Source organism: Schistocerca piceifrons, chromosome 6 (assembly GCF_021461385.2).
Source record: "Schistocerca piceifrons isolate TAMUIC-IGC-003096 chromosome 6, iqSchPice1.1, whole genome shotgun sequence".
NCBI classification, from domain to species: domain Eukaryota; kingdom Metazoa; phylum Arthropoda; class Insecta; order Orthoptera; family Acrididae; genus Schistocerca; species Schistocerca piceifrons.
The window spans coordinates 500060599-500132687 of record NC_060143.1 but is presented as its reverse complement, the minus strand read 5'-3'; positions in this window follow the sequence as shown (position 1 = coordinate 500132687).

The following is a 72089-nucleotide window of genomic DNA, read 5'->3' as shown; positions in this document are numbered from 1 at the left end:
TTTTTTACCAGATGCATTGTCCAGAATGCCACCTTGTATGGAAGACATTAATGTAAATGGACCACAAGAAAATATATTGTGTGTTAGTCTTATGAAAGGTGTTCCACATGAGACTTATGTGAAGAATTTTATTAAGAATATACGACATGAGCAGAACATGGATCCAGTGCTGAAGCTAGATACGGTTAGGTATGGTTGTGCAGGTGAAGAGAAACTTCGGAAATACTACCTGATTCATAATAATGTCTTATAGAGACGTACTGATGAAAGGAAACAAGGATGGAGAGCCTGTATTCCAGAGCACACTATAGAGCGTTTGATTTGGTACATCCACTACACCAGTGCACACCTTGGTGCCTACAAATGCATCGAGAAATTGAGAAGATAGTGTCTATTGTTTGGCATAAGCAAAAAGGTACGGACGCTATTATGAACTTTTTATGCCTGCCAAAGCGCAAAGACTACAACAATTAGACATCAAGGCCCTATGCATTCAATCACTCCAAATGGAAGTGGGGGTGTAGCTGCAATTGATCTCTTTGGCCCTTTGCCAAATTTGCAAGGAAATTTTACACAGATTATGGTAGTATTGGATGTAGGATCAAAATATGTAAAATTTTACACACTGAAAAGGGATGTTAGCAAGATGATAGTGAAGAAATTGGTTGATGACTATTTTATAAATGCTTGTAAACCAAAGAGGATATTTACAGACAATGGTCCACACTTTATCTCTAAAGAGTGGAAGGAGCTGCAACGTCAGAATAACATTGAACAAGTCTTAATTGCAAAATATAGACCAGCCGCGAATCCAGCAGCACAGGCCATGAAGGAGATTAATCGTATGTGCAGGACCTACTGTCATCACAAACATAGCCGCTAGAGGGACTATTTGAAAGACTTTGAGGATGTACTTAACAGCATGTCACATAGGTCCACAGATTTTGCACCTTGTGAGCTGTTGTTAAACCAGAAACCAGAGTCAGTATTTACTGAACTCATTAAGGTCACCAAGACCACCATGACCTTGGATGATAAAATACAATTAGCAATGCAGACATTAGAAGCTTAGGCAAATCAAAAAAGCGGCTTCATGATAGAATTGTTCATCCAATCTCATACAAAATTGGTGGTTTGGTGTTGATTAAGACACATACAAAATCGAGTATGATAACAGATGAAGTAAAAAAAATTCAGCTTTTAAAATAAGGGACCATATAAAATCATTGGCACTGAAGGACCGAACACAGCAGAACTGGAAGCATTAAGTTCTCGCAACTATGAAGGAAAACATCTTGTGGTAAATATCAAGCCCTAATATAGAAGTGAGTGATATAAACAGAATTTTGTGTCTCTGCATTCACTAAAGGCTGTGATGGAACCAGAAAATGTAGTGTAATCTGTTAGAGTTATACGTGATCTAGTGTATTACCTTAGGTTGTAATGTGATATCGTTTATTATTCTAATCGTTCTCTTTTTCATTATGTACCACATACTGAAACACCACATTGATTTAAGCATAAATTTTGGCTGATTGGGTCTCATAAAATTATGTGAAAAGTTTGTATGTCATTCATGTAAGGGTGACCACAGCTATCTCCCTTTTAACTTTATCTTAAGATATAAGTAGGTTGAATTGTCATAGGGCGCTCATTGTTAGTTTCATGGCCTGAGGGAGCTTCATGTTGCTGTACAAGATGAGGTTAGCAGATAATTACTACAGCAGTGGAGGTCACACATGATACTACCAATAGCTGTTCTACCCCTCCCGTACAATTGCTATCCATGGAGCAGCGAACTCCCCATTTCCAGGCAGTGTTGAGTGAGTTACAGTTAATATTCAGCATTAAATGCGCATTCATGAGAAGAGTCTGCTGTGTGTGACAATACTTGATCAATGTTAGGCCCCTATGTTCTCTAAATTTGTCATCATATAAACTGCGTATGATAGCATTATGTTTGTTCTACCCATATTGGTATTTAAACTGTGTAGTGTAGTGAGTTCAATATTTCGTATTTCTGATATGTTTATACTGCTTTGGCCAGTTAGGTGGATTTTTTTTCTTTCATATTTTTCTTTTATCTGTGTACTGACAACATTTGGTAATGTTGTGTTATCTTTGAGTGCATTTCATTTTCTCTACACTATTTTGCTTTATATGTGCTATATTACTTCGTGTTTATAATTATTATTTTTTCATACATGTTGCTTATGTTCTCTTGTTTGGTAATGTGTTTGTACTTTAGCTGCACTGTAGGTTAAGGTCTAACACTGTATAATTCTTCGCTTTATCTTTCTTCTGAGGGATCACCTAACCCCCCCCCCCCCAACCATTAGTGCTTATTTTCATAAATTGCCTCAGAATTTTAGAAACAATTTTGGTGTGGGAAGGTAAGCATGTATCGAGTAGCGCTGATATCGATTTTGATGACACCGCTATGGTCGCTTCTTTTGTTTTTTCGCGCCAGAACGAACGAGGGAGTCACGCCGAGGTGCTTAACCGTGTTCTTGGTGTGAAGATGCTAAGGAATCAGGCTAAGTGAACAAGTAAATTTTGTGACTATAAAGGTGTTTGATGCTGTGTAATCATCACGAGACGTAATCCCCGGTTCGCGAAGTCGAACACAACAAGAACAATCGAGAGTACATGATTACATACCCGCGAGCATCTGATCCGCCCCGGTAAATGAAAATTAGATTACCTGTATTGCCACGAACGCCGCATCTGCATTGCAGTGTGAGATGATATATTGTGTTGCAGTGTTACTGTATGTATTAGTGTATTATCATACACTTCTGGCCATTAAAATTGTTACACCGCTAAGATGACGCGCTACAGACCCGAAATTTAACCGACAGAAAGAAGATGCTGTGATATGCAAATGATTACCTTTTCTGAGCATTCACACAAGGTTGGCGCCGGTGGCGGCACCTACAACGTGCTGACATGAGGAAAGTTTCCAACCGATTTCTCATACACAGACAGCTGTTGACCGGCGTTGCCTGGTGAAACGTTGTTGTGATGCCTCGTGTGAGGAGGAGAAATGCGTAGCAACACGTTTCCGATTTTGGTAAAGGTCGGATTGTAGCCTTTGGCGGTTGCGGTTTATCGTATCGCGACACTGCTGCTCGCGTTGCTCGAGATCCAATGACTGTTAGCAGAATATGGAACCGGTGGGTTCAGGATGGTAATATGGAACGCCGTGCTGGATCCCAACGGCCTCGTATCACTAGCAGTCGAGATGACAGGCATCTTATCTGCATGGCTGTAACGGATCGTGCAGCCACGTCTCGATCCCCGAGTCAACAGATCGGGACGTTTGCAAGACAACAACCATCTGCACGAACAGTTCGGCGATGATTGCAGCAGCATGGACTATCAGCTCGGAGACCATGGCTGCGGTTACCCTTGACGCTGCATCACAGACAGGAGCGCCTGCGATGGTGAACGACGAACCTGGGTGCACGAGTGGCAAAACGTCATTTTTTCGGATGAATCCAAGTTTTGTTTACAGCATCATGATGGTCGCATCAATGTTTGGCGACATCGTGGTGAACGCACATTGGAAGCGTGTATTCGTCATCGCCATACTGGCGTACCACCCGGCGTGATGGTTACACATCTCGGTCACCTCCTGTTCGCACTGACGACACTTTGAACAGTAGACGTTACATTTCAGATGTGTTACCCTTCATTCGATCCCTGAGAAACCCTATATTTCAGGAGGATAATGCACGACCGCATGTTGCAGGAACTGTACGGGCCTTTCTGGACACAGAAAATGTTCGACTGTTGCCCCGGCCAGCACATTCTCCAGATCTCTCACTAACTGAAAACGTCTGGTCAATGGTGGCCAAGCAACTGGCTCGTCACAATACGCCAGTCACTACGCTTGATGAACTGTGGTATCGTGTTGAATCTGCATGGACAGCTGTACCTGTACACGCCATCCAAGCTCTGTTTGACTCAACGCCCAGGCGTATCAAGGCCGTTATTACGGCCAGAGGTGGTTGTTCTGGGTACTGATTTCTCAGGATATATGCACCCAAATTGCGTGAAAATGTAATCACATGCCAGTTCTAGTATAATATATTTGTCCAATGAATACCCGTTTATCATCTGCATTTGTTCTTGTTGTAGCAATTTTAATGGCCAGTAATGTATTTGGTACTTTGAGAAGTTGTAACAATGCAAATCTCTGTGGTGCAAGTGTTAAAAATTACATCAATGGATTATATTAGGCTGAAACGTAAATTTCGGTAATTGGCACCCCTTTGTTCCCCTTGTTAGTTATCACTTATTACAGCAATACTCAAGCTGCTGCTCCTAGTCTGCAAGGGAAGAAGCGAATGAAGATTGGAATTACGAGGTGAGTGGGTAGGAATAGCAAACACAGACGTAAATATAGCCCCAGCCTCCCCCATTCGCTTACAGAGGGCTGGTGTATACCCTTGGTGAAACACGCTGTGGTTTCTTCTTGCGATATGGTGGGGTAGTGGGAGCCTAAGTTTGTATATGTACAAAGGAGAGAAATGCATCACCACATTTCGGCGACCTGCCTTCCTTCGAGCTTCTAATCTTAACCCTCTCCCCTTCAATCATGTTACATACCCAAGAACTACAATTATCCCTTCATAGGGCTCTAATATACACTGGTAAATGCATTTAACGTTTTGTTAACCCATTCCATTTAACAAATGGTTCAAATGGCTGTGAGCACTATGGGACTTAACTGCTGAGATAATCAGTTCCCTAGAACTTAGAACTACTTAAACCTAACTAACCTAAGGACATCACACACATCCATGCCCGAGGCAGGATTCGAATCTGCGACTGTAGCGGTCGCGCGGTTTCAGACTGTAGCGCCTAGAACCGCTCGGCCACTCCGGCCGGCCTCCATTTAACAGTAAGCAGCATTTTTTTATGTCATTAAAACACCTTAATTTTTCCAGCCCCAGCAATGCGGCAACTATTAGTCCTAGAGAAGTAAGGGGTAGAAACTTTTTTAAAATTAGATTTCGTTTAATTCTTAAGTGTGAACAGTTCTGCTAGAACCCTCGATTTTCGAATTATTCAAGAAAAACATAGAAAGGTGAATTCAAACACCCCCCCCCCCCCCCCCACTCCCACCACCAGCCCACTCTTCTGTCACTGCCAGGCTCGCACCCCTGTTGTGAGGATTTTTAGCGTGTTATTCATGACAGACCGACCGAACACTGTCCAAAACTTTTCGAGTGTCTAATTCTCCCTCTAAATTTTCTTCGTTGGCTGGTCCACTGGCAATGTGATGTTAGGTATGCAGTAAGCTCTCCAAGGCTGTTGGGGTAACAGAAAGTGGCGCGTCGCATTATCTGCATGGCGACAGTTTACAGTAGGAGTACCATAGGATTCAATCAGAGCTTCACAGGTGTTACTGGCCTGAGTAAGGGCCGGCCACGGCATGCCAAACTGCACGCATGTGTGTTGCGCTGGTCGTGGCTCGGTCTGTCTCGGCTTTGTAGCTCCTTCTCGGAAATGCTCGCTATGGCATGACATTTTATGTACTAGTGTCGTGTGACACAGTTTCTTCCGGCATATGGTGCGATATTTTCCGAAGTTGCAACGTTGTGTATAATACTTCGCTATGTGCTTGTGGTCTAAAGGACATGTAAAAGAACAGTGGCTGTAGCAACGGCACATACACACAGAGAGACAGGCAGGTTGCCGACTTATTGTCACGATCGTTTGAACATGAGTAAGAATTACAGTACATTTTCGAAGGGAAAGATGAAAATTCCTAGTGTCTATTATATAGTCGCAGAAACGCTGAGCACCATACGACTCACACAACAATCCACATGGAATTTAATCATTTGAATGAGAAAACAGTTTCAAATGGTTCAAATGGCTCTGAGCACTATGGGACTCAACTGCTGTGGTCATTAGTCCCCTATAACTTAGAACTACTTAAACCTAACTAACCTAAGGACATCACAAACGTCCATGCCCGAGGCAGGATTCGAACCTGCGACCGTAGCAGTCGCACGGTTCCGGACTGCGCGCCTAGAACCGTGAGACCACCGCGGCCGGCCACAGAAAACAGTTTGGCGCACCTAAAACGGTGCAGTGCATAGCGAGCCGACCTCAACTTGGAAGGGAAAAAGAAGACTGGGTTTAACGTCTCCTCAACATCGATTTAGTTAGAGATGGAGCACAAGCTCCAATTGTGTCAAGGATGGGGAAGGAAATAGGCCGTGCCTTTCCAAAGGAACAATCACGGCAGTTGCATGTAGCCATTTAGGGAAATCACGGAAAACCTAAATCTGGATGGCCGCATGCGGGTTTGAACCGTCATCCTCCGGAATGCAAGTCCAGTATGCTAAACACTGTACCATCTCGTTCGGTGACCTCAACATCAGTAACCCATGAAAATCTTTCTGTTTGTGCTGTTTGTACTTGTACGTATTTGCTTGTGGAAATCCATGTGTTTATATTTCGTTCTGTTGTTTCTTAGTTTTATCTGGCAACCAACAGAAGCTGCCCATAGTTAGAAGCAAGCTACAGAAAAGTGCTCAAAATTTCCAAATCTGATAAACCTTTCAGCGACGGCGAGTTCATTAAATAGTGCACTGCTGAGAGAGTGGAACTTGTGACGCTATTGGAGGCACAGAAGTTTACCAAAATCAGTATTTCGTGAGAAACAAAAACGCGCCGAAAGGCTGTCATGGCATCGGACGCTTACAGGCAGTTAATTGATAGTTCCATCAACTTCACTGCATTCTCAGTAGCTTGAGATGGGTCAATCGGCATTTCGGACACGGCAAAACCTGCAGTTTTTTTAGTAGAGTCGACAGCAATTTACACGTGACAGAAGTGCTAGATCTAGTGACAATGAAAGACACAGCAAGAGGGAACGATTGTTGAATGCCGCTGAAGAGGGAAATGAAGCCTTTGGCCTGATTTGGAACGTGTTGGTCTCAGTTACCAGCGATGCATAGAACACAAAAAGGGGCTCGTAGCATTGTTGCACAAATAGGCTACAACGATCGACAGCTGATTTGTACGGAACTCATTGTTTCGTACACTATCAAGAAGCACCTTGTACTAAATTTGCGGAGGTAGAGCGCGTTATGTAGCTGGTAGCCCGAATAATAAATTATCTAAAGTCACATGACTTCTAACATCTTCAGTTTCAACACTTTCTGACGAGGCTGCAGTAGTGGCGTAGCGTGAGGGGAGACTTTGAGACTTAGTCTCCCCTGTATACGTGCTTAAAAAGGATGCAATAGTAATTCATAACAAAAATATAAACAACTTTCTACTAAGAGCTCTAAATATGCGAAGACCGCGCCGCCGCACCCAGAGTTTTGGTGTAATTGTCTTCATGAGACGCGACTTCTCCCAGTCTCTGCCTCTCTTCCCTTACCTGGCTGCGTGCGCCTGCGCTTTAGTGGCATTCTCGGCTCCCCTCCACTTTCCATGTTCCACGTAGGCCGGTGCGCTGAACTTGCTAGTAGGTATCGAGATTATTCTCTGCCGCTTCCATGGTCGCTTTTAACACGGAAGTGAACAGTCGCGCGGTTTGTGTTTATAGTCATTTTTGTGTGATTTTAGTGCATATTTTCATTGTGTCGCCAACATGAGTGAGCCAGCAACTGAACACCTTACAGAATTTTTATTAAAAACGCCTTTTCCTACATTAACGTACGAAAAAGTGCGAATTGAAGGACAAACGACCTATTCCTATACTCAGTGTAGTTTTAAGTGAAGCCAAACAGAACCGCACTTTTCAAACACCCTGGTAAGAAAAGTATGCTTGGATGACTTCGAATGCAGTTAATAACAGATTATATTGTTATATATGTCTACTGTTTGGTGGTGAAAAGGAATGATGCAATGAGGGCATTTGTACAATAAAGAACTTTGACAGGAAAGCACAAAAGCATCAGATATCAAAATGTCACCTGCAGAACAAAGAATCATTTCAGTTATCGGGCAAAAGTAGAATTGAGCACGCCCTTTCTGAAGCCGCTCGTCTGACAGCAATAACTTGCAATAAACAAGTTGCATCCAGCAGGAGAGTATTGGCTCGTCTTATTCAGGCACTTGTATTCCTTTGTAAACAAGAACTAGCCTTTCGCGGTCATGGAGAAGACGAATCCTCCAGCAACAAAGGTAACTATCAGGAATTGTTGGATTCACTAGCTCAAGGAGATCAGTTAATCCGAGACCATCAGTCATCATCTTCAACCTTGATGGAACTTCTCCACATATACTGAATGATGTAATAGAAATGATAACTCTGGAAGTTAATGAGAAAATAATATCTGAAATTCAGAACTGCAATTTCATTTCGAGTCAGGCTGATGAAACATTAGAGGTGGCATTCACGAGTCAAATGACTATAACATTCATGTACTGTACTGCAGACAAAATTGAGGAAATATTCGTTGGATTTTACGATGTTTCTGGAGATAAAACTGCTGAAGGTTTGTCAAACATTATTCATGCAGCATTGAAAGAATGGAATGCGGGAGGAAAAGTGGTTAGCCAAACATATGATGGCGCTTCAGTGATGGCCGACAGAGAAAGCGGACTACAACAATTGGTGAAGCAGTTCTGTCCCCATGCGCTGTGTATTCATTGTTATGCACCCAACTGAATTTGGTACTGTTGCATGTCTCCAAAATCATATTACAATTATGCATGTTTGTAAGTGAGCTTACTGTATTCCATTCGTTTTTCAGCAAAATCATCAAAACGAACTGTATTGCTTACTGAGAAAGGATTTAAACTGCCACGTGCAAGCAACACTCGCTGGAACTTTCGTTTCAGGGCAGTTTCAAAAACACCTAGTCATTTCTTAGGGCTTTATAGTGTTTTTAATTATATATTTGATGATACAGACTCTCAGTGGGACCCAGAATCTATGAGCTGTGTTGTGGGAATGAAACGACGGGTGGATGTTCCTACGTTTGTCTACTTTCTTTGCTTCTACCGAGAGTGATTCGTTTATGTTGATCATCTCTTTAAAGTTCTTCAGTCAAAATCTGTCAGTGTAACTGCTTGCCACGACGAAATTAGAACTGTCTTGAGAAACTTACGACAATTAAGAATGGAAACATTCGTTGATGAATGCATTAAATGCACCTTGTGTTTGAATGGCAACTTATCATTCTGTGACAGTCAAAACACATCTCTAAGGGCACTAACTTACGAGATACTGGATTTGCAAATTGTTCAGATGGAAAGAAGGTTTCACGACTTTGCCCAAATTCAGTTTGTTGAAGATTTGAACGAAAAGTCTTTCCCGAACTATCAAAAACAATTCCCGAAGTTGAAACTGCTTCAATTATTAGAACAGTACCTTTTTTTCAAACAAGAACAACTTCAAAATGAACTGTGTAACATATACGCTGATGAGAAAAAAAACATTTATCTCCAAGAATCCTCTTAAAGTACATTGTCAACAATGATTTAGACTCGGTTTATGAAGAAACAACGAAGTTTCTGCGTTTGGTTTTGACCCTACCCGCAACTAAGGCAAGAAGTGAACGAAGCATAAGTACTCTTAAACGAGTGAAGAATTATTTAAGGAATGCAATGTCTAACATCCGGCTGTCGTGTTTGAGCACGTTAGTAATAGAGCAATTGGAGAGCTATCCAGTGATCAGATCTTTGTAGACCGAGCTACAGACTTATTCGTGGAAATTGCATTTGTGTACTAGGAAATATAAGTGCTTCTTCTCTTGCTGCTGGAGTTCTACAAATTTGTCATCGTTTCTTGAACAAGTTAGTTATTATTATTATTAGTGGCGGTGGTAGTGGTAGTAGTATTTGTTGTTGTTTTATTTGATGTATTTTGTTTCGTTTGTTTAAATTATTGTTTATTGTAATATTTTGTCTCCCTATAATAACTGTAGAGTCTCCCCAACCTTACAACCACGCTAAGCCACTGGACTGCAGTAACAGTATGGAGAAAGGATTTAGCACTGCAAAGTACGTTGATTTAGCGGAGGACATGCCTGGAAGGATTTTTGACTTGAGACCTGTCTTTGTTCAGTTTATTAAGGAACGTGGAAAGCAGGAACCAACGTTAGAAGATCCGGAATCGACTGTAGACCCTGCGCACTTGAATATCCTCCATAAGTTGATGCAAGGTCAGAAACAATTAATATTTAACTTAATGGAGAAGGTGGGTAGTAGTAATATCCTGTATGTTCTGGTTCAATATTTCGCTCAGTAGCTCACTCACGAGTTCGTTAGCTGGTTCGCCAAACTTTAGCGAGAACATACAGGGTGTTACTACTATAATATATATTTCTCACTTCTAGCTCACTAGCTCACAAGAACATACATACTTTAGGTAATATAATACATATTTTTCAGCTCAAATTAATTATATTTTTTAAAAGGTGAATATAAGAAAGTAAATTTAATATAATTTCTTATAAAAGGCGAATGAAATAAAATAAATTTAATATAATTTCTTATACATGTGGACGTAGTAAAATAAATAAAATGAACTGGTTAATGAAAATTATTCACTAGCAGTTATGAGATCTTTATGAAGAGCAGGTTGTGAATGTTATTTTAAATAAGGTCTGTTTACAGTTTTACCACATTCACATGTGACGAATTGTTTGGTAATAATATACACATTTTCTACATATATTTCATATCCTGTTTCATTTTATTTATTTTACTACGTTCTCTTTTATAAGAAATTATATTAAATTTATTTTCTTACATTCACGTTTTAAAAAATATATGAATTTGAGCTGAAAAATATACATTATAGTAGCTAAGGTATGTATGTTCCGGTGAGCAAGTGAGCCGAAAGTGAGAAATATGTATTATAGTAGCGATATCCTGTATGTTCTGGCTAACCTTTGGTGAACTAGCGAACGAACTCGTGAGTGAGCTAGTTAGTCAAAAATTGAGCCAGAACATACAGGATATTACTACCGTGGATACATTTAAAAATCAGAGTTTTGTGGTTGAAGCGACAACTTATGAAAAAGAACATATACCATCTCCCTAAGGTTACTGGTGTTGAAGGAAATGTGAATTTTGTACATTACACATCAGTGTTGAAAGAATTACAGGCTGTTGTCAAACTCTTTTCAGGACACTGGCAAGCCCGCATTTAGTTTTCAAGACCGTTTGCCGTATCCGTTGAAAGCGTTCCCCTTTATTTACGGATTGAGCTGATCGGTCCGAAGTGTGATTACCAAATAACAGACAGGATCTGTCGCTCTTACGCAGACCAGGGAACAGTTTCCTCACTTCCATACTGCAACTTCTAAAGCGATATCCAATTCCTCCATCACTATTTGTGTGTGCATCATTTATTAAGTTTCGGGCATAGAGCAGGGAGAGTTATTATTCCACTCTTATTTCGGACACCAATCACTCGATAGTTCTTGAAATCATGTGTATTCATTAACTTTCGGGCACTCGATAGTTCTTGAAATCATCTGTATTCATTAAATTCCGGGCATATAGCAGGGAGAGTATTTTTTCCCACTCTTCGGACACCAGTCACTAGATAGATCTTGATATCATCTGTTGCTATAGATTTAGCAACTACAAATTGTTAAACGTGCTTTTATATACTCCACCGCGGCGGTAATGGCTGCGAGTTAGAGACGGTGGTGGCAGCAAAGAGATATAGTGGCCGCGTGGTTAGAGGCGCCATGTCACGATTCGCGCGGCTCCTCCCGCCGGAGGTTCCGTGGTGTCACCGCCAGACACCACACTTGCTAGGTGGTAGCCTTTAAATCGGCCGCGGTCCGGTAGTATACGTCGGACCCGCGTGTCGCCACTGTCAGTAATTGCAGACCGAGCGCCACCACGCCGCCGGTCTAGAGAGACTTACTAGGACTCGCCCCAGTTGTACAGCCGACGTTGCTAGGAAAGGTTCACTGAGAATTACGCTCTCATTTGCCGAGACGATAGTTAGCATAGCCTTCAGCTAAGTCCATTGTTACGACCTAGCAAGGCGCCATTTATCCTTTGCTATGTATCTAATGAAGCCTGTACAGTAACAAGACCAATGTCGCCAATTGTGGATTAAAGTTAAGTATTCCAGCAGCTACGTACTTTTCTTTATAGCATTCATTACGTATCCTGTTTCAGACCTCACGCCAGCCTGCGTGAGTTTAAGCGCGTGCCTTTCGGTTACCCGTCACTGTGGACTGGCTGTCTTGTCAGTCCACAACAGGTTGGAGTCCTCACTCGGACATGGGTGTGTCTGTGTTGTCCTTTGCCTAAGTTAGTTTAAGTGGTGTGTAAGTCTAGGGACCGATGACGTCAACGGTTTGGTCCCTCAGGAATTCACACACATTTGAGATACGCTTACACACGCGCCGCCTGTGGCGAAGGCGCAAAGACATTCAGTTCGCTTATCGATGTATGTTCGCCGGCGATGACACCATGACGACTCCTCTGCAGTTTAATTATCCCAAGAGCCGGATTCCATGGTTTGTCCAAATTAAAAGCGTTATCTCTGTTTATTAAATTATTAGCTAATCTAACCTTTATAGCTTCCTTGAAGACAGAATCCCAAAAGGAAGAGGTGGTTGTTAGAACTTTCTCATCACTGTAGTTCACGGAATGCCCTGTATCAATGCAACGTTCGGCCACAGCTAACTTGTCTGGCTGTGATAAGCGTGTGTATCTTGGATGTTCCACACATCTCTCATGAACGGTACGTGCTGTTTGACCTAAGTATGATCTCTCACAATTTCCGCCTTATGAAGCAATAAATCGTTGTTTACAGAGCCAAGTAAGTTCCTCGAGACTACAGGCGGTCTTCGAGGAAAGAGCCTCTGTGACGACAATGTCATACAAATAAAATGCCTGCGCCTGTCGGTGTGGCGACAGTTTGTATAAGTTATCAACTTTATTACGTGTCCAGCGAGCCAACAGTAATTACGTAATAACAAATTTTGTTTCATTTACTAATTTTGCTGAGATTTGCAGTCATGACACTGTCGATAGAGAAGTGCTAGGTAATATATTTGTCCTTTCACATGTAGTTATGACAACTTATTCCATCTGTAACGGTATGCTACAAATATCATCATTTTTTGATACACACATGCTCATAAAGTAAGGTTAATGCTGATACATGGTGAAACAACGCTCTGGTGGGCGTTTTGCGGGTAAAATCACCTCGGGGTACGAACATGCGCTGCATTTGACCTGTGATCGTCGCACGGTGGCGCTGGCAGTAGTCCACATACGCAGAGGTGTGTTGGTGCATGTCACAGTACGGTACAGCGAGTAAGTGCAGACGTTTTCAGTCGTGCTGATGGTGACTGTGTTGCAAATCGCTCAAAGAACATTATGAGGGTTAGAATACTAGGGCGCCTGGAGGCTGGTCAGATACAGCAGGTCGTAGCATGGGCCCTCCGTGTGCCAAAAAGTGTGATCTCAGGATTATGGCAACGATTCCAGCAGACAGTGAACGTGTCTAGGAGCTACAGTACGGGACGTCCACAGTGTATAACACCACAAGAAGGCCGATATCTCACCATAACAGGCACAGAGTACTACAGGTAGCCTTGCTCGGGACCTTACTGCAGCCACTGGAACAGTTGTCTCCACACACACAGTCTACAGACGACTGAACAAATATGGTTTAATGCCCGCAGACCTGCAAGGTGCATTCCACTGACTCCTGGTCACAGGAGAGCCCGTAAGGCCTGGTGTCAAGTACACAGCACATGGTGACTGGAACAGTGGTCCCAGGTTATGTCCACAGACGAGTCCAGGTATAGTCTGAACAGTGATTCTCGCCGGGTTTTCATCTGGCGTGAACCAGGAACTAGATACCAACCCATTAATGTGCTTGAAACGGACCTGTATGGAGGTCGTAGTTTGATGGTGTGGGGTGGGATTATTATTGGTGCACGTACACCCCTGCATGTCTTTGACAGAGGAACTGTAACAGGTCTGGTGTATCGGGACGTCATTTTGCACTAGTATGTCCTCCTTTTCAGGGGTGTAGTGGGTCCCACCTTCCTCCTGATGGATGATAACGCACGGCCCCACAGAGCTGCCATCGTGGAGGAGTACCTTGAAACAGAAGATATCAGGCGAATGACCTGCCTGTTTTCCAGCCCTAAACCCCATCAAGCAAGTCTGGAATGCTCTCGGTAGACGTATCGCTGCACGTCTTCAAACCCCTAGGACACTTCAGGGGCTCCGACAGGCACTGGTGCAAGAATGGGAGGCTATACCCCAGCAGCTGCTCGATCACCTGATCTAGAGTATGCCAACCCATTGTGCGGCCTGTGTACGTGTGCATGGCGATCACATCCCATATTCATGTCTGGGTACATTCCAAGGAAACAGTGTCGTTATGTAGCACATGTGTTTCAGGATGGTTTTCTCAACTTATCACCAATTACCGTGGACTTATCGATCTGTGTCGTGTGTGTTCCCTATGTACCTATGCTATTAGCGCCAGTTTTGTGTAGTGCCACGTTGTGTGGCACCACATTCTGCAGTTATCCTTAAATTGTGAGAATGAGTGTATTGCTGATATACTGCGGTTGGAAACTCAAATTTATTTTAACTTTTTTCTTTTTATTTATGTGGGTATATATTCCTCTACCAACAATAATAGTATAGTACTGCTCTTTATGGCATGACGCTTAATATCTAGAACTTCCTAATGCAGCATGGTATGAAATCAGCTGCAAGTAAGCCAGTTTCCCGTGTGTGACTACTCTGCCGCGCGCTTGCAGTTCACCCCCTCCCCCCCCCCCCTCCCCTCGCCACCTTTCCTATTCAGACAGCATAGTGGGATGGTGGGGAATACGTGCACTGAGTACAGAAAGAGCGGGCTGTGTGTCAATGGTCCGCCTGCGTACCGAGTGTCTAGTCACTCGTGCTCTGCATTAATTATCTAACCATTTTATATGAATCGAAGGCGGAATACAATCATTCATGTAAAGTCGAGCAAAGAAGCATCAATAGAGAAAATGATGTTTCCCTGCCAGTTACTGACTGGTTTTGCACAAATGGTCTATGTTCAAACTTCGAAATAAATACAGCTCATGCGGCTCAGTATTTTCCAAAAGATCCCACCTCCTTTTAAGATAGTACATCATCGAAAATTAGCGAACACTGTAGTTAAGTTCTAAAGCAGGTGAGCATTCTGATGAAAATTTAAACTGGAATAAAAAGGACAGGAAAAGAAACATGTCACTGACCAGTTAAAACTATGTTCGGCTTACATCTTAAGGCGTGGAGACCTCAAAATGACAACAGGTCGCCGAAAAAGCCTGAAAAACTCCATATATTCTGCTACCTTTGGGAACACAGAAGTCAGTAAGTTGAATTATTTTGCTTTTTTTCATTCAATGATGTCTTATGGGACTATATTCCTTATTAACCCCTCACTCAGGCATGTATACATTGAAAAAATAAGTAATTCAAATTATGTGTGTAATTACACAGATACATCTTTCAGTCATCTTTTTAAGTAGCAGGATACTTAAACAGAGTGTGGGACTGTGGTTAATACACTTTCGTAATTTATCAACAATGCGAAGTAACAGAGACATGTAGAAGCCCAAGAGTAGAAGAAAAAATAATATGAATTACCCCCTAATGAATAGAACTTCAACACAGAAAGGTGTGAAGTGTGCAGCCTTAAAAACCTTTCAGAACCTACGTGTTGAAAGAAAATGTGTAACAGGTAGCCGAAGTGTCTTCATTTATAAAGAATTTTCTCCTTACAAATTTCTTCTATACCAGATGAATTGCCGGCCGTGGTGGCCGTGCGGTTCTAGGCGCTTCAGTCCGGAACCGCGGGACTGCTACGGTCGCAGGTTCGAATCCTGCCTCGGGCATGGATGTGTGTGACGTCCTTAGGTTAGTTAGGTTTAAGTAGTTCTAAGTTCTAGGGGACTGATGACCTAAGATGTTAAGTCCCATAGTGCTCAGAGCTATGTGAACCATTTTGAACCAGATGAATTACTGAATAGAAATAATTGGTCATTTATAGAGAAACAACCTTTACAAGGTCAGCATACAGCCATATAAATATTTTTCATCTAAATAAATGTTTGCTCTATGTTTGTTCATTTTACTCAATACACATCGTTACGTTCGTTGTACATACGATATATGGAACAAGTAAGTAAGTATTTTCCTTGTTTTTAAAAGATAGTATATAATGTTGGTAATGATACAACAGACTTGTCAAAGAAGCATTCGCTAGAGTAAGTACTGTAAGTAGGCTGTTTATGTTTTCTCTATGTAAGTAGGCTGTTTATGTTTTATTATTGGCAACGTTACGTAGCGCTCAATATGAAAATCACTGGCTGTGCTGTGTGCAGTCTGTGGCTGCTTTGCATTGTTGTAATACTCGCCATTGTAGTGTTAGGCAGGTGGCTGTGAACAGCGCGTAGCGTTGCGCAGTTGGAGGTGAGCCGCCAGCAGTGGTGGATGTGGGGAGTTAGATGGCGGAGTTTTGAAATTTGTCATGAACTGCTATATTTATATATGATGATATCAAGGTAAATACATTGTTTGTTCTCTACTAATATCTTTCATTTGCTAACTATCCCTATCAGTAGTTAGTGCCTTCCATAGTTTGAATCTTTTATTTAGCTGGCAGTAGTGGCGCTCGCTGTATTGCAGTAGCTTGAGCAGCGAAGATTTTTGTGAGGTAAGTGATTTGTGAAAGGTATAGTTTAATGTTAGTCAGGGCCATTCTTTTGTAGGGATTTTTGAAAGTCAGATTGCGTTGCGCTAAAAATATTGTGTGTCAGTTTAAGCACAGTCTTGTATAAATTGTTCAAAGGGGACGTTTCAGTACAATAAGGCATTTTGGTGCACAAAATACAAATGGGAGGAAAATCGGCAACTTTCCATCGACGACGAGATAATTAAAGATGAAGTAGAAGCTCGGACTAGGGAAAAATCAGGAAGGAAAGCGGCGGTGCCCGTTTAAATGAGCCGTTATAATATTCGCCTAAAACGTTTTAGGGAAATAATGGAAAACACAGATACTTATGGTCGGACATGGATGTGAGTCACGTACTTGCTGAATACACATGACGTACAGAGAGCTATGGATCAAGGTAGTCAAGTAGATTCCACAAGCAGTATCGCTAGAAAGTTCTGACTGAATTTAGTATTTCTGGACATAGAGGACGCAGCATGGTATCTTGGACGGGGAGTTGGCGACTTATGTAGAAGTAATTTCGGGTGAGTTCCAGGGAACTGTATTGACACTCTTGTATGTTATTTTTGCTGACTTTTGACAGGCATAGCACTTATCTATAGTCAACTACTGCGTGAAGGAAGCTGCACAAACATTCCGTCACATCTTGATAACGCCTCATACTGGACAATTGGTTGAAATGTTCAGAAATGGAAAATGAGAAAATGATGCGCTTCCCAAAATGAATAAAAAATACTGTAGTGTCACTACACACTCCTTTAGCAAAAGTAGTAACAAATAGTGACAAAACTTCCATGAAATATTGCATTGACAGCCACAGGACAGTGGCCACAGCGTACTGACTTACGAATCAGAATAACAGGCACGTAGGCTAAGAGGATTGCGAGATGAGGCTAGCCTCACTAAACGGAAAATATTGGGTGGTTGTAATTGGAGTTCAACTACTCACGGAGGTCCAGTGTGACTAACTATCGTATGGCAGCGAAACTTGGTTGATATGCTAATGATTTAATGCGGAAGTGATTAACGCTGGAGAAAAATAGTTCCAATTTTGGCCACCAAATGCAAGTACGACGCTGAACAGCGTCTCTTCGATGTCTCCGGCGCTGATATGGAGCTGACTGTGTAATAGGCGTTTAATAATAACATCAACAAAATGTTTGACCTGTACTGCCCACAATCCGTTCTTAATCCATTGCATATGGAAACATTTCACAGCGCAAAATTTGCACCAGGTGGTCATAATTGTAACTATTTTTTTCCAGTGTAAAGCATTAGAATATCTGCCAAATTTCTCTTTAATACGATAATTACAAACCACACAGGACGTCAGTTAACAACTGCAAGTTGATTATAACCGCCTGATGTCTCGTTTATCGATGAACGACAATTATCATTAAGTATCGCACAGAAAAAACAAACTTTTCATGTGCCACTAACTTTCCGATCATATTCGTATATACATGTTCTGCAGAATGTGCCGTAATGTGACTGCACTTCCCTGTGAACAATGTCCCTTTGTGACTGTATAAAAAATGATAAATTTTGCGTTTTTTATTTAATTTCTCAAATTCTTCTGAGTATGAGATCCATTCATGATATAATAAAACTACATCAGGGCTTCTAGCCGTCCTGATGGAGGCTGCCTGCAATATCAGCTGAAACATCAGTACTTTTGTCACATCACGACGTCGATACTCACCTCGAATAATTTTATCGAAATGGGCTCCTGTAGTTAATGATTTTAAAAACTGCCATTTGGCACCCTTGTGGCAAAGGGAAGGAGAACAGGTACTAAGTCTCCCTTAAAAAAAGTGCTAAGTTTCCTCTTGTCATGTCGAATACCTCCCACACCATGATTTAAGGATTTGGAGATGTATGTGATCTCAGCAGTCGCTGCTCCCTGTGACCTTCCACCAAGTCATCTGCGTGCACGTTGGCTTCAAGAAGAGGGAGTTATTGGCTGAACCCCGTACAATGTCTAAGTGACCCAGTTTACTCTGTATCTCCAGCATGAAAATCTCTGATTTCTTTGAGATGGTACCAGAGGTGAACGACGAGTAGAAACTTGAGATCTGCACCTACTTGCTGATGCTTGGTGCAGACGCTGTGACATTAGCCTTAGCCAGGATTTCTGCTGCTGCTATCGGTCCATCCGTCAGAGCCAGTCGAAAAATCCTACTGTCTTCTCGTAGTATAATCCTTCTGGACTCTTAGGGGCCACACTGTTGTTCCGCATCTACACTGTCGCCACTCGTTCTGCACACACTGTCCTACAGTATGATGCTCCTTGTCCAATGATTCGACATTTCTCATAGTACGAAAGATTGCGCTGCGTCGTAGGTGTTCGTCCTCTGGCCTTCTTGAGTTGTCATTTCCACCTGCAAATTTCCAGTTAGTTGAACCAGTAATCAACAGATATTAACACTGTTCTTCATGAGTAGGAAAGAATTTACAGAGCTGAAAATAAGCAACTTTAATCAACATATCCCCCAGACTGAAGCATCAGTTTAATAGTGTTCAGTCAAGGTATTGTTGTTGTTGTTGTTGTTGTGGTCTTAAGTCCAGAGACTGGTCTGATGCAGCTCTCCATGCTACTCCATCCTGTGCAAGCGTCTTCATCTCCTAGTACCTACTGCAACCTACATCCTTCTGAATCTGCCTAGTGTATTCATCTCTTGGTCTCCCTCTACGATTTTTACGCTCCACGCTACCCTCCAATAATAAACTGGTGATCCCTTGATGCCTCAGAACATGTCCTACCAACCGATCCCTTCTTCTAGTCAAGTTGTGCCACAAATTTCTCTTCTCCCCAATTCTGTTCAATACTTTCTCATTAGTTATGTGCTCTACCCGTCTAATCTTCAGCATTCTTCTGTAGCACCACATTTCGAAAGCTTCTATTCTCTTCTTGTCTAAACTATTTATCGTCCACGTTTCACTTTCATACATGGCTACACTCCATACAAATACTTTCAGAAACGACTTCCTGACACTTAAATCTACAGGGTGTTACAAAAAGGTACTGCCAAACTTTCAGGAAACATTCCTCACACACAAAGAATGAAAATATGTTATGTGGACATGTGTCCGGAAACGCTTACTTTCCATGTTAGAGCTCATTTTATTACTTCTCTTCAAATCACACTAATCATGGAATGAAAACACACAGCAACAGAACGTACCAGCGTGACTTCAAACACTTTGTTACAGGAAATGTTCAAAATGTCCTCCGTTAGTGAGGATACATGCATCCATCCTCCGTCGCATGGAATCCCTGATGCGCTGATGCAGCCCTGGAGAATGGCGTATTGTATCACAGCCGTCCACAATACGAGCACGAAGAGTCTCTACATTTGGTACCTGGATTGCGTAGACAAGAGCTTTCAAATGCCCCCAGAAATGAAAGTCAAGAGGGTTGCGGTCAGGAGAGCGTGTAGGCCATGGAATTGGTCCGTCTCTACCAATCCATCGGTCACCGAATCTGTTGTTGAGAAGCGTACGAACACTTCGACTCAAATGAGCAGGAGCTCCATCGTGCATGAACCACATGTTCTGTCGTACTTGTAAAGGCACATGTTCTAGCAGCACAGGTAAAGTATCCCGTATGAAATCATGATAACATGCTCCATTGAGCATAGGTGGAAGAACATGGGCCCTGCCCAACCGTTCGCAGAAAATCTGTGTTGATGACGTGATTGCACAATTGCGTGCGGATTCTCGTCAGCCCACACATGTTGACTGTGAAAAATTACAATTTGATCACGTTGGAATGAAGCCTCATCCGTAAAGAGAACATTTGCACTGAAATGAGGATTGACACATTGTTGGATGAACCATTCGCAGAAGTGTACCCGTGGAGGCCAATCAGCTGCTGATAGTGCCTGCACACGCTGTGCATGGTACGGAAACAACTGGTTCTCCCGTAGCACTCTCCATACAGTGACGTGGTCAACGTTACCTTGTACAGCAACTTCTCTGACGCTGACATTAGGGTTATCGTCAACTGCACGAAGAATTGCCTCGTCCATTGCAGGAATCCTCGTCGTTCTAGGTCTTCCCCAGTCGCGAGTCATAGGCTGGAATGATCCATGCTTCCTAAGACGCCGATCAATTGCTTCGAAAGTGTTCCTGTCGGGACACCTTCGTTCTGGAAATCTGTCTCGACACAAACGTACCGCGCCACGGCTATTTCCCCGTGCTAATCCATACATCAAATGGTCATCTGCCAACTCCGCATTTGTAAACATTGCACTGACTGCAAAACCACGTTCGTGAAGAACACTAACCTGTTGATGCTAGGTACTGATATGCTTGATGCTAGTACTGTAGAGCAATGAGTCGCATGTCAACACAAGCACCGAAGTCAACATTACCTTCCTTCAATTGGGCCAACTGGCGGAGAATCGAGAAAGTATAATACATACTGACGAAACTAAAATGAGCTCTAACATGGAAATTCAGCATTTCCGGACACATGTCCACATAACATCTTTTCTTTATTTGTGTGTGAGGAATGTTTCCTGAAAGTTTGGCCGTACCTTTTTGTAACACCCTGTATACTCGATGTTAACAAATTTCTCTTCTTCAGTAACGCTTTCCTTGCCATAGCCAGTCTACATTTTATATCCTCTCTACTTCGACCATCGTGAGATGTTTTGCTCCCCAAATAGCAAAACACATTTACTACTTTAAGCGTCTCATTTCCTACTCTAATTCCCGCAGCATCACCCGATTTAGTTCGACTACATTCCATTATCCTCATTTGCTTTTTTGATGTTCATCTTATATCCTCCTTTTAAGACACTGTCCATTCCGTTCAGCTGCTCTTCCAGGTCCTTTGCTGTCTTTGACAGAATTACAATGTCATCGGCAAACTTCAAAGTTTTTATTTCTTCTCCATGGATTTTAATTCCTATTCCGACTTTTTCTTTTGTTTCCTTTACTGCTTGCTCAATATACGGATTGAATAACATCGGGGATAGACTACAACCATGTCTCACTCCCTTCCCGACTAGTGCTTCCCTTTCATGCCCCTCGACTATTGTAACTGCCGTCTGGTTTCTGTGCAAATTGTAAATAGCCTTTCGCTCCCTGTATTTTACCCCTCCTACCTTTATAATATGAAAGAGAGCATTCCAATCAACATCTGCAAAAGCTTTCTCTAAGTTTACAAATGCTAGAAACGTTGGCTTGCATTTCCATAATCTATTCTCTACGATAAGTCGTAGGGTCAGTATTGCCTCACGTGTTCCAACATTTCCACGGAATCCAAACGTATGTTCCCCGAGGCCGGCTTCTACCAGTTTTCCCATTCGTCTGTAAAGAATTCGTGGTAGTATTTTGCAGCCGTGGCTTATTAAACTGATAGTTCGGAAATTCTCACGTTTGTCAGCACCTGCTTTCTTTGGGATTAGAATTATTATATTCTTCTTGAAGTCTGAGGGTATTTCGCCTGTCTCATACATCTTGCTCACCAGATGGTAGAGTTTTGACAGGGCTGGCTCTCCCAAGGCTAACAGTAGTTCTAATGCAATGTTGTCTACTCCCGGCGCCTTGTTTCGACTCAGGTCTTTCAGTGCTCTGTCAAACTCTTCACGCAGTATCATATCTCCCATTTCATCTTCTTCTACGTCCTCTTCCATTGCAATAATATTGTCCTCTTAGAGCATCAGCCTTGTCTATATCCTCTATATACGCCTTCCATCTTTCTGCTTTCGCTTCTATGCTTAGAACTGGGTTTCCATCTCAGCTCTTGATATTCATGCAAGTGTTTTTTTTTATTTTCCAAAGGTCTCTTTAACTTTCCTGTAGGCAGTATCTGTCTCACCCCTAGTGATACATGCTTCTACATCCTTACGTTTATCCTCTAGCCAACCCTGCTTAGCCATTTTGCACTACCTGTCGATCTCATTTTTGAGACGTTTGTATTCCTTTATGCCTGCTTCATTTACTGCATTTTTGTATTTTCTCTATCAATTAAATTCAATATCCCTTCTGTTACCCAAGGATTTCTATTAGCCCTCGTCTTTTAACCTACTTGATCGTCTGGTGCCTTCACTATTTCATCTCTCAAAGCCACCCATTCTTCTTCTATCGTATTTCTTTCCCCCATTCTTGTCAATCGTTCCCTAATGCTCTCCCTGAAACTCTCTACAACCTCTGGTTCTTTCAATTTATCCAGGTCCCATCTCCTTTAATTCCCACCTTTTTTGCAGTTTCTTCAGTTTTAATCTACGGTTAATAACCAATAGATTGTGGTCAGAGTCCACATCTGCCCCTGGAAAGGACTTACAATTTGAAACCTGGTTCCTAAATCCCTGTCTTACCATTATATAACGTATTTGACACCTTCCAGTATCTCCAGGCTTCTTACATGTATACAAACTTCTTTTATGATTCTTGAACAAGTGTTAGTTATACCTTCCAGTATCTCCAGTCTTCTTCCATGTATACAACCTTCTTTTATGATTCTCGAACCAAGTGTTAGCTATGATTAAGTTATGCTCTGTGCAAAATTCTACCATGCTGCTTCCCCTTTCATTCCTCAAGCCCATTCCATATTCACCTACTACGTTTCCTTCTCTTCCTTTTCCTACTATCGAATTCCAGTCACCCATGACTATTAAACTTTCGCCTCCCTTCACTATCTGAATAATTTCTTTTATCTCGTCATACATTTCATTAATCTCTTCGTCATCTGTGGACCTAGTTGGCAAATAAACTTGTACTACTGTGGTAGGTATGGGCTTCTCATCTATCTCGGCCACAATAATGCGCTCATTGTGCTGTTTGTAGTAGCTTACCCGCATTCCTACTTTTTTATTCATTATTAAACCTACTCCTGCATTACCCCTATTTGATTTTGTATTTATAACTCTCATTATTAAACCTACTCCTGCATTACCCCTATTTGATTTTGTATTTATAACTTTGTATTCACCTGACCAGAAGTCTTGCTCCTCCTGCCACCGGACTTCACTAATTCCTGCTATATCTAACCGTAACCTATCCATTTCCCTTTTTAAATTTTCTGAACTACTTGCCCGATTAAGGGATCTGACATTCCACGCTCCGACCCGTGGTACGCCAGTTTTCTTTCTCCCGATAACAACGTCCTCCTTAGTAGTCCCCGCCCGGACTATTTTACCTGCGGAATATTTTACCCAAGAGGACGCCATCATCATTTAACTAATCAGTAAATCTGCATGCCCTCGAGAAAAATTACGGCAGTAGTTTCCGCTTGCTTTCAGCCGTTCGCATTACTATCACAGCAAGGCCGTTTTGGTTAGTGTTACAAGGTCAGATCAGTCAATCATCCAGACTGTTGCCCCTGCAACTACTGAAAAGGCGGCTGCCCCTCTTCAAGAATCACACGTTTGTCTGGCCTCTCAACAGATACCCCTCCGTTGTGGTTGCACCTACGGTACGGCTATCTGTATCGCTGAGGCACGCAAGCCTCCCCACCAACGGGAGGGTCCATGGTTCATGGGGAAGTGGGGGGGGGGGGGGGGGGAAGGCAGTCGTGGAATAGCCCGTTGCATTTCCATCAACGTCGTTGGCTAGTGTACGGTCGACCAGGTATCTACGGCATGATAGCATCGATACCTGGTTTAGGCTGTTGGAAGATATTCAGTGATATTTGCAAGGCAACTTCCTCGAGTTCTGATGGTTGTTTCATGGTTTACAGTTGCAGGAATAAAACACTGTTTCGATGACTCGTTGTAGATGATCTGAACGTCAGACGCCAGACGTCAGACGCGGATCAGGATACTGCTACGAATTCTTCATTTGTTGTGGTGACGAAATCGTGATTGGCCGATGAAAGTATAAATATAATCTGCACACACCAGTCCCGTTCCAGCTTTCTTATCGATTGCCGTGGCACCCTCATCTGGATAGACATCAATAATTAGAATAGTGTAACATGACACAAAGTACTAACTTTGCGGCAGTATCCCCTGGTGCATAAAGACATTGTTATATGTACATAGTATCACTTGCCCACAGTGGAATAGAAAATATGATGTTAAGAATTGTTTCTGTATTTTCTTCATCAGCGTAATCCTAGAAACCTCAGATTACTTGAACGTGTTAAGTGCCTTTTGGTCCCTTGCAACGCAGTCATACACAGTTACCGTAACTAAAGCTTTTCAGAGAAATGGAGTTTTACGAATATTCAGTTACTTAACAATTCTATTTCTAAATCGCTTCACGACGCACGTACCTTCTGGAACACACTTTCTTTAATGTACTTTTACGCCTGTGATTGCCACGTGGTTCTGCTCTCTTCTCTGAAGATACACATACCTTCGTCGCTGAATTCTCTTCATCATGGACACAACAGTGTTAGACCAGGGACTGTCCCGGATCCTTTATGCAGCAGAGTTATTATATATCAATACAGCAAAATGCTTATTAGCTTTCCCTTGTTGTACGCATACAATACCTCGAGCATTATGAAGCTGTTTGAATTTCTCTGTTTCGAAACTGCTTTTCTGTGCATGTCACAGCGTATGACGGAGACACTGGAGCCCTAGGAACCTGTTCTCGTATTGATCATGGAGACATGCAAACGAGAACATACGCTACAATAGGGTGCACAATAACGATGCACAGCAATTTGGTAGTCGGCAGATGCTGTGTCCGTCTGCTGTATGCAGATCGGATAGATTTGCATACAGGGTATAACCAGAACTTGCATGAAGAACTGTAAATGAAGCTAGAGGAACGGAGGACGTGGCTACCCCTATTAGCTCTGCAAATTGTAATAGGAATTCAGTGCCGTTAGTAAGCATAGCCACATTTGAGGGGAAATAACTAAAGTATGAACAGTAAGGGAAAGAAATATAAATCAATATTTAATGTAAAAGTGACAAATGTCAAACAATCACGTCAAAACAAGTTAAGAATGTGCCGCTATATATGACAATAACTGGAACTTCACAAATAATATGTAGAAAACTTCACGGCATCGTTATCGAAAGTGACAAATCTAATGCTTTATATCTACGGTTTTTACGTTATCAATCGTGTTCAGAAAGAGCTAGTGAATGTAATTCGTACGTTCTTCAGGTAATGTACGCAAAGAATCTTAGTTATACTTTTGACGCTCTTTCTTCTACATCAACATGTACATGACTGCTCTGGAACTCACGAACAAATGCCTGGCGTAGGAGTCATTGGCTCACTTTAACACTATGTGTCTACCGTTCCACTCTCCAAGAGCGCGAGGAAAACACGAACACTTAAATCTTCCCAACAGAAAATGTTCAAATGTGTGTGAAATCTTATGAGACTTAACTGCTAAGGTCATCAGTCCCTAAGCTTACACACCACTTAACCTAAATTATCCTAAGGACAAACACACATAGCCGGCCGAAGTGGCCGCGCGGTTCTGGCGCTGCAGTCTGGAGCCGCGAGACCGCTACGGTCGCAGGTTCGAATCCTGCCTCGGGCATGGATGTGTGTGATGTCCTTAGGTTAGTTAGGTTTAACTAGTTCTAAGTTCTAGGGGACTAATGACCTCAGCAGTTGAGTCCCATAGTGCTCAGAGCCACAAACACATATGCCCATGCCCGAGGGAGGACTCGAACCTCCGCCGGGACCAGCCGCACAGTCCATGACTAAAGCGCATTTGACCGCTCGGCTAATCCTGCGCGGCTTTCCCAGCAGAGCTCTGACTTCTCTCATTTTATTATGATAATCATTTCCCCTTGTGTAAATGTTCGCATTCGGAGGAGAAAGTTGGTACTGAAATCCCGTGAAAAGATCTCTCCGTAACGAAACCGGCTGTCTTTTAATGACTGCCACCCAAAGCTGCGTAATATATCCGCGACCCTCCCACCTTTTTCGCAGTAGAGCAAAACGGCCCGCCATAGTTCGAAATTTTTCGATGTCCTCCGTCAATCCTAGGTCGTAAGGATCCCGTACCACACAGAAATATCCTAGCAGTTCAAATGGCTCTGAGCACTATGGGAGTTAACATCTGAGGTCATCAGTCCCCTAGAACGTAGAACTACTTAAACCTAACTAACCTAAGGACATTACATACATCCATGCCTGAGGCAGGATTCGAACCTGCGACCGTAACGGTCGCGCGGTTCCAGACTGAAGCGCCTAGAACCGCTCGGCCACTATGGCCGGCAAAAACAACCTAGCAGGATATATTATATATCTGTCTAACTTCAAAGTGTTCGTTCACCTTATCAACAATATTATCTATGTGATCGTTCAAATTTAAGTTGTTGATAATTCTAAGCCGTAGCTATTTAGACTTGTGCGGTTTATCATGTAAAAATTTAACGGATTCGTTTTACTACTTGTGTCCACCCCCGCCACTTTCCATTATTTAGGGTCAATTGAGAGTTTTTGCACCATGCAGATCTAAATTACTTTCCGATTGTTTTTTATCTTCTGTTTAGTTTACTAGGGGGTAAATGACAGCATCATCTGCAAACATTCTAAGTGGGCCGCCCACATTGTCTCTGAAATCCTTTTGTAGATTAGTACTTCTTTGTGGAACGACAGATATCACTACGAATTTACTCGATGAGTTTCCGTCAATTACTACGAACTGATACCTTTCTAATAGGAAATCCCGAATCCAGTCCCACAGTTGAGACGTTACGTCGTAGGCACACAACTTGATTGCAAATCAGTATCATATTGAAGATGTGAGCTCAGTTCCCGAAGTTGCAGATAATAATGTATTACGGATGATAATATCTTCTGGGTTGTCAGACCACCTCGCATTTCCTTCTAAAATAATCTTTTCGACCCCTCTGCTAGGGTGGTTCAAATGGCTCTGAGCACTATGGGACTAAACTTCTGAGGTCATCAGTCCCCTAGAACTTAGAACTACTTAAACCTAACTAACCTAAGGACATCACACACATCCATGCCAGAGGCAGGATTCGAACCTGCGATCGTAGCGGTGCTAGGGTGGTTTGATGTCCACTATTGCCAGAACACTGTCAGAGACTGGTGTCGCTTTCTCTTATACAGGGTGGTCCATTGATGTTGACCGGGCCGAATATCTCACGAAATAAGCGCCAAACGAAAATACTACGAAGAACGAATCTTGTCTAGCTTGAAGGGAGGAACCAGATGACGCTATGGTTGTCCCGCTAGACGGCGCTGCCGTAGGCCAAACGGATATCAACTGCGTTTTTTTAAATAGGAACCCCCATTTTTGTTACATATTCGTGTGTATGTAAAGAAATATGAATGTTTTATTTGGACCAGTTTTTTCCTTTGTGGTAGATGGCGCTGTGATACTCACAAACATATGGCTCACGATTTTAGACGAACAGTTGGTAACAGGTATGTTTTTTAAATTAAAATACAGAACGTAGGTACGTTTGAACATTTTATTTCGGTTGTTCCAATGTGATACATGTACCTTTGTGAACGCGTGCAAAAAATCTGTCATCGTCCCGTAATTTCTCTTGTGCCCAGTGGCAGAACTGTACACGACGTTCAAAGTCGTGCATATGGTATTGGTGCAATCGATGTTGATGCAGCATTCTCAACACCGACGTTTTTGAGATTCCCGATTCTCGCACAATTTGTCTGCTATTGATGTGCGGATTAGCCGCGACAGCAGCTAAAACACCTACTTGGGCATCATCATTTGTTGCAAGTCGTGGTTGACGTTTCACATCTAGCTGAACACTTCCTGTTTCCTTAAATAACGTAACTATCCGGCGAACGGTCCGGACACTTGGATGGTGTCGTCCAGGATACCGGGCAGAATACATAGCACACGCCCGTCGGGTATTTTGGTCACAATAGCCATGCATCAACACGATATCGACCTTTTCCGCAATTGGAAATCGGTTCATTTTAATACGAGTTATGTATCACGAAGCAAATACCGTCCGCACTGGCGGAATGTTACTTGATACCAGGTACATATACGTTTGTGACTATTACAGCGCCATCTATCACAAAGCTAAAAAAGTGGTCCAACTAAAACATTCATATTTCTTTACGTACTACACGAATACGTAATAAAAATGGGGGTTCCTATTTTTAAAAAACGCAGTTGATATCCAGTTGACCTATGGCAGCGCCATCTAGCGGGCCAACCATAGCGCTTCTGGTTTCCCCCTTCAAGCTAGACGTGTTTCGTTCTTTGTAGTTTTTTCGTTTGAAGCTTATTTCGTGAGATATTTGGCCCGGTCACTATCAATGGACCACCCAGTAGACTGGTGGGTGATCGCCATAGGCTAATATTCCTGCGCTGATACAGAGTAAGGGGCGTTATTAGCTAAACTCTTATAGGTACTATTGGTGGCGCATCGTGACTGGATAGAAAGGCACTATTCCACACTTATGCACATTTATAGAAGAAAGGTCCGAGAAGTGGTTGAAATTTCCAAGAATGCTTGTAATTTCAATAGAGAGGAGGGCTATAGGCTTCCGGCATTGTGGCCCCCCGCCATCAAGGAAGTAAATATGCGGCCGCGGTGTACGAGCAAGTCACCTCGAAGCACAATAATATTTTGGGTAAAGATTCCTTATCTCTTGATCTGTCCGTTTCGCATGTAGCCAATGATGATGGCCAATCAGTAGTTGTAGGAGAAATTTTAACCAATAACCCTTCTCCATCGTAAGTGTGGAATAGTCTCTTTCGTCTAATGTCGATGGGCCACCAATAGTATTCACAAGAGCTTAGCCAATAACGCCTCTTCTTCTGAATCAACGCGAGAATATTATCCTATGACGATGGCCCACCAGTGGCAGCCACAAGAATTTTAACGATTACTCCCACTGCTCCAGCACAAACGAGGGAAAACTCCCCTCTATAAGAGAATGCGACACTGGTCTCCGACAGTGTTGTAGCATTAGCGGACACCGAAACATCATGAAGAAGATCCCAGCAGAGGAGTATAAACGTCGGTTATTTTAGAAGGAAATATGACACGGCCTAGAAACCCACATGATGTTATTTTTGTGACAACGGCCACGAAAGCCTGCTGACTTACATAATTAAGGATGATGTCGCCTTTTTGCAAGCACAAAAATTGTTATTTTGCTTTAACATCCAAACATGTTCGCAGCAGCTGTGGCATTCTTAGTTTTTTTTTTCTTTTTTAGTTTTATTTTACATTGTGTGTGTCCTGTGGCTCCGACCGAAATCATCTTGGTTTCTATTTTAGTACACCTTGTCATCATAGAAGTAATTGGCTAGTCCTGACCTGTGACAAGTTTGTGGCTGTGCGCCAAAAGTTTTTTGTGTAGTTGAACGTTTTCTCCTGCTCGCTTATGGATACTGCGTCTTGCTACGATGCTGTGAGTGTGTCCGAACCACATCAATACAGCAAGACGCAATATTCACAAGCGATCAGACGAAAACGTTCAGCAAAACTGCATAGAAACACGTTTTGCACACACAAAAAAAAAAAAAAACTTGGCACAGCTCAGTACCTGCCAAATACTAGTGGGTTAATCAGTAACTTCGTAGGGTTTTTGTTTTGCATGTTGGTATTGTGGTTGCTATGGGTTTTTTACAGGTTGTCATTTTTTATTTATAGTTCACTGCAGCTACATGTTTCCAGATTGTCATTTTGCGATTTGGAGATAGTGTGTGGTGCTGTGAACGCTAGAAAATGGAATACCAAGTGCAAAAATCGGAGCATTTCCGACATACTCTTTTGTTTCAGTTCAGTAGATGAATGACAGCAGTGGAGACAGCTAAAATCATTTGCACCGTATATGGGTATAAAGCCATTCGACAGATCACGGCCAAAACGTGGATTTCTAGTTTTAAGGACGATCGATTTGACAGTGTCACTCTCCACGTTCAGAAAGTTCTTCAGGGTTTGCTGAAGATCGTTTAAACCCGTTAATCCACAATAAACCACTTCATCATAATGGCAAATGTGACGAGCTGTCGTCATTCCAACAACGCGCGAGATTTGCATGCAGTGGGAAGGTTAAAAAATCGGTTGTATGGATACCCCATGCTCTGAGCCAAAATCATAAAAATCAGAGTGCAGCCATTTATGCATCTCTCCTTACTCATCATCAATCGGTTCGTGAACAACACCGAGCATTCCTACCCTGTATCGTTACTTAACACGAGCAATGGTGTTTTTATGCCAACATAAGGAGAAGGAAGGATTGGTGGAGCCCAAACAAAATAGTAACTCCCCGTAGAAATCCTGCGCGCATCCACAAAAAGTAATGCAATGTATATGATGATATGATGGAAGAGCGACGGTTTGGTGTACTACGAATTGCTTCCCTGAGGTGTAACGATCACTGCTGACATTTATTATCAACAACGGAGACGACTAGTAGCCTAATCCAAGATCACCGACCAGGAAGATTGCGTGCAGTGGTGCTACTACACGATAACGCCCGACCGCTTTCTGCTAGACTGACAAGAAACACTACACAATACTTGGCCTGGTAGGTCATTCCGCAGCCACCTTATGCGCCTGATCTTAGATACTCAGATTTTCATTTCTTCCGCTCTCTATCCAACAACCTTCAAGGAACTTCCTTTCCGGATGAAAATGAACTCCGAGCCTGGCTCATCGAGTCTTCGCCTCAAAACCAAGTGATTCCTACAGTCGTGGAATCTAAAAGTTACCCATAGCTTTGGTAGACTGTTGTAAATAGTGAAAGAGAATCTATTATTGATGAATGAAGTCTCAGTTACGTGTATCTCGAAAAAAAATGTTCAAATGTGTGTGAAATCTGATGGGAATTAACTGCTAAGGTCATCAGTCCCCAAGCTTACACACAACTTAACCTACATTATCCTAAGGATAAACACATATACCCATCCCCGAGGGAGGACTCGAACCTCCGTCGGGACGAGCCTTACAGTCCATGACTGCAGCGCCTTAGACCGCTCGGCTAATCACACACGGCTGCTGGATGTATCTGTCGTGTTTGTTAAACTTACAGAAAAACGCTACGAACTTACGCACCAACCCAGTACATTAATGACATGTTGCATGGTGTACTATTTTAAATACGTTGCAGATTTCTGTTGGCAAACACACGGCACACACACACACACACACACACACACACACACACACACACACACAACGTAAAATGAAAGAATAATAAAAGAAAACCCACAGAGGATGCCGCAAATGTACTGAAACATGTCTGGGTGCTAAAACAAAACAATAATTTGTGTAACTACAGATGGGTGGACCCATCCTTAATTCATTATGATTACAAATCTCTCGTGAGGAACGATGTCAAAAACCGTTCTTGAAATCTAGAAATATGGAATGAGACTGAGATGCTTTGTCGACGCATTCATTACGTCGTGAGAATAATTAGCTATCTGCCTTGCAAACGAGCAATATTATCTAAATACATTTCCACTATTTGTCAGCAGATCGTTTCCTTTCAGATAATTTATTATGTTGCAACACAGCATATGCTCCAAAATCGTACAGCTAATCGACGAGAGTGATAATCAGTGGATTAGTCCTGTGAACTGGTATGACTTGTGCAACTATCCAGCCTTTAGTTACGGGACTCACGATGAGCGAGCGGCTGTACGTGAATGCCAGATATGGAGCTGTTCTCTCAGCATGCTCTGATGTTCGTATTGGGCGGCAAGACTTGCCTTTATTAAATTATCTGAGTTGCTTTGGGGCACCAATGAATCTACTTCTATGTTACTCACGTCGCCAGCTGTTCTTCTTTGTTGAAGGAATTTCGGAAAATCGCATTTAGTAGCCAAACTTTTGTGGCACTGTCATCAGCGTCGTTACATCAGTATTACACAGTACAGGTTCCGTTCTTCGGCTGGTGTACTTTACATACGACCAGAATTTCATTTACTTCCTGATCGAAAACAGTATGTTTTAAATTCCGTCAGTAGGTTAGCACACATATCTCTACATGGTCTCTCACAAATAAACATTCGTGTTACCGTAGGCCTATGTATTTATAGTCCACTAGAACGATTCGTTAGCTTCACTAATATAAACTGATCTGTTGACAAATGATTTTCGTACGTAGACGGGAAAAACTGAGTAGTTAAATCATGTCATGCATCTGAAAATTATAAATTTTTTTCTATGCTCTCGCATGTTCCCTGTAGTAGCGTCACTGAAATTTCACAGCGGTGGGTACTCTGAACATGCCACGAACATTTCGACCTGAAGTTGTAAAACAGAGAAATCCACCAGGAAAAACACACATACTCATTTTTCCACTTTTAAACCTTTCTCTACTTGCGCGGGCGCACATAAAGCAAAAAATGCGAGTAAAAACACGGAAATACAGTGAAATACCGCAGCACGAATGACTTCTAGCAGCCCGCAAATAACTCAAAGTGCAATTAAGTAGCCTGGAAAACGTTGCGTCACAGAGAAACAGCTAATAAACGTAAACGAGGGTGCGCTTACACTGAGCTCACGTCAGTAAAGCTATAAGGCATAGTAAAAAACTAACACATGCCGTTTTCCTCGTATCCGGCACGACGAACATTCAGGACTGACAAAAATACGGGAGATGTAGTAAAACATATCAAGAAGCCAAATAATCCTTCTCACAGGTCTCTGACCTCTTCCACTAGAGTAACACAAGTGTGAACGTTTACCTCTGTCCACACTTTCTTTCTTCAATATTCAATATTTAGAATTGAGATGGAAGATTTGGTTCAAATGGCTCTGAGCACTATGTGACTTAACAGCTGTGGTCATCAGTCCCCTAGAACTTAGAACTACTTAAACCTAACTAACCTAAGGACATCACACAACACCCAGCCATCACGAGGCAGAGTCACTGACCCCGCCGGGAATCGAACCCGGGAACCCGGGCGCGGGAAGCGAGAACGCTACCGCACGACCACGAGATGCGGGCATGGAAGATTTTACAGGTGCCATCGCTGTTCATCATATGTTGGTAGTAAATGCATGGTATACACTGAATGTCACACAGGATATACAAGGGACGTTCAAAAAGAAACGAGCTGGAGGCATAATTACAGAAACTATTGCCTTTATGTTTGAAGTATTGCCATGGCTGTTAAGACACTTCTCCCACCGTGACACAAGGCGGTGAATGGCTGCCTCCTAAAATTCCCGGGGCTGCCATGTGAACCAGTTCTGCACGTACAGCTGGACGTCGTCGTCCGAGGTGAATCGTTTGCCCCTCAGAGCCTTTTAATTTCTGCAGGAGTGCGGCGACTGTGTTGGCCGTATGAGGCTTTGCATTGTCGTGGAGCAGAATGACCACGCGGGTGAGATTGCCTGGTCGTTTTGATTTGATCGCCCGGCGAAGAGTGGTCAAAGTCTGCCAGTAACGCTGGGCATTCACAGTTGTTCCGTGCTGCAGGACGTAAATCAGAAGGGGGCCATCTTGGTCAGAGAGGGAGGTCAGCATAACCTTTCCTGCACTCGTGTGAAAGACGATGTCCAGCTGTGCGTGCGGAACTGGTTCACATCACATCCCCGGGAATTTTATGATATAGCCATTCACCGCCTTGTGTCGCAGTGGGACAAGTGTCTCAACAGCCAGGGTCTATACTTCTAACATAAAGGTAATGGTTTCTGTAATTATGCCTCCGGCTCGTTTCTTTTTGAACGCCCCTTACATATTGGAAATTTATATCCTGAAAACCTATATGAACGTATACGTTGTCAAACCAGTAAACAAATTTCATGCACTGTACTTAGAAACACTACGTACCGACATCGAAGATTATAACCCTGGTTCAGTGGGAAAGTCTATCGATTGGAAGCATATTCGATGGCTTGTATGTTCCACTGTGGAGTCAGTGGGCTAGTAAAAGTGTAATATGTGCAGGTGTTTATTTAAGCGGCGTCAGAACAAAGTGTAAATGTCAAGGAATCTTAACAAAGGTGTAGCTCTCGCAGTTACTAAACGTAACTGATAGAGACTACAACGAATTGCAGCAGACTGTAGAAACTATTTGGCTGTTTGGCAGATATAGCAGCTGTGAGGCATACGTAGCCGACAGGCATTTTCTTAAGTGCATTGTTCCCTAGAGTACACTAATCACGAGATGAATTCTTAGCCGGCCAGAGTGGCCGAGCGGTTCTAGGCGCTTCAGTCTGGAACCGCGCGACCGCTACAGTCGCAGGTTCGAATCCTGCCTCGGACATGGATGTGTGTGATGCCCTTAGGTTACTTGGGTTTAAGTAGTTCTAAGTTCAATGGGACTGATGACGTCAGATGTTAAGTCCCATAGTGATCAGAGCCATTTTTTGAATTCTTAAATACACCTTAGTGGTACAAACAACTTTGCGGAAGAGATTTTTGCGAAATGACGGGAGTCGGTGTAGGAAGAATCTAAGGCAGGCCTGCAGCTTATCATGAATACAGTTCTAAAAAACAATAAAGTTTTGTAAGTAGGCTGTTTAGGTTTTTTATTGGTAACGTCACGTAGCGCTCTGTATGAAAATCACTGGCTGTGCTGTGTGCAGTCTGTGGCTGGTTTGCATTGTTGTTGGCTATTGTAGTGTTGAGCAGCTGGATGTTAACAGCACGTAGCGTTGCGCAGTTGGAGGTGAGCCGCCAGCAGTGGTGGATGTGGGGAAGTGAGATGGCGGATTTTTGAGAGTGGATAATCTGGACGTGTGTCCATCAGAAACAGTACATTTGTAAGAATGGATGTCATGAACTGCTATATACATTATGACTATTAAGGAAAATACATTGTTTGTTCTCTATTAAAATCTTTCATTTGCTAACTATACCTACCAGTAGTTAGTGCCTTCCGTAGTATGAATCTTTTATTTAGCTGGCAGTAGTGGCGCTGGCTGTATTGCTGTAGTTTGAGTAAAGAAGATGTTTGTGAGGTAAGTGATTTGTGAAAGGTATAGGTTAATGTTAGTCAGGGCCATTCTTTTGTAGGGATTATTGAAAGTCGGATTGCGTTGTGCTAAAAAATATTGTGTGTCAGTTTAAGCACAGTCATGTATAATTTTTCTAAGGGGACGTTTCATATGTCGACCCTTAGCCGAGGATACCTCACTGGAATCTTCTGATTTTTTCCTTGTAGTTTGTGTAATTAGTATAGCTATTGGTTATTGCTAGTGCGTAATTGTAGAGAGAATCTCCTTTGTTGTACAGTAAAACAGTTGTGGCATGCATGTAGATTTGCACCAAGTATTTCGCAGCTGCGCTTGCAATTAACTAGATATTATTTTCAGTGCTATGTTAATGTGTTCTCATGTTTTTGGTCTTCAAATTGTGCTTTTCTTTGTTACCGTGTGAAATATTGTGACAATAATGGCGTGTGAAAAACGTAACAGTAGGCTGCAATGTAAATTGAGAAATAATAGTAACGACGAGCGTAGCTTATCAGCACCACTCTGTAATGAATTAACAGACATTCGAAGTAGTAATTTGGCAATTGTGCATAGGGAAATGGAGCGGGCGGCAAATGATGGTGTAGACAATGAAACAAGTAGTGAACAGGGAAGCATTATCGATCGATCGGTCGGCAACAGCTCGCCTCAGGAATCCGTAATGACAGAACACAATATTGCAAATACTGTAGACTCAGGTTTTGAGTTCTCACCGTTTTCTCAAATGAGTCAAGACACATTTTCTGCTTGTCGAAATGTGAATGTTTCCGGCGAAAATGAACTGCCAAAAAGCATAGAGAAACAGATTCCAGACACTAATACATTATTATTGCAATTAATGCAACAAATGGAACAAAATCAGAGACAAACACAGCAAAAGCTTCAAAAGTTAGACACAATGGAACAAAATCAGAGACAAACACAGCAAAAGCTTCAAAAGTTAGACACAATGCTTGAACAAACACGTGAAGATTTAACTACTAAGTTACATAACATTGAATCGAAATGTCTGTAATGACGTAAAAACACAAATTTGTGAGCATTTTCAACCTATTTTTTCGCGGCATGAAAATGCATTACAGAACCACGAAGCAGCCATAAAAGAACTGCAAACTACTGTTCATGAAAATCATGAGACTTTGCAAGCTAAAATTGACTCAGTAGCATCTACCGATTCGGTTACGCAACTTGCAAAAACTCAGGAAAACTTAAAGGACACGGTAGATACTCTGAAAATTCGTTCAGGAAGACACATGGAGGAAATTAGTTCATTACCAGAGAAAGTAGTTGAACTTTCGGATCAGCTAAATAATTTATCTACGAAGGTAGATGATAATCTGAATGACACAAAACCGGTAGTCTTTAATGACACAGAAGAGTGCGAACAAATTAGGAAATTCAAACAAAATCAGAAGCAAATTAATACGCAACACTAAAGAGAAATCCAGGAAGTACAAGATCAACTGACACAGGTTATACAAGAATTACGTATTTCAGAGGTCACTCGCGCTCCAATAAGGGAAGAGCGACATAGAAATACGGAACAGCCACAAAATAATAACACGGGGTACTTCGGAAATTATGCAACAAATTGGCAAGGTACACCGAATTTTGAGATGGAACCGCCGAAATGAAGTAACAATGACCGATATGCGACTCGCCGACATGATGATTTTGACTATAAGCTGTTTATTATTACACGTAAATTCAAAACATTTAAGAATCCTGGCAACGACATTCATCCACAAACGTGGCTTCATCAATTCTCACATTGTTTTCCTCCCAACTGGTCATTAGAGCACAGATTAGAATTTATTTGTGGCTACTTAGAGCATGAACCAGCTGAAAGAATGTGATCGGTCATTCACGATTGCCACAGTGAAGGAGAATTTTACCATGCCTTCCTCTCAGCATATTGGTCTCAAGCCACACACGACCGAGTAAAACATAGCAACATTATGATGAAACATTCCGAACACTCTGAATTTTCCAGTCTTGTGAAATATTTTGAAGACATGTTGGACAAGAATCAGTACCTGTCAAACCCTTACAGCCCCTCAGAACTCATCCGCATTTGCTTAATCAAATTGCCTGAACACTTACGACATATTATTTTGGCAAGACGTTGCAAAGACGACATTGAAGCTTTTCAGGGACTCTTACATGAATTAGAAATTGACACTGACAATCGCGGAATGCGAAAACAGGAAAACAACAATTACAGGTCACATCCGTCACAATTCCTCGATGAAAGAAATAATAACTGGACACAACAAGGCTATGCTCACAACACAAATCGTGACCAAAACAGACACCACCCGTATGACAACCATTGGCAGAGTAGTAATAATTACAGGGAAAGATCACCTCTCCGCGGTAGTGACTATCACAATCAGAGAAACAGACAATATGGGAACCAAAATAACTATTATCAAGGGAGAATAACTTTAGACGCATCACTCCAGCGCGCAGTTACGATTCAGGGAGAAATTCTCCACCATCTGACCGACAAGAAAGAAATTATGGAATCTACCTACAAGACGACAGACGATATGATCGTAACGGCAGACCTGAATTGCATCAGAACTGGCGGGATTCAAACAGGGCAGGGCCCTCTCGACAAAGTGAATTTGTAGAAGTTATGTCTCCAAATCCCAATAACGACGCGCGCCAACAAAGAGACAATAGACAATGACTCGCACTGCAGGCAGCCACGTGCGCGGGCTGGCCCAGAGAAAAATAACATAGACGCTAACTTTGAGAAAAATTCCAGTATTCTTTACCGACGTATACCGCATGATAATTGCATTCAAGTTGAAACTCTTAGTACTATGAAGAGTAAAGGATTGCACCACATTTCACATTTAAAACCGCTTATTGAGAGATAATCTGTTTTTTAAATTAGTCTTTGCTATAAAATTTTTCACTTTACGTTACTAGTACTCTTTGTCACACTTAGAAACTGTTAACATGGAACTATGTTCTAAAGTTAACTATCCAGTTTACAACCTACAGAATATATTTAGACAGTAATTACGAATGCATTGTTATAGTGAACAGACGACACAGTGTTACTGTGTGTGTACATTCTTGCTTGTTAGTTGCACGATTACGTAACGACTATAAGGCTTACATACTTAGAACATATACTGCTAATGAGATTTTAATGCAACATTTTGGTTTAGTTGAAAAGACATTCTTTATTTGAAGTACTTTCTGTGAGATTAAAGATGACTTAGTGTTTGGTTTCTTTGATAGCTACACGATTATATCACGACGCTACTAATATGTGACGCAATTTACATTGTTGCTTTTGCGGTGTATCTGTTTTATATCTGCACAGTTTTTCTGAATTATTCTGGAAAATAAAACATGTTTTAGTAGTAACTTTTGTGGCATAGCTACAATGGGACAGCCTTTTCTGTAGCACAAAAATACGTTACATTATAGTACTTTCTTGATCACGGTAAGGTACGTAATAACTACGATATCTATCTGAAAAGAATTTCAGTTTCGTTTATGATGTAAATACATTGACTTCAGCAGAATTTTGCTTACAGAGGACGATAACTACAACACTCCCACAGAATTATCTTACAGCAAGACGCACATTTAGCGCTACAGGACACTCATTTGAGTGATTAATTTTGTACTTAAACCATTCATTTTTCAAGATTTTTCAATTACAAAGAAAGTTTTCCGTGATACATTTCATTCCATTGCTGTAATCTGTAACACCTGAGTGTATAATTACATTAATCCTCAGGGGGGTACACGCTTACTTTGTGTACCATGTGTGTGGCAAATACAAGGAGTCCTAGCTAATATGGTATTTGCTTATGCAACTTTACACATCGGTACCATATTCCTCTAAAACAGAATTACACAGCTATCTGATTATTTGACAGAGAAACAAACATATTTTTACTACATCAGTGACACATGTTTACACAATTACACAGTTGGATAACTTCACACTTATGAAACTGTATTTTGTCTGTACTTTGTGAACTGTTCATATTTTTTCGGAACCATTGTGATACTATGAGAGCTTTGAATCATGTATTTGGTATTGGATCATGATTTTTAAAGTACGTTTAAGGTAGATGACACTATTGGAATGAGCAGAGACTTTTTTTTAGGTTTTGTTATTATTGCAGAAAGCTACGACGATTTTGAGATTTGACTGAGGTGTTATGATGTTATTATTACGACGACGATGTGTATTATGATGTTGAGGACTGTTTATTATGATATGTATTAATTATGATGAAATATTGAAGAAGTGTCGATGGATATGTATATGTGTAATAAGGTAAGGAGTAATGAGTAGTGGTTAGGGACTCTAATTTATGAAAAGAATGTTGGAAACCAAGAATCGTACTTTAAGAGTTATGAAATGTGTGTACATACACGAATGTTACTTACCACAATGCGTGAATGTTACTTACCACAATGCTGACAAAACTTTTTGGACACTGTTATATATGAGATTTTGTTTCTACACACTTCTAATGTAAATTTCTAACCTTTGAATTTTCTTATTTTTTTGTGAGACTATCAGTGAAGCGCAAATTGCTGTCGTAAATATTTCGGTTAGAAAGCTAAGTAACCCTGGCGCAATGCGTGTGGACGCCCAACTGTGCCAATCGACTGAAGAAAGAAAGCCAATAGGTGGAGAAAAAAAAAAGAGGCCATTATCCTCACTATTGACATTTCTTTGTAGAAAGCATCGCAAATACGACACGCTCAAACTTGAAAACATATCATTACACTGTGGAGCTCTTAATTTATGATATTTACTGAAATGCCTAATGAAATGACGAGAAATATTTTATGTCTATACACCTGATTATGACTACTGTCTTTCTAGCTGAGAGATTTTTTTACTACCTTATGAAATGCCATATGGGTAATGAATGATGTTTCATGCCTTCCTTTGTACATATTTGCTCATTTTGTTTAATATCTTGTTTCTAGCTGCACTGCAGCATTGATTGAAATAAAATTTAATAGATGCACTAATATCACTATTTTCTGTCTACAGACCCAGTAAAGAATAAATTTACGATGTACTTTCGTAGAAAAGAGAGCACTAATAGACATTTCCCTTCACAGGAATTGCATAAATAATTTTTAACGGTTTGGTAACTTGTCTGCTAGAGTAAGTCAAGGTGATGCATCACTCTAGTATTAAGATGTGACATAGGTATTAAACATGGCCATTTTTACTGTAATATTTTTTCTGCTTGAGCTTTTTGTCAGTTTAGGTATAAGTTATTGCATTTTCTGCCGCTGCTTGCCAGGCATAGTGCTACTAAATTTGACTTTGTATTACTCTGTTAAGCCAGTTTCACTAATGATTTATTTTTATTGTTTGCTGCACATTGCCTTATATTAGTTGTAATATTGCAATGGCTTTGCTAATTTATATATACTTCTGCTTGCTTTCCCAATTTCCATTTTTTTGTCATTGCTGTTTGTGTTAATTGTTTTGTGCTGCTGCATTGCCTCGTCCCTTAGTTTAGCATCTGAGCTCAACAGATTAAAGTTAGCTTAAGATGGGGTAGGCTATATAAGAGAACGAGTTGTGATGAATTGGAAGACATGCATTGAGAAGCTATAAGAAAATGGTTTGGCCAAGAAAGTAGTGTACGGTGGAGAAAAACTACAGAATACAGAAAGCATGCTCGGATAGGATTTTTTTTATATGGAAGCAAATGTTGAAATAAGAGGAAATATCTACAGAATGAAGTTTTGGGTTGGACTGCGGTACCAAATGTCACACTGAAAACAAACTCTGTCCCGAAACTTCCTGGAAGATTAAAACTGTGTGCCCGACCGAGACTCGAACTCGGGACCTTTGCCTTTCACGGGCAAGTGCTCTACCAGCTGAGCTACCGAAGCACGACTCACGCCTGGTACTCACAGCTTTACTTCTGCCAGTATCTCGTCTCCTACCTTCCAAACTTGGTAGAGCACTTGCTCGTGAAAGGCAAAGGTCCCGAGTTCGAGTCTCGGTCGGGCACACAGTTTTAATCCGCCAGGAAGTTTCATATCAGCGCACACTCCGCTGCAGAGTGAAAATCTCATTCTGGAAACTCTGTCCTGTACTTCTGTGTTATTATGCTATGTGAATTTGTGTTTTTCCTGTATTTATGTGTTTAGCTAATAAGAGTTATGTTGTAGAATGTTTCTAATAATATGTTATTTACTTTGTAGAGATGTTTAGACATTATTTATTCTGTTCTGTTTTAATGTTCGTGTGTAAAATTAATGTTTCGAAAACTATTCTCATTATTTTATATATTTACTTATGTCATAAGTCCTGTAACACTGATGTATATGTTATTTCGATTCTTCTGTAAAGCCCGTATTAGTACAAATGTTATCTGTATTGTTATGTTCTTTAATGATGTATTTTGTACCTTTGTTATTGTATTCTCATGTTATAAAATTGTAATTGACACCAGTTCATCAAATTAAGTAACTTGTAAGCATTCATTTCACTGCCCATATTTCTGTTGGTCATAGTATATGCATAAGATGTGAAAAACAGAGGACTGTTAGTCTTTGGATATGTGTTAATGATTCAGCAAGGGACTGCTGGTTCTAAGGACAATTCCAAAAACTTGGTGAGTGCACAAGTGGAGGTTTATGGACTTGCTATATTGTCTGCAAGACTTCTAAGGACAATTCCAAAAGCTTTGTGCGTACACAAGTGGTGGTTTCTGGACTTGCTATATCCTCCACAAGACTCTTCGATGGTGATTGTGCATCCACACAGTAGTCGCAACAGATGGCTGCTAGCCATCTCTACAAGGACTACAGTGGGTCTACACCTTTGGTGACTCACCAATACCATTATTTCTACAAGGACTGCAGTGGGTCTGCACCTCTGGTCGCCCACCAATACCATACTCTCTACCAGGACTACGGTGGGTCTGCTCTGTGATGACCTACCTACCAATATTCTTCAAAACTTCGACTGACTCTGCTGTGGGTTTGCTCTGTTGTGGCCCATTACCTGTCTGCAAGTCAAGAGTCAGCCTGTCTATCCATTGGAAGGACAACACTACTTCTTCAAGACTGCATGGAATTCCACTACTTCCGTGTGCATCCTCTTTTACTGCTCAGATTTTGAGGAAAAAAAAAACACTGCAATTTTACTGTCATGAATAATCAGGACTGTCTTTATGGACTGTGAGAAAATTTTAACTTTTGACCAACATTGTATCAATAAGTGTGTGCATTTGATGCCTTTGCCATTGTAATGATGAAAAAATTTTTCAAATCTGTATTGGCCACTACCAAAACAATTTGTAAAATTTTTTGTGGGGAGCATGGGGGCTATGTAAGTAGGCTCTTTAGGTTTTTTTTTTGTTTTTTTGGTAACGCCACGTAGCGCTCTGTATGAAAATCACTGGCTGTGCTGTGTGCAGTCTGTGGCTGGTTTGCATTGTTGTTGGCTATTGTAGTGTTGGGCAGCTGGATGTTAACAGCGCGTAGCATTGCGCAGTTGGAGGTGAGCCGCCAGCAGTGGTGGATGTGGGGAAGTGAGATGGCGGATTTTTGAGAGCAGATAATCTGGACGTGTGTCCATCAGAAACAGTACATTTGTAAGAATAGATGTCATGAACTGCTATATATATTATGACTATTAAGGTAAATACATTGTTTGTTCTCTATTAAAATCTTTCATTTGCTAACTATGCCTATCAGTAGTTAGTGCCTTCCGTAGTTTGAATCTTTTATTTAGCTGGCAGTAGTTGCGCTCGCTGTATTGCTGTAGTTTGAGTAACGAAGATTTTTGTGAGGTAAGTGATTTGTGAAAGGTATAGGTCAGTGTTAGTCAGGGCCACTCTTTTGTAGGGATTATTGAAAGTCGGATTGCGTTGTGCTAAAAAATATTGTGTGTCAGTTTAAGCACAGTCATGTATAATTTTTCTAAGGGGACGTTTCAGTTTATACCATGGGCATAATTTCTTCTTTTATTACTTGTTACAGATGATGTATTTTGCATGTTACATTTTCAGACATCTCCCTAAATCCATTCTATGTTCATATTTCAGTATGAGATCTGAAGATGATGAAAAACAGACCGAAAATAGTTAACACGAAATAAATGTGTTTCTGGGGTCGAGACTGTTTGTGCTTTTTTTTAAAGTACCTTTTTGAAAGACCATTGTTCTTCAGGAGAAGTGCTCTCAAAAATTACTGACTCAATAACTAGTCCGATATTTGGACATTAAGAAATTTAGAGGGATTAGGTTTAGAATACTGAGACTGAACACGGAAATACGAGTACATTTTAACACACAGGGCCTTGCTTATAATAATACACCAAAATATTCCAAGGTTAGTATCAAATCATGGTCACATTTTATAACAGTTGTTCAACAGAGGAGCGGTATTCTAAGCATGAAACCCGAAATTAGAAGTGCCTTGAAGTACAAAAGACGAGCTAAATTTAAAAAATGTGTAAGTTGCACTTGCAGGTATGTCCTTTGAACTTATCTGTACTGACGAGAAAATTAATTTCTTATGGGAAACGATTATGAATAAGCATTAGAAGAAAATTGATACTCTTATCAGGAAGCTACATAAAATTGCACAGAATTTTTTGAATAAGGAGCATACATTCTGTCCAGTTTTTTACTTCTGCAGAAACAGCCCATTTTGACAAGAGGATAAAATATAATTTAGCACCAACTCTACAAACCATAGAAAACATCGAGCTTACAACAACATCAGGAGACAAGAAAAATCGCATTCCAGTGAAAAATTTTGCAGCCCACGCCCTCGTCGATCGACCTTGTGTATTTCTTGGATGTTCTCTTAATTTTAGCTTAGATATAAACGACACTTTCTCACATGGAAATGGATGGTTCACCGTTGCCAGAGTAAAAGGTGGTAGCGGAGTTCCTAGTGTACCTGGACTTGAAACTTTTATCCACATAAATACCGATTCATTAGGATTAAGTTTTCTTTTGCTGCATGTATACAATACAAGTGGAGACGTAGAGCCATAAGCAATTTACCAAATTCTTTATTAGCAATTTCAAACATATTATAAGTGCGAAACGAAATTACATCTCTATCATTAAAATTTTCTAGTCCAGGTACACTACATTACCTTTCAAAATAAAAAAAAAATTCTGACTTCATATTTATTTCGATTTTATGGGCTTTTGTAACTGTAGAAAACTACATTGACAGTATCCTTTAAATTCTGACTGTGTATGCGTTTATTTTACATTTATTACTACATAGATGTGTTCATGATGTATTACATCACATTGATGTAACATATATATTTCTACATGTGACACTGTGTACGCCTATTTTGTGGACTTTCGTGGAATATTTCTGACTGTAAACAAGTATGTTCACTGTTCTTTTAAACTTTACATTCTGTCCATTTTTTATACTTCTGCAGAAACAGCCCATTTAAACAAGCGGATAAAATATAACTTACCACATACTCTAAACGATGTAAACACTAAGCGAATAATAGCCGATGTTGAAGTAGTGAGTAACCATTCCTATTTGAGTAAATCAGATGTCTGCAAAATTACCTCAAAAATTAAAGAATAATCACCAAAGAAATTTACAATATTTATGGCTATAAGTGGACTTCTCAAAGAACATTGCAATTTTTATGGATGACAATGCGCCATTTCCCTGGGCCACAATTTGAAGACACTGAACAGCCGGCTGGTGAGGCCGAGCGGTTATAGGCTCTTCAGTCTGGAACCGCGCGACCGCTACGGTCGCAGGTTCGAATCCTGCCTCGGGCATTGATGCATGTGTGATGTCCTTAGGTTAGTTAGGTTCAAGTAGTTCTAAGTTCTAGGGGACTGATGACTTCAGATGTTAAGTCCCATAGTGCTCAGAGCCATTTGAACCATTTGAACACTGGACAATTCGAGCGAACAATCTGGCCACCAAGATCTCCCGACATGAATCTCATCCAAGATTTGTAGGACGTAATAGGGAGGTCAGTTCGTGCACAAAGTCCTGCACCGGCGGGGGCATCTCGCCTAAGGCCTTGCCACAGTGGTAATACGAGTTCCCGTCAGATAACCGAAGTTAAGCGCTGTCGGGCTGGGCTAGCACTTGGTTGGGTGACCATCAAGTCTGCTGGGCGCTGTTGGCGAGCGGGGTGCACTCAGCCCTTGTGAGGCAAATTGAGGAGCTCTTGATTGAGAAGCAGCTGCTCCGGTCTCGTAAACTGACATACGGCCGGGAGAGAGGTGAGCTGACCACATGTCCCTCCACATCCGCATCCAGTGACGCCTGTAGGCTGAGGATGACACGGCGGCCGATCGATACCGTTGGGCCTTCATGGCCTGTTTGGGAGGAGTTTGATTATTTATATAGGAGCATCATGGATCAATATTTCTGCAGGAGACTTCCTACTATTTGTTGAGTCTATGACGCCAAGTTACTGTACTACGCCTGACAAAAGGACGACACGAGATTAGGAGGTACCCCCTGACTTTTGTCAAATTTCTGTACGTATATAGCATATTTGCAACACTTGCAATCTTGTTGTTGAGCACTACTGTACAAGAAATTCATCTGCAGAAAACCCTCACGAATTTGAAACGCGTGCTTCGCCTAAAAAGACTTACTTTTGTCAGAGACTAAAGGAATCGGGCAGACCGTTCTTTTTTATTTTTTAAAGGAATAAAACTTATCTTCCCTAGCGTGAGATGGCAAACTACGTAACTTCTGTGGCACAGAATGAAGCAGCTGTGTAACCTGCGCCGCATTACAACACTGGCCCGGCGTTTCCCACGGCTAAAAGCAGACGCTCCGCCCGGCGACTGAGCAAAGGCCACTTACGTTAGCGGAAGGAAAAGGCGCGAGCGCCAGCAGCGCCGCGCGGCGCAAAGGGCCAGCAGCAGGGCCCCTGCCAGCCTGCCAGGACCACCACTTGCGGTGACAGCTTCATTTCCTCGCGGCGCGGCCGGCGCCCTTTGAGCGCGGTCCGGCCAGGGGCGGTGCGGTTCGACTCCCGTCCTCAAAGGGCGCCGCTGAAAGATGGCAAGTGGACTGAAAAGCGGCCGTCACTCATAGCCGCGGCAGGGCAGCCTGATAGTCTGCCGCGGCGAAGACGGGCACGGCGGCATGACAGCGGCGGTGTCGCTGGCCGAGCAGGAAGGAAGGGCTCGTCGTGTGTGTGAGACCGCGAGGAACGATACTGACATGAAGGCTTCGTACACAGATATTCTGCGTCCACGTGCACACTCTCCTGGAAACCACTTTCGATGTACCTTCAAGGGGCGTTCAGTAACTAATGCAACACACTTTTTACTATGAGAGCAGGCGGAGTTTATTCAGTACTCCAATAAATCACATCATCCCCCACCCCTAGAAAAACCAAGTAGTTTCCTGGCAACGCGACGCCCTCACACTACCTTACTGGATGGGCCTGTATGCTCGCACGGTTCCACCCTACTGGTGAACGTGGGAGCCAACGTCTTGTTAATAACCTCCTACATCTACGGCTACATCTACATACATACTCAGCAATCCACCATACGATGCGTGGCGGAGGGTACCTCGTACCACAACTAGCATCTTCTCTCCCTGTTCCACTCCCAAACAGAAAGAGGGAAAAATGACTGCCTATACGCCTCTGTACGAGCCCTAACCTTCTCATCTTTGTGGCCTTTCCGCGAAATGTAAGTTGGCGGCAGTAAAATTGTACTTCAGTCAGCCTCAAATGCTGGTTCTCTAAATTTCCTCAGTAGTGATTCACGAGAAGAACGCCTCCTTTCCTCTAGAGACTCCCACCCGAGTTCCTGAAGCATTTCCGTAACACTCGCGTGATGATCAAACCTACCAGTAACAAATCTAGCAGCCCGCCTCTGAATTGCTTCTATGTTCTCCCTCAATCCGACCTGATAGGGATCCCAAACGCTCGAGCAGTACTCAAGAATAGGTCGTATTACTGTTTTATAAGCGGTCTCCTTTACAGATGAACCACATCTTCCCAAAATTCTACCAATGAACCGAAGACGACTATCCGCCTTCCCCACAACTGCCATTACAGGCTTGTCCCACTTCATATTGCTCTACAATGTTACGCCCAAATATTTAATCGACGTGAAAGAGCCAAGCGCTACACTACTAATGGAGTATTCAAACATTACAGGATTCTTTTTCCTATTCATCTGCATTAATTTACATTTATCTATATTTAGAGTTATCTGTCATTCTTTACACCAATCACAAATCCTGTCCAAGACATCTTGTATCCTTCTACAGTCGCTCAACGACGACACCTTCCCGTACACCACAGTATCATCAGCAAACAGACGCACATTGATATCCACCCTACCCAAAAGATCATTTATGTAGATAGAAAACAATAGCTGACCTACCACGCTTCCCTGGGGCACTCCAGATGATACCCTTACCTCCGATGAACACTCACCATCGAGGACAACATACTGGGTTCTGTTACTTAATAAGCCACTCACATACTTGGGAACCAATCCCAAATGCTCGTATCTTAGTTAGGAGTCTGCCGTGGGGCACCATCCATGTACTTTTTCCCGCACATTAGATCCTTCGCTGGGGCAAACAGATGGAAGTTGGAAGGTGGCAGATCCGGGCTCTATGGTGGATGAGGAACAACGGTCCATTTCATTTCAGTAACCTCCTATCGGGTGTGCGCACCTGTAATGCCTTGCGTTGTCACGAAGGAACTATTACTTTGCACTTTTGTGGCCACGTACCCGTTCAAGTCGGTTCTTCAGTTTCCTGAGGGTAACACAGTACACTTCCAGGTTGATCGTTGCACCACGAGGGAGACCGTCAAACAGAACAACTCCTTCAGAGTATCAGAAGACCGTTGCCATGACCTGACTGGCTGCGGTTGCGGCATTCAACTTGCAGATATTTGGTATAGCGCAACCTCATCGATTGCCATTTTGTTTCCGGTTGGAAGTGATAGAGCTATTACTCTTCTCTGTAACCAGTTTTGCTCTTTACGTCCTTCCTTCAGTTGACGAGCAATACAACGGGGAATCTCATTTGAGTACCCAAACTGATGGACATGTGTCAGCATTACCAACACAGACGATGAGCAGAGAGGTGTTTCATTGTGATCCGTTGATCACCTCTGGTGAGAGAATCTGCACGTTCCAACAGTGCAGGAATCACAGTTGTGCATGGCCGACAAGAACGCAAGAGATCGGAGAGGTTTGCCTGCAATTGTTGCAATGAAAACAGATGCATCGCCCAACGACTCACCATGCTTTGCTCATGCTACGTCTCAGTGGAAATTCTGCAGGTGCCCGTGAATATCTGCGATGCTCTGGTTTTCCACCAATAGATATTCAGGGACAGCTCTCTGCTTGAAACAGACCTCCGTTCCAGACGCCGTTTTGAAGGCAGTGTTTAGTGCAGCTACCTACCGGAGGTTCTTGAAACTACACACGTCAAAAAAGTTTTGCATCATCCCGGTTCCCAGAACTCCTGAAGACAGACGTTGACTGTGGATATTGTATCACAGACACACTCCCTTTGACTGTTCAGAGATGTCACTAAATCCACCCAAAGATGTAAGCAACTATGCATGAGCAGCGCCTATTAGACGCAGGGGGTCCAGCAGCCGATCAGTTACAGTCATTCCACCAGGAAGGAGGTACATGGCTCGTGTTGTCTGTAGTTCTACCATGCCTAGACGATCAATACTGCGGTTCGAACTCGACCGCATTGTTAGTTTATGCCAGGAAGGGCTCTCAACAAGGGAAGTGTCCAGGCGTCTCAGTGTGAGCCAAAGCAATGTAGTTCGGACATGGAGGAGATACAGAGAGAGAGAGGAACTGTCGATGACATGCCTCGCTCAGGCTGCGACTGCAGTGGATGACTGCTACCTGTGGATTATGGCTTGGAGGAACCCTGGCAGCAACGCCACAATGTTGAATAATGCTTTTCGTGCAGCCACAGGACGTCCTGTTACGACTCAAACTGTGCGCAGTACGCTGCATGATGCGTAAATTCACTCCAGACTTCCATTGCGTGGTCCATCATTGCAACCACGACACCAAGCAGCGCAGTACAGATGGGCCCAACAACATTCCGAATGGACCGCTCAGGATTGGCATAACGTTCTCCTCACCGATGAGTTTCGCATAGGCCTTCAACCAGACAATCGTCGGAGACGTGTTTGGAGGCAACCCGGTCAGGCTGCACGCCTTGGACACAATGTCCAGCGAGTGCAGCAAGGTGGAGGTTCCCTTCTGTTTTGGGATGGTATTATGTGGGGCAGAAGTACACCGCTGGTGGTCATGCATGGCGCCGCAACGGCTGTACGATGCGCGAATGCCATCCTTCGACCGATAGTGTACCTATATCAGCATCATATTGGAGAGGCACTCGTCTCCATGGACGACAATTCGCGCCCCCATCGTGCACATCTCGTGAATGACTTCCTTCAGGATACCGACATCGCTCTCTAGACATGAACCCTTGTCGAACATGCCTGGGATAGATTCAAAAGGGCTGTTTATGGACGACGTGACACATCAACCACTCTGAGCGATCTACGCCGAATCGCCGTTGAGGAGTGGGACAATGTGGATCAACAGTCCCTTAATGAACTTGTGGATAGTATGCCACAACGAATACAGGCATGCACCAATGCAAGAGGACGTGCTACTGGGTGTTAGAGGTACCGGTATGTACAGCAATCTGGACCACCACCTTTGAAAGTCTCGCTGTTTGGTGGTACAACATGCAATATATAGTTCTCATGAGCAATGAAAAGGAAATGATGTTTATGTTCATCTCTATTCCAATTTTCCGTATAGGTACCGGAACTCTTGGAACAGAGGTGACGCAAAACCTTTTTTATATGTGTGTGTATGGTCTGAAGCGGGCATATTCCACGATATCCCACAACAAATTCCCTATTTTTTCCAACCGAAATTTACCGAGAAAAAGAACTTGTTGCTTTACTTAGTGAACGCCCTTCGTATAATGCAGGGCAACCAAGGGGTATTCTTTATATCAAAACTAGCCTATTACCATGCACTGCCGATTATTTTCGTTTCACCACAGAGGGTATCAGTTGAGGCTTACTTATTTATTGAATGCTCCGGTTTCATCCTATCATTCTCAGTAGCCTACCGCGAAGCTTTCTCAACTCCCTACCAACCCCATTTAACGCGATTCCTAAAAGCTCTGGTGGCGTCGCAGTCACACAGAATTTTTCACACATGTGTTCCACCTTTTGTGTCTACACACTCCCCTCCCCCTGAGGTAAAATGTTTTCCATCAGGCTATTGATGCCAAAAAATTAGAAATAATGCATGTATCACTAATATTTTTTTTTTTCATATTTACGTCCCCTATCGTTCACAGCGATGCCCCACCCCTGTGAGAGCCATGTAAGTCATTGCAGTACTTTTAAACAGGTATTAAGCCGTACACGTGCCTCGTTTGCTTTACATTACGTCAGGTATTCGAGAAGTATGCTTGAATGTTACCAATTTCCCACCTGGAACTAAAATATATAAGCGCAAAGTCTGGTTGAAATTGCTCCATAATTTCCAAAGCTACGATGGAACATGAAGAGTGCGCGCGCCCACCCTCACACATACACACATCAGTCCATTTAAATACAGAGTTCCACTCTCCGATGCACATACAAAAACAAACGCTGAAAGGAATCGAGAAGCTATTTCTTATTTTTCCTACAGATCAATATTCGTGCTACTTGGTTCAAATGGCTCTGAGCATTATGAGACTTAACATCTGAGGTCATCAGTCCAATATAACTTAGAACTACTTAAACCTAACTAACCTAAGGACATCACACACATCCATGTCTGAGGCAGGATTCGAACCTGTGACCGTAGCGATCGCCTAGTTCCAAACAGAAGCGCCTGGAACCGCTCCGTCACAACGGCCGGCTATGTGTGCTATTTCTGTTGCAATTCTTTAGCTTCTAGTTCGAAAAATAAACCCATAAATAGTATTTAAATTATTCCAGTTATAAAGAATTCGTGAAGCTCGTTATTCGGAAAATGTACGAAAAGCGTCAGTGTTAAAGCAAAAGAAAAGTGTTCTGGCCAAAGATGGTTTCCGAAAGTTGTTAGTACACACGAAAAATAGTTGTGTTCGTTAATGACTAAACTGTCGGCTAGAAGATAAGAATAAGAGGAACATCTGTCTCCTAATTGTCCGTACTTTGAAAATGCGTCGAACCGTTACTCTTTGAATACATGCGACATCATAATTAATAGCGAAAACTAACACCAATGAATATATTGTTGTAGTACACGTGAGTCCACAAAGGAATGTCTTGCAGGAAGCTGAGAATGCGTGGTTAAGGGTCGCCACTGACTGTAGTTTGAAATAATGTCCAATCAATAGAAATGTGTTTGAGGTGTAAACTTCGCCATTATTTCCTCATATTTTCGGGATGAAATTTCACGTCAGGTCCGCTTTAACAACACCTACGTCTTCAGCACGTTTACATGTTACTGTTTGTTGTACACTCGTACCTCTCAATGGAGTAACTACTGCAGCCTACATCCTTCTGAATCTACCTAGTGTATTCTTCTCTTGGTCTCCCTCTACGATTTTTCCCCTTCACGCTGCCCTTCAATACTAAATGGGTGATCCCTTGATGCCTCAGAACATGTCCTACCAACTGATCCCTTCTTCTAGTCATGTTGTGTCACAAATTCCTCTTCTCCCCAGTTATGTTCAGCACTTCCTCATTAGTTATGTGATCTACTCATCTAATCTTCAGCTTCTTCTGTAGCACCAGATTTCGAAAGCTTCTATTCTCTTCTTGTCCAAACTATTTATCGCCCATGTTTCACTTCCATACACGGCTACACTCCATAAATATACTTTCAGAAACGACTTCTTGACACTTAAATCTATACTCGATGCTAACAAATTCCTTTTCTTCGGAAACGCTTTTCTTGCCATCGCCAATCTCCATTTTATATCCTCCCTACTTCAACAGTTATCAGTTACTTTGCTTCCCAAATAGCAACTATAAGTGTCTCATTTCGTTATCTAATTCCCTCAGCATCACCCGATTTAATTCGACTATATTCCATTACAATCGTTCCGCTTTTGTTGACGTTCATATTATGTCCTCCTTTCAAGACACTGTCCATTCCATTCAACTGCTCTTCCAGGTCCTTTGCTGTGTCTGACAGAATTACAATGTCATCGGCAAACTTTAAACTTCTTATTTCTTTTCCATGGACTTTAATTCCCACTCCAAAATTTCTTTTGTTTCTTTTACTGCTTGCTCAATATACAGACTGAATAACATTTGGGCAAGGTTATAACCCTGTCTCACTCCCTTCCCAAACACTGCTTCCCTTTCATGCCCCGCTACTCATACGACTGCCATTTGGTTTCTGTACAAATTGTACATAGCCTTTCGCTACCTGTATTTGACCCCTGTCACCTTCAGAATTTGAAAGAGTGTATTCCAGTCAAGGTTGTCAAAAGCTTTCTCTAAGTCTACAATTGCTAGAAACATGGTTTGCCTTTCCTTAACCTATCTTCTACGATAATTCGCAGCGTCAGTATTGCCTCACGTATTCCAACATTTCTAAGGAATCCAAACTGATCTTCCACGAGGTCTGCTCCTACCAGTTTTTCCATTCGTCTGTAAAGAATTCGTGTTAGTATTTTCCAGCCGTGACTTATTAAACTATCAGTTCGATAATTTTCACACCTGTCACCACCCGCTTTCTTTGGGATTGGAATCATTATATTATTCTGTAAGTCTGAGGGTATTTCGCCCGTCTCATACATCTTGCTCACCAGATAGTAGAGTGTTGTCAGGGCTAGCTCTCCCAAGGCTGTCAGTAGTTCTAATGGAATGTTGTCTACAGCCAGTGCCTTGTTTTGACTTAGGTATTTCAGTGCCCTGTCAAATTCTTCACGTGGTTTCATAACTCCCATTTCATCTCCATCTACTTCCTCTTCTATTTCCATAATACTGCCCTCAATTACTTGGCCCTTGTACAGGCTTTATACTCCTTCCACCTTTCTGCTTCCTCTCCTTTCCTTAGAACTGGTTTTCCTTCTGAGCACTTGATATTCATACAAGTGGTTCCCTTTTCTCCAAAGGTCTGTTTCATTTTCCTGTAGGCAGTATCTGTCTTACCGCTAGTGATATATGTCTCTACAACCTTACATTTGTCCTCTAGCCATCCCCGCTTAGCCATTTTGCACTTCCTATCGATCTCATTTTTGAGACGTCTGTATTTGTTTTTGCCTGCTTCATTTACTGCATTTTTATTTTTTCTCCTTTCATCAATTAAATTCAATATCTCTTCTATTACCCAAGGATTTCTACTATCATTTTTCTTTTTAACTACTTGATCCTATGATGCCTTCAGTGTTTCATCTCTTAAAGCTACCCATTCTTCTTCTACTGTATTTCTTTCCCCAGTTCATGTCCATCGTTCCCTAATGCTCTCTCTGAAACTCACTACAACCAGTGATCCTTTCAGTTTGTCCAGATCCCATCCCCTTAAATTCCCGCCTTTTTGCAGTTTATTCAGTTTTAATCTTCAGTTCATAACCAATAGGTTGTGGTCAAAGTCCACATCTGCCCCTGGAAAAGTCTTACAATATAAAACCTGGTTCATAGATCTCTGTCTAACCATTATATAATCTACCGAGCGTGGTGGTGCAGTGGTTATACACTGGAATCGCATTCGGGAGGACGATGGTTCAATCCCGCGTCCGGCCATCCTGATTTAGGTTTTCCGTGATTTCCCTAAATCGCTCCAGGCAAATGCCGGGATGGTTCCTTTCAAAGGGCACGGCCGACTTCCTTCCCCCTCCTTCCCTAATCCGATGAGACCGATGACCTCGCTGTCTGGTCTCCTTCCCCAAAACAACCAACCATTATATAATCTATCATTAGTATCAACATAGCTAATGCTAAATTTTATTACTTGCTTAGCGTTTCTGTCGTATGCTCGGGAATGTTTCACAAAGTATCCATGTAATCAAATCTGCGTCAGAGACGTGTGTGGGTGGTGGATGGATTTACTGTGAGCGCTCAGCGCCCCGCACAGCTGCTGCGAACGGCAATTGCCGCTTGATGGCGAATACACTGGCGTGAGCATCCGAACCACAAGGGCGCCACATCAAACAAATTCCCGGCAAACGTTGTGGGCAGTGTCGCCCCACCTGTATTGGAAAATACGGTTCGCAACCGCAAGCAGTTTGAGGGGCCGCTCGCACCTATCAGGCAGCACAGAGGAGTGTGTAGACTGTGGGCTGCGGTACACAAGCTCTACATCTCATAAGAAGGGAGGACGACAAGAAACAAGTACACGTTGATTTACAGAACCAATCAAATACTGAGGGAATACCTAGGGTACAAAATGAACAAAATTACATTCTGTTTCCATATGTATTATGCATTCTCCTGAAGATTTTTGTACAGAACTCTTCGGAAATAAGTTTCCTGTCTGTTTCAGGGTCTGTTTTTCCACTTGTTAAGCTATCTTGCTCAAGAATTTAGTCGAAAAGGCTGTGGTTTTTACGGTGATGTGGCGAACAGCATGTTCTACCTCGTGATTTGTTGTCTTAGTTCCTCGATTTATTTGCTGAGTGTGTTCCGGATGTAAATTTAATTTTTCTGTTGTTGGTTAGGAGAGGAAGAAGACGTTGTGGCTGTTTTCCAGAAGAGGAATGACAATAATCAAGAGTGTATACAAACGTATTAGTGAAAATGGGTAGTTGACATAAAAAACTCATATCTGAGTATAACAGCTGCGCGTTTTAACTGTGACAATATTCGTGCAGTGCGAACGCCCATCATAACATCAAAAAGAGAGTTGTGTTTGCCATTTGTAAGGAAAAGTGTTGCAAGTGACTTGAATATTAATAAGCTTACAGCCGCGCGGGATTACCTGAGCGGTCTGGGGCGCTCCAGTCGTGGACTGTGCGGCTGGTCCCGGCGGAGGTTAGAGTCCTCCCTCGGGCATGGGTGTGTGTGTTTGTCCTTAGGATAATTTAGGTTAAGTAGTGTATAAGCGTAGGGACTGATGACCTTAGCAGTTAAGTCCATTAAGATTTCACACACATGTGAACACTTGAATAAGCTTACAGTGATCTAAATTTTGGCTTGTAAATTAATTGAAATACTGTATTGCTTTCATTGGCGTGATTTGTTCACGCCAGAGTCTTCGTCGGAATGAAAACACAAAGAACGTTGATAAAAGGTGCTGCAATTACTTTTACTAGTGGAAGCAGTGGTAGACATAGGGTAGCTGAGACCGAGACTGTGAAAATATACAATTAAGGGACTTCACTAAGAGGTGACGATTAATGCTATTGATAAAGTACTGATATATCGTACTTATCCCAATAAACATCGATACGTATCGCGATGTGTTTCTCGTAGATGTAACGATATATCGATATCGAAGTGCCAGTACTGAGGGCCGATATTTTTTCACGATTTTCGGTAACTATCTCATTAAAACTGTGTGCCGGACCAAGACTCGAGCTCGGGACCTTTGCCTTTCGCGGGCCAGTGCTCTACCAACTGAGCTACCCAAGCACGACTCGCGCCCCGTCCTCACAGCTTTACTTCTGCCAGCATCTCCTCTCCTACCTTCCAAACTTTACAGAAGCTCTCCTGCGAACCTCGCAGAACTAGCACTCCCTAAAGAAAGGACAATGCGGAGACGTGGCTCAGCCACAGCCTGGGGGATGTTTCCAGAATGAGATTTTCACTCTGGAGCGGAGTGTGCGCTGATATGAAACTTCCTGGCAGATTAAAACTGTGTGCCGGACCGAGACTCGAACTCGTGACTTTTGCCTTTCGCGGGCAAGTGCTCTACCATCTGAGCTACCCGAGCACGACTCACGCCCCGTCCTCACAGCTTTACTTCTGCCAGTACCTCGTCTCCTACCTTCCAAACTTTACAGAAGCTCTCCTGCGAACCTTGTAGAACTAGCACTCCTGAAAGAAAGGATATTGCGGAGTTCGAGTCTCGGCCCGGCACACAGTATGAATCTGCCAGGAAGTTTCATATCAGCGCACACTCCGCTGCAGAGTGAAAATCTCATTCTGGGAACTATCTGATACTTGTTTCGTTGAAAATTTGGTAGATCATAATTTCATTTTCACTGTGTGAAGGAGTCTACCTAGTCTGACTATTTTTGAGCTTTCATCACGTCCAGTCTTTTTTCTTTGTCTATGTGAAGCAAGAATAGGTGGCACAAAGAGGAAGTCCGATTGCACTGGGAGCTGGTCGTGTGAGTGGAATAACAAGGCTTCCGATGTAAAGAAATACCACCAAAGTTGCGGTAAAAGTCTACTTTTGAACCGAATAGTGTGCTATTTCTTCACATCAGCATTCTTCAAAAACAGTTGCTGAAAATTATGAACAAAAATGTAAATGACAAATTTGGTCTTTATAGTGGGCGGAGACGCGTGAGGGGAAATGCTGACGTAATCAGCGCTACCAACAGAAGCTGCAACGTTTAACTTCACCATGCAGTGTCCGCCCCTGGTAGCTGAGTCGTCAGTGCGAAGGAATGTCATGCCCAACGGTCCGGATTCGATTCCCGGCTGGGTGGGAGATTTTCTCCGCTCAGGGACTGCGTGTTGTGTTGTCCTTATCATCATCATTTCATCCCCATCGACACGCAAGTCGCCGAAGTGGCATCCACTCGAAAGACTTGCACCAGGCGAACGGTCTACCCAACGGGAGGCCCTAGCCACACGGAATTTACATTTTAACATGCAGTGTTGACACTACAACTCCTTTGTTACTAACGTTGGCAGAAACTAAAAAAAAAAAAAACTGTAAGTCGACATGAAGTGTTCCGGACAAATCCGGTAAGCGGCGAAACCCAACGTCAGATCCATCGGACAGCTTTTAGTGTGCCGCTTACAAGCACTTACCATTGTTAGCAAAGTGGTTATCGCCAAGTGTGAAAGTGCATCGTTTTCCTTTCAGTTCTTGCTCTAAGAGGCATAAGCAAGCTACTGGCTTGTTGACGTACAGAATATGTAATACTAAATGAATAGTTAAACATACAACTCTAAAACTGGCAGCATATTTACAGTATGCAGCCAATATTTTTGTAGGCCGGTAGGTCAATATTTTTGCGTCGATATATCGATTCTCTTTTTCGATACATCTAGGGCCAATAATAATATTTTTTTATATATCGATAATCGGATTCCCGACAGTTTTAAAAATATCAACAGTCAAATGGTTCAAATGGCTCTGAGCACTAGGGGACTTAACATCTGAGGTCATCAGTCACCTAGAACTTAGAACTACTTAAACCTAAGTAACCTAAGGACATCACACACATCCCTGCTCGAGGCAGGATTCGAACCTGCAACAGTAGCGGTTCAAGACTGAAGCGCCTAGAACCGCTCGGCCACTCCGGCCGGCTATTAACAGTCCTGATGACGATAATAGTAGGACAGGGAAAACAAAACGAGTTAGAAAAAGAACAAGTCGACTATATCAGGTAACAATAGTGAAGAAAGCTACAAATTATAGAACGTTTTAAATTACATGAAAACACAAAGCAAATGACAGGTGTAAAAGGACTCTTAAGGGTAGCAGTAATCGAGAAACATGGTTATGTCCTATCCCCGGTGTTATTCCAGTTGTACGTTCAGCACGATACGAAAGCCAATAAGCATAAATTAGGAACTAGAGTAAAAGGGATAAATTTAGAGGTCTGTCGAAGAGAGTGTAATTTAATTCTGCTGGAGAAAATAAAGCAGTTGAACGCAATGGACAGTGTCTTGTAAGGAAGTAAGATGAAATCAATAAAACGTATCAAGGGTGTTGAAATGTGTCTGACTTACATCAAACAACGCTGAGGCAGTTAGGTTAGGAAAATGAACACTAAAGATAATAGATGAGTTTTGCTATTTGTGGAGAAAAATAACTGATGACGGGAGGAAATAAAATACAGATTGGCAAAAGCAACAGAAGACTTTGTGTAAACAGAAATTTGCTAACATCAAATTTCAGTTTCAATATTAGTGTCTTTTCTGGAAGTTTGGATTCTGGAGTGTAGTCTTCTACGGATGTGAAACGTGTACGCTAAACATTTCAGGCAAGAAGAAAACAGAAGCATTCGAAATGTGGCGCTACCGAAGAATTTTGAAGATAAGACGGCTAGAACGAATAAGTAATGACGAGGTATAAAATCCAGTTGGGAAGAAATGTTATTTATGACTGAGAGATTGAAAATGCTGATAAGACATATAGTGATGCATCAGTTAATCGTCGATTTGATAGCGAGCGGAGGAAAGTGTAGCAGGCTGAGAAGGGAGAGGAGGGGGGTAAAAACTGTTGCCGGAGAACAAAGCTTGAATACAGCAATCAGTTTCAAACAGATGTGGGTTGCATTAGTAATGCAAAAATGATGAGACATTCACAGGATAAACCAGCGTGTTGAGACACGACAACAATAACGGAAATATAACATGGCGTTTACTCACAAGGGAACCTCCCCATCGCACCCCCCTATGATTTAGTTATAACTTGGCACAGTGGATAGGCCTTGATAAACTGAACACAGATCAGTTGAGAAAACAGGAAGAAGTTGTGTGTAACTGTGAAAAAATAAGCAAAATATACAAACTGAGTAGTCCATGGGCCACATAGGCAACATCAAGGAGAACGTGAGCTCAGGAGCGCCGTGGTCCCGTGGTAGCGTGAGCAGCTGCTGAAGGAGAGGTCCTTGGTTCAAGTCTTCCCACGGGTGAAAGTTTTACTTTCTTTATTTTTGCATAGTTATTATCTGTCCGTTCGTTCATTGACGTCTCTGTTCATTGTAATAAGTTTAGTGTCTGTGTTTTGCGACCGCATCGCAAAACCGTGCGATTAGTAGACGAAAGGACGTGCCTCTCCAATCGGAACCGAAAACATTTGATCGCAAGGTCATAGGTCAACCGATTCCTCCACAGGAAAACACATCTGATATATTCTATACGACACTGGTGACGGCATGTGCGTCACATGACAGGAATATGTTGTCGACCCACCTAACTTGTACACTTGGCGAATGGGTAAAAACATTCTTCTACCTTGCCCGATTTCGGTTTTCTTGTGGATGTGATAATCACTCCCAAAAAAGTGATGAAAACATAAGAGTTTGTCACATAAACTGAAAACAAGAAATTAAACTTTTCACTCGGTGGAAGATTTGAACCAAGGACCTTCCGTTCCGCAGCTGCTCACGTTACCACGAGACCACGGCGCTGACTCGGTGGAAGATTTGAACCAAGGACCTTCCGTTCCGCAGCTGCTCACGTTACCACGAGACCACGGCGCTCCTTCGGTCCCAGTGTCCTTGATGTTACATATCTTCCCATGAACTACTCAGTTTGTATATTTGGCTTATTTTTTCACAGTTCCACACAACTTCTTCCTGTTTTCTCAATTGATCTGTGTTCAGTTTTTCAAGGTCTACTCTACTGTGAGAGGCCCCTGAGGGGTGCCCAGAGGAGCAGGATACTGAGTGAGGTGTGGTGCTACAAAAGAATAAGATCGCTTCTCGGCTTTTGGCAAGATCAATGTGTAGTTTTTATTAATGATAATATACCATACAGTCACCAACAAATTTACAATCTTCCATATTCGATGTACCACTTATTTTTGACCAAATATAATTTTTTTCGTCGGAATTAATCTTACGCCTAGACCTACAATTAAGAGACAATTATAACTAAATCTGAGGGGGGTGCGATGGGGAGGTTCCCTTGTCAGTTTCTGCATTTTAGGCGGCAGAAGCTCCATTTTCACAGAAATTTTTCAACTGATTGTTCTGAAACGTGTAGATTTCTCCACAAGCCCATGGATTCACATCCACGACCGTATGTTCAGAAGGGTTTATTTTATGTGCATTAACTTTGCCCAGATTGTAAAAATAAATTCGGTAGTAGAGTAAAAATTTTACAAAATATTTTGCATAAATGAAAAATGGGTCACTGTAGAACAGTAAAGTAACGACCTTGTAGTTGACATATTGTAGAAATTTGAAATGCCTATCCTTAATAGTTTGTGGCATAGCAGAACACAAACATCGGGAATTTAATGTGAGCAAAGCTGGACACTAGATGATCCCTTACTACACTGCATATTGTAAAATAATCTACGTCGGTGTCTGGTAGACACAGGTGGTATGGTCGGAAATAGGCAAGAGTTAGAAGAGCTACTGAATGCAATACACAGCCCTTTGTATGTTGAAATAAAGGATAAACAAAGGGAGTTTCAAAGTAAGGTAGATGCAAGGACCCTGTAGTAGTATCGTCAGACAATCTTTGAACAGGTATTGTAGAATTGTATTTGGATAATGTTGCTAGAGTTAATACACTGTAATGTAAGCAAAAACAAAAAAACAAAAAGAAACAGGTAAACGCTACACACTGTAGCCAGAGTAATCGACTGTCGACAGCAGACTACCACGAACGCGTTTAACGTTGCACCAAAACGAAAGAGAGATTCAGGAATGAATATCCACCGTTTATTGTTGTTTGGGCGGTAATACCAAAGTTAATATTACTTCGTAATGGCCCATTTTTACGTATGCGAACAAAAGACTGTCAGCCTTTGTATTGGATTCAAAAGAGTGCTGATTCACGGTATTGTCATGTAGGAGTTACATCGAGCTTTTTCTCCTATATCAGTTTCAATAAAATCACTTTTTCGACGTGACGGTGTCTGTCGGTTCTAAGGTACTGCTGAAAAGTGTGGTGGAGAAATACTTGGCCAACACAAATACCGGAGAACGCAAGGTAGAAGAAGTGAAAAAAAAAAAGAATCTGACGATTGTAGTATGGTAGATGTTAGCAAGAAACGGGCGCAGGTCATCTAGTTTTCATTCACTTAAAAAGCTCCATTATAAAATATTGTTATCACTTGTGGAAAATGTTCTTGAGATTTACGGGCGGACATATTACGTGGACGTGGAACGTGAGATGAAGAAACTGTAGGAATGTATTATTTTGTGATGCAGAGAGTGAGGAAGTTAAGTGAAAAATTTGAAACCGTACTAGAACCAGTTTTGCAGCGGGGGACATACATTGAAGGTTTATCTGAATAGCCAGTACAATTTGCTAAAGCGTTTGGCGAAGGCTCGCTTTGTGTCTAAATACAGGGGAAAAATTTCAGCGTGAAAATAATTTCAGATGTGGCTGCACGGTGTTTCCAGGAAATATATCTCTCAAATCCTGAGTAAATTTGCACAGGTTATGGTGGGATGAGATACTATGAGATCTGTGCTTGTGTGTGTGTGTGTGTGTGTGTGTGTGTAATCAGTGGCTAATTAGGTCGGTTTACAGCGATATCTTGGGGCTCACCTGCTTGGTTTAGCACTCACAAGACACTTTCCAACTAGTACTGTTATTCTTCCCAAATCAGATGCAGATGCATCTTTTATAAATTTCATTCTCTTTTTATTTCTATTACACGTATGATTGTTACGCAGCAGACTTCACAGATTTGGTAATATTAATAAAGTTGACTTGCGCGCAACTTCCTTGGCTCGTTGGAAAACGGAGGCATTAAGTTAGTGAGTCGCCATTGTCTCTAACAGCACCCTGTCCTGACTGAACCGTGTCTTCGGTAATCAGAGACGAAGCTCAGCCCACAGATATTCCCTACCTGACGGGATGTCGAAGTAGCTGTCCAGTATTTTACTCCAGGAAGGATTTCAACTGTGCAGTAAGCTCACATTCCGCGGCAACGGAAGGTTACTTCCAAAGAGGGTTAGTGGAATTTTTAAAATGTCACGGTCTGACATTTTAAACAAAACGCATCTGCTGCAGTCCAAAAGAAAGAAAACTTACAATAGCCTTGCGTACTCAATTTGATAAATTTTAACACAAAATAAAGCTAGTAAGGGAACTGAAATACGAACAGCAGGGTGTACTCGTAACAGAATGCAGCTGTTAATGGGGCTACCGTCAAAACAGTAAGCCTAGAAGAAAGGGATAATACTGGATCCGATGCAAGCAGAAAATAATTGATCCCTGTGGAAGAAATATCAAATTTATAATGTTACTTTTTCCCTACCTTGTGCAGCTGTAGCTGTGATTTACGACGTCAAAGTATGGATACGGGTTCAATTACACAGCTCATCCGTTAGGATTCAAAACATACGAAGGATAGCCGTTATTATTTATTATTTCCGGAAAATGTAAGAAAGTAGAACTCTATCAAAATGGCACGAAATGTTTTTACAACTGGAATAATTAGTATTAAGAGAAAATTAGTGTGGCTCACTGATGACGAAATGCTACGATTAAATGTCATAGCACAGACACCTGATTCAATATGAAATTCTACTTATACCATAATTTTTGAACAGCCTCAGATAAATGTAATATCAGTTTCAAACACCGTATTTTCTTGTCTGTGTTCGTTGTTATCTCATAAAGTTTATATCTATAAACTACTATGATACAATCATGGAACAAATTTACAATGGAATAAAGAACTCATACAATGAAATGTTGTGGTTGAGGATCATTTTCTGTACTTCAGATACTCGTATACTGCATAATTTTAATCCTCCTCGTAGCTCATCTTGTGTTGCGAATGGCTGGTACTGATAATCAACAACCTATAAATTATGTAAACTTAATAATCGAAGAAGACTGCTACCAAAACAATTGTTACAAAATTAATTACTTCTAACCTGAAGCTGTATACCACATTGTACGTTTGTAAATTCTAATGCTGAACGGTACTGGCTTCTATTTTGCAAGTTTGGGTACTGACATGCCGTACGCTTTACAGAAACAAGAATCTTGTGAATTTCAGCTAAACGGGTTCTTCTATTAACTAAGTCAACAAAGTAAACACGTAAAAAATGTACATTAATTTCAAGGAAACTGTAGCTTTCTTGTCCCATTTCCAACGGATTGAAAATACAGAAAGAGAAATATTACTTTCACCTCAAAATAACACTTCCTAGGGAATAAATTCATGAACACTCTCTTGAACGCAACAGTTTTTATGTATCCACTTTCTTTAAAATATCTTTCGGTAATATTAAAACATTGACAGTAAAGTCTTGTTGTTACTTTTTAAGTAACATGTACAATACGTTGACAATATATTCGTTTTTTGTCTTTTCTGAGGGACATTTTTATGTCGCTTAGACGGCTCGATTGCTATTGAATGCTATGAACCTGTTGTGAACAACTATTTTCCTGTGTATGACGCATAGAAATTAACCTTTTTTGCAAACAGACATGACAAATTTCAAACCTTAAATATACGTTAATAATTCCGAAGGCTAAATACTGTTGCAAAACATAACAAAAACTAAAATTTCAGTGCACGAGTGACAGAAACGGCAAACATTTTGCCAGAAAACATAACAAACCATAATGCGCAGTGAACAGCAGTTGATACAGTGACATTCCACTAACCTACAGCCAAATTTCATCACATATAAACTCCTTTAGTGTTAAAGCATCATTAGTGGCCGGCCGGTGTGGCCGTGCGGTTAAAGGCGCTTCAGTCTGGAACCGCGTGACCGCTACGGTCGCAGGTTCGAATCCTGCCTCGGGCATGGATGTGTGTGATGTCCTTAGGTTAGTGAGGTTTAATTAGTTCTAAGTTCTAGGCGACTGATGACCTCAGAAGTTAAGTCGCATAGTGCTCAGAGCCATTCATTAGTGGAAAATGAAAAATTGTGTGAGTAAGTGATGCGTGAAAATGTAATATCTCAAACAGACTATTACAGCACCTAAAAATGCCCGGAATATATTGTGCATATGGCTTGATTTGATATGTTGTGGCAGTTGTAAGACAAAACAGCTCTAAACTGAAACATATCTGTAGCAAAGTGAAATGAAAAGAAGTTTCCTGATAATGGTGTCCTCCTTAATGTGATTTATCAATGAATGAATACATGCACTTCATCCTGAACTGCGCCAGTCGCGGTCCGCCACAAACGTCGTTCAGATGAATAAGTCTTATAATAGAATCTCTTTACACAATCCACATGCCCCAAGAGTAGTTGTTGTCATACGGGGTTACCATTTCATCCTCCTTCTAGTTAAACTGAGTAATTCTAAAAACCAGAGCTTTTCTACTGGTATACACGAATTGTTTTCATTGAAAAAATTGTCAGAGTTTGAGCATGCATCTGGACAAAAGTATCACGGGACTATCTAACTTTCACAGTTCACCAACGTCGTGCTGATTAGACACTTAGCAGTACCACAAACGGCAACAGTGCTGAGAAAGGAATTAAAGACAGTATTCACTGAAGTGATTTACGGAATGTTAGGAAATGTAACGCCAGTTGGCTGGACGTAGGTTTGAGTACCATACCTTCCGAAGTTCTTGATTAAAGTAGACTGCTACTCGAAAAGTTACATTCACATTACACGTTTTAATATCTATTCTTTATATTTGCTCAAACAGCTGAGATACATACACCATTTCTTGGGTGATAATGATAGGCATATGAAGCAATTTAAAATGCGCTAGACTGCTTACATTATTTAGTTCTGCAGTACATGATTGTAACTTCGGCCTGTAGCTATTTTTAAGTGCAAAGCTGGGAAAAATTTTGAGCATTGCCATATGGAAAAAATTAAAAAGATGAAACAATCCATACGTGTCTTCATTACGTAGTCTGTCTCCAGTGGTTGTCTATATAACGTTTTTGGAGTCGTTTGAGTAAGTTACAGCGAACGAGTGCAGGTCTAATATATGGGAATTAGAAAAGAGCAAATAACTATTGGAAACTACTGCACAAAATAAAAGGAGTGGTCCGCAAGAAAGTTCTCTGAGATGGCTTTGGAAACTGAATTATCTCTCAAATGTTTCAGGTTTCCTTGAAGTTACTGAAAACTGAAACTGCTGAAGCTAGCACAAATGTCTGCGCAAATCTTACGGGAATGATTTTGAAATGCAAATCATCAATATATTGTTCATTCAACTAACGCCTTTGAATGACTACACGTATTACCCAAGTATTCTGTGAGTATTTGTGAAGGAACGGTTGAGTTAAAATTTCCAGACATTTCAACAATGCGGGCTCCAGCACGTTCGTGAGCAGATATTACAGATTGCTCTTATCGTCGCCATTAATTGATAATGACCAAAGCCATCAAGGAACGTAACATCACACGAACAAGCAAAAATCAGCAACATAAGTAATTTCTTCATGTTTTCGGTTTTGATGCGGAGTATTCATAATGAAGATATTGACGCACAGTTTCTGGAATAGTTCTTCGAAGAGATAAATACAAGAGAGATTTCCGTCTGTTTTGAGTCCTAATAATTTACAATGTTTTACTTCCCCGATGACGTAATAGAAGAAGAAATAGGAATCGACAGGAAGAAATAGGGGATACAGTATCATAATCAAAATTTAATAGAGCTTTGGACGACTCTAGATCACATAAGGTAGAAGGGACAAATAACAGTACTTCAGAATTTCTAAAATCATTGGGGGAAGTGGCAACGAAACGACTACTCACGTTGTGTGTAGAATGTATGAGACTGGCCATATACCACCAGGCTTACGGAAAAATGTCAATCCTGAAGATAGCAAGAGCCGAGAAGTGGAGAATTATCTCACAATCGGATTAACAGCTCATACATCCAAGCTGCTGGCAAATATAATTTATATATAAAAATGGAAAAGAAGACTGCGGATCGGTTGTATTACAGTCTAAATTGTGAGAAAAATAAGGGTAAATAGGAAAGAAAGGTAATATGTAATACGTACAAGATCCAAGAGGGAACAATAAGGGTGGAAAACCGAGAACGAAGTGCTCGGATTGGCAAGGCTGTAAGGCAGGGGTGTAGTCTTTTGCCCATACTGTTCAATCTATGCAACGAAAATGCAATGAGAGAAAGGAAAGAAAGGTCGAGAGTGAGATTAAAATTCACAGTGAAATGATATCGATGATAAGATTCGCTGATGACGCTGTTATTCTTAGTGAAAGTGAAGAAGAATTATGGGGTCAGGCCAATGGAATGAACAGTTTAGTGAGAACAAAATAGTGACAGAGTAAAATAAAAAAAAGACGAAAGTGACGGGAAGTAGCAGAAATGAGGACAGCTGGAAACGTAACGGCAGGTTTGGGGGATGACGAAGTAGACGAAGGTAAGAAATTCTACTACCTAGGCAGCAAAATGATCCATGTTGGATGGAGCAAGGGGGCCATAAAAAGCACACTAGCACTTGCAAACACAGCATTCCTGGGCAAGAGAATTCTGCTAGTATCGAACTTAGGTCTTATGTTGAGGAAGAATCATTTCTGAAAATAACGTTTGGAGCACAGAATTATTTGGTAATGAGACAGAACTGTGGGAAGGCGGAACACAAGAGAATCGACGACTTTGAGATGTTGTTCTACAGAAAAATGTTGAATATTAGGTGGGCTGATGAGGTGAGGTATAAAGAGGTTCTCGGCAGAATCGGCGATGAAAAGAGGAATTGGAAACCACTGACCAGAAGAAGGGACTGGATGATACGATATCGTTTAGGACGTCGAGAACAATTCCACGGTACTAAAGAGAGCAGGAGAGGGTAAAAACTGTGGAAGTAGAGACAGACTGAAATATATCCAGCAAATATCTGAGGACGTAGGTTGCAAGTGCTACTCTGAGATGAAAACGTTGGTACAGGAGACGATTCGTGAACGTCTGCGTCAAACCAGTCAGAAGACTGATGACTCAGAAAGAAACTTCTCTACATATCTGATCATTCCGTCATAAGAAATTTTCACTTTAACAGGAATTACATACCTGAAACTGAACTTTGCAGTTATGAAGTGCATTCCTCACCTGTGACACAGACTATGTTACCCATTATTCCTTTAGGTACGGTAAGTTTTTCCACGTCTGTCGCCTCTGCCATCTTGAACTTGAATATTTCTAGCTCATTATTCAAATTTAGTTGCGATATTTCCATGTATATCAAGAAACTTTTTGGTCTTTGAACGTAACTCTGTGCTACGCTTAGCTCCACTGTCATTTATCTTTTACCTTATATTGGCACAGGTATTTCCCATTCGATAGATTTAAAAGAATCATTGGAAGGCCCTTATCTTAATTTTCTTGGCTTACTATATATGGAAAATTCTTAACCTCACCTGAGGGACATATTTTAGAGGCCATCGAGCGCAGCACAGCACTGGAGTACACTACGTCTTCCGTGCTGTCGTAATATTTCTTTCGGTCTTGTGACACTTTCACCCTCAATGGTCCAATTATGGATTCAGTTTCCTTAAAGCTTGATCATACAGTGCAGGCCTTTACTGCCGGTGTGTACATCCTTAGCGAAATCTTCTTTCTCTCGGAACTGAAACCGACCGAGTTGCCGAAAGGTGACAACAAAAATACTCGAAGATTATTTCTTCAAATAATTAACTGTCTTGAAATTTCAGATTTCGGAAGAATCAGATAATTTGCCAAGCCAATACAGCTTTTGTTTAATTTTCCAACTGTTAATGTAAAGAGAAAATAAATAACTATTAACTCTCCCACAGAAGCAATCAGATACGGGATGACAATATTGAACAATATGAAATAAAATCGCTTTAACTTTTGAACGGTTTGCGTTAGGACGTTCAAAATGCGCGGTTGGCCGTGGCGCATAATGGGAATTAGTATGCACAGTGTGATTTTGTTTAGCTACGAAGCCCACTTTCATCTCGATGGGTTCATCAACAAGAAAAATCGGCGCATTTGGGGGACTGAGAATCCGTATTTCGCGATCGAGAAGCCTCTTCACCCTCAACGGGTGACTGTTGTGTGCAGTGTCCAGTCACGGAATAATCGATACCATATTTCTTGAAGGCACTCCGACTACCGAACGGTACGTGAAGGCTTTGGAAGATGATTTCATCCCTATTATCCAAAGTGACCGTGATTTGGAAAAGATGTGGTTCATGCAAGACGGAGTCGACTCCATCGAAGCAGGAGAGTGTTTGATGTTCTGGAGTGGCACTTTGGGAACCGCATTTTCGCTCTGGGGTACCGAAAGGCCACTGGCATGGGCCTCGATTGGCCGCCATATTCTCCGGATCTAATCACATGCGACTCCTTTTAATGGGGTACATTAAAGACAATGCGTACAGCAATAATCCCCAAACCATTTCTGAGCTGAAACAAGCCATTCAGGAAGTAATCAAAACATCGATGATCCGAAACTTCAACGGGTCATGTAGAATATCACTATTCGTTGCGCCAAATATCGCCAAGGGTGGCAGGCATATCGAACATGTCATAACCTAAATCCGAATATCTATAGTGGCGTTTACCTGTTGACTGAAGTGTGTGCACGCGTAGGTTGTAACTAATTTACGTTTCCAATTCAATATTGTCATCCTGTGTATTGATCACACACCATTTTCTTTCGCACATTTAACAAAACTGAGTTCTCTGCGACATAAGGATTTACACCAGACGTCATAGTTGATCGCAGTTACTTTTCTTCTTTATTTTCAGAACTATGGATCTGCACCACATAGGCATTCACGGGGCTTCACAAATGTGACATGCTAGTATCCACCTCTCGGATGATGCTTGATACCTCGCAATACAGAGAAGAGGAGTATTTAGAAATGATTCAGAGGCCATCTCCAGAGATGAGCTTTCAGTGAGTTGTCAGTGCCTTTTGAGTCCAGCGCTGTGCACACCACTGTCCATCCCATATCATGTGCCCTGCCGCGTGAGCCGTGTACAACACAGCGCAAATTACCATCACAGCTCTTGTGATAGCCTAACGTTTTTGATGTTTCTGTGTACATATTTGCTTCGCGTTATTTGAATCTACACTCTTGATGGTCCCTTCCAATGTAAAGGGTGAAAAGTATTTAAACCGACAAACTCCTAGAGGTTGTAGGAGACATCAAAACAAACATTTTTCCCTAATGTCATTTTTTCCTATGAGGATTATTTAAACCGGTGGATGGTCCTTTCCAACATATAGGGTGAAAAGTATTTAAACCGACAAACTCTGGGAGGCTGTAGGAGACATCAAAACAAATAATTTTCCCTAATGTAATTTTTTCCTATGAGTATTATTTAAACCGGTGGACGCCGTATTACGCTCTTCAGTTGTTAGAGGGAGTATTACGCTCTTCAGTTGTAGGCAACTGGTGTCCACCAGTGTATAAGCGCATTGTCTCTGTTTACTAATGGAGTGATACACCTGGAGTGAGTACAATGACATGGTTGGTGCGTGCTACGTAGCGCACCACAACGGACGAGCTGCACAGCTGGTTTATCAACAACAACATCCTAATCGCCGTACCCTGCATCATACGACCTTTGCTGCTGTGTACCAACGTCTGAGTGAGACCGGGTCATTTAGCAGATTAACTGGACAGGGACACGGTCGCACGGTAAGAACGCTGCAATTTCAGGAAGCTGTCTTGCAGCATGCGGAGCGGGATCCTTCAATCAGCACTCGTGCAATTGCACGTAACGTGGGGACGAATTAGACGAATGTAAGAACAGTCCTTCGAGAGCAGTTGTTACGTCCACTTCACTTACAGCGTGTCCACAACATGGAACCTGTTGATTATCCACCCAGAGCACAGTTTTCGCAGTGGTACCTGGAACAGTGTGAAATGCATCCTATATTTCGATCCTTTGTGCTGTTTACCGATGAAGCAACGTTCGGGCGTGATGGCGTCTTCAACATGCCCAATTCGCATGTTTGGAGTGAGGATAAATGGCTCTGAGCACTATGGGACTTAACATCTATGGTCATCAGTCCCCTAGGACTTAGAACTACTTAAACCTAACTAACCTAAGGACAGCACACAACACCCAGTCAGGAGTGAGGATAACCCACGTGCCACAGTTACTAGCGCTCATCAAGTGCGGTTCTTCGTTAATGTGTGGATCGATGTTGTTGGGGATTGTTTAACTGGGCCGTATCTGCTACCTAGGCCATTGAATGGCAAGCACTATTAAATTTTCTCGCCCGAACATTGCCCGAATTGCTGGAAGACGTCCCGCTACCTACAAGACAACGCATCTGGTTCCAACATGACGGGGCGCCGGCACATTTCAGTCGTCGTGTGCGTCGATTCCTGGACCGACAGTTCCCAGAAACGTGGATTGGCAGAGGTGCTCCCGTATCATGGCCTGCTAGATCCCCAGATACGTCCCCTCTGGACTTTTTTGTGTGGGGAGAGATCCGCAACCTTGCTTACGCAACTCCTGTTGCATCAGAAGAGGATCTGGTTGCCCGGATAGTAGCAGTACCAGGAACAATTCAGAATAGTGCTGGAATTTTTACCCGTGTCAGTCAGAACATGATCCGACGGTGTAACTTCTGTTTGCGTGTCAATGGAGGCATTTTTGAAAATCTACTGTAATTGAAATTGGGTTGTGTTAATGTGTTGTCTCTTGGTCATAAAAAAATTGAAAAGTATTTCTTGGTTTAATTAATATGCCGCCAGAGAAATCTTCCTCTACCGGTTTAAATAACAGTCATTGGAAAAAATGACATTAGGGAAAAGTTTTTGTTTTGATGTCCCCTACAACCTCCCAGAGTTTGTCGGTTTAAATACTTTTCACCCTGCATACCCATGCTAGACTCTTCCATTAGAGTTCCCGAGTATATATGTTGAACATAAATTAGCGTTTAAACGTGGGCGATTCGAAACGTGTTGTATGATCAGACGTGATTAATGTAACACTTCGCAATATTCGTAAATCTGTGTGATGTTCCACGAATTTTTTAACTGCAGTGAGTTATATACTTCTTGGTTCAGTGTTAGGTAGCAATACCGGAATCGCGTTTTAGCGCTAATATTTTGTCAGCAGTGAGTGGAATATTAAGAAATATTTGCATATCACATACCGACGCTAATATTCCGTTAGACACCCAGAAAAAATGCCGGGTACGGCCTATAATCATTCGTCAAAGCTCAAAAATGAACGCCACGCGATTTGGACAGCTTACTAGAATTTTAGTGACGGAAATAGTTGGACATTGGTGTTTCCTGCTTTCAGAACGTTGTTTAGTGCATGATAAATACCTGATGTTGTTAAGGTTACTGAGGGTGTTACACAATATTATAAGATGATGTATGGTTCGTCCTTACAGCTGTTTACCTTGTAGTCGCCAAAGTCCTCTTTCCATTTATTTCTATCTTCCGTACCGTCAAATTGGTGCCAGCTACGTCTCCAGAGTCCCACAACTTTCCACCAACTTCGGAATCTCCGTGGTTCGACTTATACCAAACATTTATCATTCATCTGCGAAAACATTTCCGCCGGCCGGATTGGCCGTGCGGTTCTAGGCGCTACAGTCTGGAACCGAGCGACCGCTACGGTCGCAGGTTCGAATCCTGCCTCGGGCATGGATGTGTGTGATGTCCTTAGGTTAGTTAGGTTTAATTAGTTCCAAGTTCTAGGCGACTGATGACCTCAGAAGTTAAGTCGCATAGTGCTCAGAGCCATTTGAACCAATTGAAAACATTTCCATCCAGAACTGCAGTTTTTAATGTCTCTAATATACTCACGTACTATCTTTCACAACTACTTGGATGTAAATGAAGTTCATCCTAC